The following is a 72,089-nucleotide window of genomic DNA, read 5'->3' as shown; positions in this document are numbered from 1 at the left end:
TTTACTGTGCAGTTGTCTGTGCTATCCCTAACCTGGGAGTTCTTGAAGTTGATACTGGATGCAAGAAATGGGAAAATGCTCCATTTTCCAGAACTAATATCAAAAGTATTAAACTTAATTTCCTTGTTTGTAATAATTTCCTTCCTCTCGTACCATACTGCAATTCAGTTCCTCCGAAGCAGAATATGGGGACCTGTGCATTAAAATGTTAAGCAAACCAGAAACCTTATAGTGATTAGTTTATTAGAAATGGCTGGGAGTGTGTTACTGATCAGTCATTGTATAAGTGGCTTGATTTCTATTTTGTCTTTGGATGCCACCATCGTGCTACATCTCGTATACATAGCCACCCATATCAAAGCTGTATGGCATAAATGTAAATTATATCACACCATGGTGAGTCTTTGGCTGACAACTGACTCTATCAACCACTTTAGTTTTGCTCTTGCATTCTGACATTATCCAGGCCAGCAGACTTTTATATGTGGGGCCTTCATACTAATAACTGTGACGATGTGAGAAGATAATTAATTCATTTATAAGCTTAGCAGTGTTACTACTAAATTTGAAATCTTGACAGCTTAGTGCACAAAATTCTTATTTGCAAACATTAGCTATCACTTCATCAGCTTGGGAATCACAAGTTCATTACCTCCTCAAGGAGATTTTAGGCCTTCTCATTTCTGGGATGCCGTGCTCCGACAAGCTCTTGTGGCAGCTCCAGCGACCCGGGTTCAATTCTGGGTACTGCCTGTGTGGAGATTGCAAGTTCTCCCTGTGTCTGCATGGGTTTCCTCCGGGTGCTACGGTTTCCTCCCACAGCCAAAAGACTTGCTGGTTGATAGGTAAATTGGCCATTATAAATTGCCCCCAGTATAGGGAGGTGGAAGGGGAATATAGGGACAGGTGAGGATGTGGTAGGAATATGGGATTAAGTGTAGGATTAGTATAAATGGGTGGTTAATGGTCGGCACAGACTCAGTGGGCCGAAGGGCCTGTTTCAGTGCTGTATCTCTAAATGAAATCAAAAATCTTAGCAGACAAAGAACAAAATTTACACCAACAGTTGTTAGAGTACTGCATGCAGATTTTGCATTCTGCAAGAGAATGGACTTTAAAACAATATAGTGCAAGCAGCATAAATTCACTAGGGTGATGCTGGAGATGGAAACCATGGATCTGCAAAGACATGTGGGGTACTGCAACAGCTTCCATAGAGCAGAGAATGTTTAATCGATGTCTTTAAAATTAGAAACTGTTTGCTGCAGTGTATCAGTTAAGGCTATTTGGACTTTTTGAAATTAATTCAAAAAAGGTAAATTAGAAGATATATAAAACAGACAAAGATATAGGGCTATGAAGAAGAGAGTGCGGGCAGTGAGGTTAATTCTGAATTGCTCTAACAAAAGCACAGTAAATGGGCAGGATACTTTCTTTGCTGTATCCGTGTGTACTTTAAGTTCTTGACAGTACCTGGCCATCACATCTTATTTATGGAACTTTTGGCATTTATTTAATCAAAGGCACAAACTCCTCACAATAACAATTTATCAGAGAAGCTGACCCTTCCAGTCACTGATTCATTCTACCATAGATTTGTTTTTTGGTTCTCATGTTGAAACTGCCACGTTAATGATTGCCAAACGTTTTTACGAATATAGAAATCAGAAAAGCCACAACTGGGAATCAGGATCTATGCAATTTTAACAAACACATCAATTCATTTATTGCTGTTTTTCCCATTCCCCTTGGTGGCTGAATGGCTTCTGATAGCGTCCCCATAATTTCTTCTGGTTTGTATCATTCTGGGTACTGCCTGTGCGGAGTTTGCAAGTTCTCCCTGTGACCACGTGGGTTTCCGCCGGGTGCTCTGGTTTTCCCACACAGCCAAAGACCTTCAGGTTGATAGGAAAATTGGCCATTGTAAATTGCCCATAGTGAAGGTAGGTGGTCGGGGAAAGGTGTGGATGTGGTAGGGAATATGGAGTTAATTAGGATTCGTATAAATGGGTGGTTGTTGGTCGGCACAGACTCAGTGGGCCAAAGGGCCTGTTTCAGTGCTGCATCTCTAAATAAATAAATACATTGAAATGTATAGACCTTGTCACCTTCTGTTTCAGAACTTCTACCTTCTGTTAACATTTTTGGCGACTCTGCCAAGGCACAATTTATGTTAAATTCCTAGGTTCCATGAGGAATTAAGCACAATAATCTCAAAGGGTTGAAATGAAAAGGGAGGAAGTGATGCTTCAGTTGTACAAACTTTCGTCGGACCCCAAATCGATTGATGTGTTCAGATAATGGCACCAAACCTCAGTAAGTATATATTGTCATTAAATGGGTACAGCACAGATTCTCCAAACATAGATATAGAGTCATAAAAGCATAGAGTCATTTTATCACAGAAGGAGTCCATTAATTCAATCAAGCCTATGCTACTTCTCTGTAGAGAATCCAATCAGTCCCATAACCCCATAACCCATAGCAATGCAAGTTTATTTCCTTCAGGTGCCTATCCAATTTCCTTTTGAAATCATTATTTGCTTCCTGTTGCACCACCCATTTCGGCAGTAAGGTGTGGCTCAGTACACCTCCCAAATCAGTAATAACATTTTCCCAGAATACCATGTCCGAATCCCTCCAATCAACTTTCTGCCACACCACCACAGTCTTGAATCGACTCTTATCAAAGTCACAGACGTCATTGTAAGTCACTGCGACAAGGGTAAACTATCCCTCCTCGTTCTTCTGAGCCTGTATGCAGTTTTCAACACAGTGATCACACCATTCTCCCTGAACACCTTTCCAGTGCCGTCCAGCGAAGTGGGATTGAACTCTCCTGCACCCATTCTTATTTATCTAATGATAACCAGAATATCACTTCCAATGGCTTCCATTCCTGTTCCCGCACCATACATTTGGTGTTCTCCAAAAATCTATCCTTGGTCTCATCTACATGCTGCAGCACGGCGACATCATCTGATAGTGCAGTGTTACATTTCACATGTATGCTGATCACCCAGCTCGACCTCACCACCACCTATTTTGACTCCTCCATTGTTGCTAAATTAGTTGCCTATCTATCTGACATCCAATACTGGACGACCAGGAATTTGTTCCAATGAAACATTGAGAATATTGAACTCATCATCTTAGGTCCCCACTACAAATTCCATTCACTATCTACTGACTCCATCCCTCTCCCGGGCAACTGATGAGACTGAATCAGACTTTTCACAACTTTGTTTACATCTTGACCCCGAGATGAGCTTTGGTAACATATCAATTACATCAGTAAAACTGCCTATTTCTACTTCTTTAATCACCTGACATCGCCTTTCCTCAGGTCATCTGCTGCTGAAACCTTTATTCATGCCTTTGGTACCTCTAGACTTGGGTATTCCAAAGCACTCCTGCCTCACCTCCCACATGCTACCCTTTGTAAACTTGAGGTCCCAAACTCTATTACCCATTTCCTTAATTGCACCGAGTCCCGTTCACCTATCACCTCTGTGCTAACTGGGCAACATTAGCTTCTCGTCAAACCACGCCTGAGGACCCATATTAAAGATAACATACAGACATACGAATTCGGAGTAGAAGTAGGCAATCTGAACCCACCACTTCATAAGATCATGGATGATGTGACTGCCAGCTTAAATGCACTGTCCTGCCAATCCCTGATAACCCTTGACTCCCTTGATAGTCAAGATGTATCTACCTCTGTCTTAATCATATTCAATGACACTGCCTACACTGCTCTATGAGAAGAGAGTTACAAAGCCTCACAAACCTCTGAGATAAAACATTTCTCCTCATCTCCATCTTAAATGGACAACCGTGTTCCTCTTGTTCTAGTCTCTCCCACAAGAGGAAACATACTTTGAGCATCCACCCTCATTCTCGTAACCGCCAATGGATACATGCGCAACATATCCAACTTTTCTTCAGAAGATAACACCCACCCTCACTCCATGTATCAGCCAAGTGAACCTTCTCTGAACTGCGTCTAATGCATTTATATCCTTTCTTAAATAAGGAGACCACAATTTACACAGCACTACAGATATGGTGCCATCAATACCCTTGGAAACTGAAGCAAAACATCCCTACTTTTGCTATTCAATTCCCCTTGCAATAAACGACAACATTCCCTTTGCATTGCTAATCAATTGCTGTATCTGCATACCAACCGTTTGTGATAATTGACAAGAACCAAAAGGATCGAGAAGGATAAACTTTTTATATGAGTTATGATCGAAAGTAGGGTGACTGAAATGCTGATGGAAACAGATTCAGCAATAACTATCATAAGCGAATTGAAACAAAATTTGGGATTATGGAAAGAACAGAGTAGTAGATCCAGTTGGATAGCTCTATCAAGGAGGCATCACAGCCTTCAGATGGTGAATGGCAACCTGCTGGCGCTATGCACCTATAATCCTTAAGCACATTTGGTACTATGTGCAAATTGGTTGCTACGTTTGTCTAAGTTACAACATTGAATACATTTCCAAAGTACGTAATTGGCAGTGAAGTGCAATGAGACATTCTGAGAATATGAAATGTGCGACACAAATGCAAGTCTTATTTCAGTTGTTTGAACCACGTTATGAAGTTTACAAAAGCGATGCAATCTTACCCAATAGTAAGAAAAAGGACCTTCGGGAGCAAGAGAATCATGTATGGAATTCAAGAAGAAGTATGTGTTTTTTGTAAAAAAGGTGGAAAACGCAACTAACCAGTAGAGTGTTGTAGCAGTGGTGATTGCAGCAATTACTCTTATGTGTACAAAGAACCTAATCAAGTCTCTCAGAAATGTTCCAAAGGAGTTCACTTAGAAGGTGAAGTGAAGTAACTTGTATTTATAGAGAAACTTTCATGGCGTCTGAATGGTACCAAAGCACCTCACACCAGTGCTTTGTTTTTTTAAATAAGAATAAGTGTACTCTTGTAATGGAGGTAAATCAATTGCCAAAATATACACTTCAATTCCACATTCACAACAATGGATAAATGACCAGATAATCTGTTTATTATTGCTGCTTGAAAATTAATACTGGCTGAGGTACCTCACCAGGCCTCGTCTTGCAGTTTGATGGGATATTTTACAACACATGAAAGTCCAGACAGGGCCCGGCTTTAATAACTCATCTAAAGGATAGCACCTCTGAAATTACAGAACGCCCTCAGTAATGTCAATTTTGCATAGGCACTTCTGTCTCTTCTGAGATATCAGTGCTGCCAATCTTCCAAGGCTGAAGCAATTTATCCAGCCATGGTATCCGGCCTCTCTAGCTCAGGCCTGTCTGAGCTCATTTACAAAAACAAAATACTGCAGATGCTGGAAACAAATAACAAACATAACAGGCTGGAAAACACTCAAACAGTTAGGCAACGTCTGTGGAGAGAGAAATAGAGTTAATGGTTCAGGACAAAGAACTTTCTGGCGGAGCTGTTACTTTTGGCATCTTATGTGCGTTGCTGCAATTGTCACTAGGGTGGGTTGAGAGAATATTATTGTCCCGTTCTCCCCTGGTTCGAGGCTTGAGCTATTGTGTTCGAGCAGAACAAGATGGAGAGTTAGGTTCGCAAGTCAACTTGGGAGAGTAACACCCGACATTCTGTTCACTCCCAACCTGCTGGCTTTTGCCGATTCTGTGGCTCTATTAGCAATCACTTTTCTGCAGCTCACTCCAGTGAGTTCAGGTCCCATGTGAGGACTATGCATAAAAATAACGATTACCACTCAAGTGCAGTTGCTGCTTTTCGGATTAGAGGCCCTGTCTGCCCCGTCAGATGGACGTGAAAGATCCCGTGATACTCTTTGGCACAATACCAGAGGAGATATCCCTCGTGTCTGCGCCAATATTTACCCTCAATTAACAACACAAAAACACATTATCTGATGTTGGTGGGAACATGCTGTGCACAGATTGACTGCCATTTTTCTGACATTGAAACAATGAGTATGTTTCAAAAATGCACAATTGGCTGTGAAGTGCTACAGGCTGCCCTGTGGTTGTGAATGTCGCTATATAAATAAAAGCCTGTATCTCTTCCTTTCTCTATTTGGACCTTTTTAAGTACAATCATATTTCAAGACTTTGAGTCAAAATAGATAGAACGTAGCTTCTGAAATAAAATAAAATACTGAACACATATTCTGTAATTAGGAGAATTGGAAGATGACAGGACTGTTTACACCTGTGTCTATCTTAATATTAAAGATTACTTTGTTCATAACGTTAGTTAGGGTACAGCTAGCGTGCTGTACTTCGTTTTGTACACTCCATTACAGAAAGACTATCCATGCCAGAGTGAACAGATATCATAGATTCAGCATAATAGTTCTGGATATGTCAGATTAAAGTTGCCCAAGAACCTTTTGGGTGCTAAGATTATTTCCATACGAGATAATCTAATAGAGGTCTTTAACAAGAAAAAGAAACAGTTCACTCTGTTTATGAAGTGTGTTCAGTGGCCAAGGATTTGCAATTTAAAGTTGTCACTGTGAGAATGAGGAGAGGCTTGTTGGAGCATGGGATGCTTTGCCACAGGGAGTGGGATAGGCAGAGACCATTGCATCCTTAAAAGCGAAATTGTATAAACTAATGAAACATGGGTTATTGTAAGAGTCTCTGGCTGTGGGTATAATTCCGAAATGTTTCAACAAAGCCACCATGAGCAGATTGGCCTCCTTCTGTGCTGTGAATTTGTGTGTTTCCAACTCTCGCCAATAATCTGCTCTTGCATCTTATCTGTAATTGCCAAAAGCTTCGTTTACTTGATCAATCAAACTCTTGGCAGAAACAGTTCATCAGATAAGCTGACACTTGCACCCAATCATCCATTACATTATGCATTTTCTTCACAGAAGTTCTCATGTTGTAACTGCTCATTCATGATTGGCCAAGATTTCTAGTAATGCAGTAAACAGAAAAGGCACAAAAAAATCATGAAATTTACTGGTGTAATATTCGAATCAAAATTATTATCGATGTGCATGTGGTTAAACCTGGTGTACGAATGAGCTCCACTAATAACCCCAAATTGATTTTTTTCCCATTTGAAATAAATTGGTAAAAGATCTTTGCATTTTCTACATCAGCTGTAACACTTCTGGTTTTGACTTTTTCAATTATCCATACCTTTTATTCAAGTATTGATTCTTGGGATGTGAGTGAATCAGACAAGGATCAATTCATTGTTAATCTTCGGTGCCTCTGGGACACTAAGAGTCAAAGCTAAAGGGGGCTGTAACACAAATGAAACGAAGTGATGCTTCAGGTTTGGAACGCTGAAGTCGGACCATAGCTGGAGCATTGTATTTAGTTGCAAGCATCTAAATTCCGGAAACCTGCATGTTGGTTTTGAAGGGGGTGCAGCCCAGATTCACCAGAATTACACCAGATTGTAAACGGTTATATTATGACATGTGGCCTAAGCTCTATGCATTTGCTTTAGCGAGTCTTCCATGCTAAATTATCCACGTTAATAGACATCCAAGGCTTCTAGTAAAATGGAAACTAGAAAGGCACAGCAGAAAATTACAAGATATAACAGATGTAATATTGAAATCAAATCGCTTATCGATTTATGTTCAGTTCTTGTTGACGTTTGAATTGCCTTTTCTATTGTCCACATCATACGTTGCCTTTTGCAATATTGAAATAAAGTAACTGAGCTTTTTATAAGTAAATTAACTGTGCCATATGCACCCCTTTTGCAATTATTAAGTCGTTTTATTCAGTTAATGCTTCTTGGGATGTGGGCAGCAGTAGCAGCACACCATTTGTTGCCAATCCCTAGCTGTCCTGAGGGGATTCAACATCAAATATCAAGACGACTCATATAAGAAATGAAGGAAGTGATCCTTCAGTTGCACAACACCTTGGTCAATTGTGATCAATAGATAAACTAAAGTTCAATGGGCTATAAAATAGCTGCCCCTTCACTGTCTCCAATTTTATTTTCCACCTTAAACCAATTTTGTTCTTACGTGTTTATTCCATTTAATTTCTTTGGCTTTTGCTTCTAATAATTTCATGTGTTAAAGACGCTAACTTGTTTACATATATCCTGAGATTACAACTTGCCTGAGATTCGGTTGTCTGGGCTGGGTATATGGGAGGCTTGAATGATGACACGAATAAATAAAATGGTTCACCATGCAGCCCGAGTATCAATAACCCACATTTTTGCAAATAAAGATCATGGGGACTGAATATTTTCTGTGGAATTTGAAATGTTGTACTATGTCAAAAAGGAACTGGAGCAAGTTTTCATTTTAATAATCACTTATGTTTCTCAAATAATGAGGATAACGCTCGCAATCTGTCACTCTAATTGCCTTCCGTATATCACTGTCAGCCACTCTTAGTCTCCACCACTTATTAGCTCACTAGCTTTCTCTAGTTATTTTCTATCTGTCTCTGACATTAACGATAGTTATGTCTCAATTACTTACGCTTCCACTCAGTTCTCTTCTGTCTCTCTTTGTCAGCCTCTTTCTTCCTAGTTCTTTCTGTGCTCCCTCTTTCTGCTACACATTTCTCTGCCCTTCTTCTACTCATCTCCTCCAGACTATTGATGTCTGTTCCCTCCCCCCACCCCCGCCCCCCGCTACCTGTTAGGGAGTGCACTAATTTGCTCATTACGGAGCTACACTTGGTTAAAAGTTGGGTTTTAAAAAAGGCCTGAGAGAGCAGAGCAGATGAAAATAATCACAAAGAGAATTTCAAGTTGTCGGACTCAGACAACTGAATGCATAGCTGACAATGGCAGGGTGATGGGATGATGTGTTGCCGAATGAATTAGTCAAAAGAACAGAGAGAACATAACAATATAAGAAATATGAGCAGGACTACGCCATTTGTCCCTTCGAGACTACTCCACCATTCAGTAAGATCATGGCTAATCTGATTGTGGCCTTAATTCAACTTTCCTGCGTGCCTTCCATATCCCTGACTCACGTGGTGATCAAGAATCTGCCAAACTCAGCCTTGAATATATTCAATGACCCAGCCTTTACTGCTCTCTGGGGAAGAGTTTTTAACAATATATTTATTCGTTCATTGGATGTGGGTGCTGCTGGCTCGGCCAGCATTTATTGTACATCTCCAATTGCCCTTCAGAAGGTGGTGGTGAGCGGCCTTTTTGAAGTGCTGCAGTCCATATGAGGTAGGTACACCCACAGTGCTGTTTGGAAGGGAGTTTCAGGAATTTGACCCTTCAACAGTGGAGAACGGTGTTGCAATATAGTTCCAAGTTAGGATGGTGTGTGCATTGGAGAGGAACTTGCATGTGGTGGTGTTACCATGCATTCGCTGCCCTTGTCCTCCAAGGTGGTAGAGGTCACGCATTTGGAAGGTGAGGTCTAAGGAGCCTTGGTGCATTGCTCCGTGCATCTTGTAGATGGTACACACTGCTGCCAATGTGTATCGGTAGTGGAGAGAGTGAATGTTTGTGGATGGTGTGCCAATCAAACGGGCTACTTTGTCCTGGATGGTGTTGAGCTTCTTGAGTGTTGTTGGAGCTGCGCCCCTCCAGACAAGTGGAGAGTATTCCATCACACTCCTGACTTGTGCCTTGTAGATGGTGAATAGACTTTGAGGAGTTAGGAAGTGAGTTACTCGACACAGGATACCTAGCCTCTGATCTTATCTTGTAGCCATGGTATTTATATGGCTACTCCAGTTCAGCTTTTGGTCAAGAGCCACCCGCAGGTTGTTTATAATGGGGAATTCAGCGATCGTAATGCTATTGAATGGGGAGATGGTTAGATTCTCTCTTGTTGCACATGGTCATTGCCTGTGGCATGAATGTTACTTGCCACTTATCAGCCCAAGCCTGGATATTGTCCAGGTCTTCTGCATTTCTACACGGGCTGCTTCAGTACCTGAGGAGTCACAAATGGTGCTGAACATTGTGCAATCTTCAGTGAACATTGCCACTTCCAGCTGTATGATTAAAGGAAGGTCATTGATGAAACAGCTGAAGATGGATGGGCCTAGGTCACTACCCTGAGGAACTCCTGCAGTAATGCCCTGGAGCTGAGATGATTGACCTTCAACAACCACAATCAACTACCTTTGCACTAGGTACAACTCCGACCAGTGGAGAGTTTCCCCCTAATTCCCATTGACTCCACATTTGCTGGGTTCTTTGATACCAAACTCGGTCAAATGCTGCCTTGATGTCAAAAGCAGCCACTCTCACCTCACCGCACCTCTTGAATTGAGCACTTTTGCCCATGTTTGAACCAAGGCTGTAATGATTTCAGAAGATGAGTGGTCCTGACAGAACCCAACTGAACGTCACTGTGCAGGTTATTGCTAAGTAAGTGACGCTTGATAGCAGTGGAAATGACACCTTCCATCATGATGATCGAGCGCAGATTGATGGGGCAGTAATTGGCTTAATTGGACTTGTCCTACCTTCTGTGTACAGGACACACCTGGGCAATTTTCCACCTTGCCGGGTTGATGCCAGTGTTGTCGCTGGACTGGAACAGCTTGGATTGAGGTGTGGCTAGTTCTGGAGTACAGGTCTTCAGTACTATTGGCAGAATGTTGTCAGGGTACATAGCCTTTGCAGTATCCAGTGCCTTCAGTCTTTTCCTGATATTATCAGGAGTGAATTGAATTCTGAACAGTAACGACCACCGACAGAAGAAATTCCCCCTCATCTCCGTCTTAAATTGGAGAGCATTATTTTGAAACTGTGCCCCCTATTTCTAGATTCCACCACCAGAGGAAACATCCTAGAATGATAGAACCATAGAAACGTTATGGCACAGAAAGAGCCCATTCAGCCCATTGTGCCTGCAAAACTAGCCACCCAATCTAATCCCACTGTCCAGCACCTGGTCTGTTGCCTTGCAGGTTACAACACTTTAGGTGCAGGTCCAGGTTCCTTTTAAGTGAGTTGAGGGTTTCTAGTTGCAGCAGTGGAGTGGCAGTGAATTCCAGACACCTACCATCCTCTGGGTGAAAAAGTGTTACCTCATGTTCCCTCTAATACTACTACCAGTCGCCTTAAATCTCTGCCCCTTTGTAATTGGCCTCTCCGCTAGGGGAAGCAGTTCCTTCCAGACTAGTCAATCTCGGCCCTCATAATTTTTTACATCACAATTAAGTCAGCCCTAGCCTATACAATCTTTCTTCACAGCAGCATTTTTCAAGCCCTGGCAACATTCTTAGAGAAATCCTCTGTACTGTCTCCAAAGCAATTATGTCCTTCCTGTAATGTGGAGACCAGAACTGAATGCAATACTCTAACTGTGGCCTAACCAGCAGTTTACACAATTCCGGCAATGCATCCCTGCTTTTGTACTCTGCATCTCGGCCAATAAAGGAAAACATTCTATATGCCTTCATCACCACTTTATCTACCTGTCCTGTCACCATCAGGGATCTGTGCACATGCATTCCAAGGCCTCTTATTTCCTCTACACCTCTCAATATCCCCCTGTTTATTGTGTATTTCCTTGCTTTTTGTGGCCTCCCTTAATGCATTACATCACAATTCTCTCGCTTGAATTCCATTTGCCACTTTTTGGCCCACTCAACCAAACATTGATATTATTCTGGAGTCCATACCTATCCTCTTCACTATCAACTACAAAGTTAATTTTTGTGTCATCTGCAAATTTCCCAATCGTGCCTCGCATATTTAGGCACAAATCATTAACATATAGCGCAAACAACAAGGGACCCAACACTGAGCCCTGTGGAGCACCACAGGAAACCGCATTTAATTTGCCAAAACATCCTTTGACCATTCCACTTTGTTTCCTGTCACTGAGCCAATTTGGGATCCAATTCACCACATTCCCCTGTATCAGGTGGGTGTTTACTTTTCTGACCAGTCTGCCAAGTAGGGCCTTGTCAAATGTCTTAATGAAATCCATGTAGGCAACTACCCTCATTCAGTCTCCTTGTTACCTCCTCAAAAAATGTAATTAAGTTTGTAAGACACGAATTTCCCTTAACAAATCCATACTAACTATTCATGATTAATCAGTGCCTTTCTAAGTGACAGTTTATCTTATTTATCAGAATTGATTCTAATACTTTTCCCACCACTGAGGTTAAATGGACCGGCCTATAATTATTTGGTCCATCTCTCACCCCCTTTTTAAACAATGGTACAATTTTCGCAGTCTTCCAATGACACGGGATCTCCATTGTAACTAGTGAAGGTTTGAAGATGATCCTCCGAGCATCCACTATTTCCTCTCTGGACTCGTTCAACAGCCTGAGGTAGAATCCACCCAGCCCTGGTGATTTATCCACTTTCAAGGATGTCAGACCCACTGGTACTTTTTCTCTCATTAGGCATATCGTATCCAATATTTCACACCCCTCCTCTTTATCTACAAAACCTGCATCATACCTATCCTTTGTCAAGAATGATAAAAAGTAATCATTAAGAACCATACCTATATCTTCTGCATCCTCTCAGCATCTCCCTCCAATAAGACCACCTCTCATTCTTCCAAATGCCGATGAGCATCAGCTCAAATTGCTGAACCTTTCCTCATAGGACAACTCCTTCAGCCCGAGATCGGCCTAGAGAAAACTTTCTGAACTGCTTCCAACGCAAGTATATCCCTCCTTAAGTAAGGAGACCAAACTGTGCACAGTGCTGGAGGTGCCGTCTCACCAATGCCCTGCACAGTGCAGCAAGACTTCTTCACATCAGCATCCATGCAATAAGTGTCAACATTCTGTTTGCATTCTTAATTACTTGTTGTATCTGCAAGCTAACTTTCTGCAATTCAATCAGTGTCATATGGAGCAAAGGAAGACCAGGAAAGTCAGATGGTCCATCCACAGTTTTTATTGCGACTGAGGTGTAGGATGGGTTGGGAACTACATTTGATCCCAGAACTCCCGATTAAAGGATGAGTAGCCGGGAATCCTGGTCCTAATCACCGTAAAGTGGCTCCTTCTGGGAGAAACATAGAAAATAGGAGCAGGAGTATGCTATTCGGCCCTTCGAACCTGCTCCACCGTCCATTATGATCATGGCTGCTCATTCAACTCAGTAACCTGTTCCTGCTTTCTCCCCATATCCTTTGATCCCTTTCACCCCAAGAGCTATATCTAACTCCTTCTTGAAAACATACAATGTTTTGGCCGCAACTGCTTTCTGTGGTAGCGAATTCCAAGGCTCGCCACTCTCTGGGTGAAATAATTTCTCCTCATCTCAGTCCTGAAAGGTTTACCCCATATCCTTCGACCATGACTCCTGTTAGCTGGAATGAATCTAGAAGAATCACTCGACACTCAGGTCTGCTCCAATGTCAAACAGTTTATTTAGTTACGCCAGTGGGGAGCAGGTCACTGGGCTATTCCGATGCCTCTCCACTGAACAAAGGAAAATCATCCATACTTATACATTTTCAAACAGTTACTCAGCCCATCCCGGCCGGACATGGTCCAATCACAACGATTATCGATTACAGACATTGATTATTAGAGCCAATAGAAGCGGTTACCGGCCCATACACAGATAGGGGATTACTCATGATGTTATCTTCACCTCGTTAAAATTGTTAGCACCTTTGACAGCGTCTGCTTTTTCATTTTAATTAGCCTTTTGTTTGAGTTACTAGGCATAAAGGGGCTGCATGACCGGCCCATACGCAGATAGGGGACTACTCATGATGTTTTCCATACCCCCTCATCTTCACCTCGTTACGATTGTTAGCACCTTTGTCAGCGTCTGCTTTTCATTTTAATTAGCCTTTTGTTTGATATTGGATTACTCAGCTCCTGTGGAATGTGGTCAAGTTAACTGAGCCCCATGGTGTTTTGCAACCTCCTCACTGTTCACTAATATTATATGTTACTGGTTACTCAAATAATATTTAAACATTATGATATTTATGGCAGGTGCCTCTGCGCTTGGGAATATCCTACAACAACCCCCCTTTCGGTAGGAGACTAACCCTAGTCTTCCCAACCAACACTATTTTTTTTAACCCTTTAAACTCGCCCGGTATTCTCTGCCTCGGACGTGCTGGCCAGTCACGTGATTTCAGGAATTCCGGTCGTACTATAAAACAGTAATGTGATCCAAATGACTTATTCCCCTGGATAGACAAATTGTCTGTCTTGCTTTTGCTCTGGTATTCACCCTTCTTCGCTGCCCATATCGGCAGGCCAGTCTGTGCCATGTCATGGCCAGTATCAACTGTAATCCGACTAGCACATGAGAAACTATCCGAATCCAGGGGTGGATATTCACATTCATCCCCCAATCCCAAATCTTCTCCTACCAACTCCGTTCCTGCAATTCTGTGCCCGTATCTTTCTCTAGCTTTTTGATTTTTGTCTGCAGTTGGTGGTAGACTTTTATGGATTGGCCCACCCTGAGTTTTAATTCCCTTAGTACTTCGGCCAGGTGTGGGATAGGGAATGGTTCTGGTTCCTTGTAATCCTGTAGGTGGTCATAGAGATGATCAGTGACGTTAATGATCTTGGTACCTCTACGCCGAACCTGGATAATTTGGGCTTTCCCTATAGTGACTGTTCATAAGGGTGTAAAGCAAAAATTAGAAAATGGGATAGGGCATTGTAGATTATTTAGTGGTAGGAACTTTCTGTGGTAGAAACGCAGTATTTCCCTTTACCTCCGTAGCCTGTTCTTACAAAATGCTTTGGGGCAGGTATGATCTCTACAACACAACCGTCGGTTCGATTGAACCCACATTCATCCAGTTCTCCCTGTCCCACTGGGTGAGGACATACTGTAAGTCCCCCCTTTGCTTGCATCCCATGAGGGCGGTTTCATATAGTGTATTGTTTCTGAGTATGGCAGAGGTTTCAGTTAAATAGTAGCAGAGGGAGGTATTACCCCGTACGACCCCAATATTTTCCTACTGGTAATGGGGACTTGGCCCTGAGTCCCGACAGTGACTACTGGGATCAACAGGACTATTGCCACTCCTGTAGCTTTGCCCATTTCACAATCTGGGATCACTGGGTATACTCTGGTGAGTCCTTTTGTCGTGCAATTGTCCATTGTCCCTTTTCTCTCGGATAGCCGAGACAGATGTGTGCTGTCTATCCAATCGGGCACCTCCCTCCTTTTTATCTGATCGAGATTGTGCCGTGTCTGTCCCACCATCCACAAGCCATAAGCGTGACCGAGTTGCCCCTGCCTTAGCTTTGCGGCATCTTCCCGTTCTCTATCTATGAGGTGGTTGATGGTTCTGGCACGTGCCTCTAATATCATAATTCCATCTAATTGTATCTCCGTGCCCTCTTCTCCCAGATTGGTCTGGTCCTCCTGATTTTTCTCTGCTCTCTTTAAGAGTCCCTTCATTACTCCTTTAAGGTGTTCCATCTTTTCATTCAGACCTTGTATATCTAATGAGTTTACTATGGAGGCACCGGTATTGAATCCAGTAGCAATGTCATTAACTATCCCCCTCTTTGTTCTATAAAGCTGATCCTGGCCTCTAAATCTAGTGGCACCCATGGCATCGGCAGCCTGCTGCATTACAATCTTACTTCATACATTATACATATTTCTTGCCTGTTCTGTACAATATCCTGGCATTTGCATCCCTGAGATATTGACCAGGACAGGCACAATCTCATGTTTAACATTATCATACAACGCTTCCACTGGGCTCCATGTACCCACACACATCCATGTTCCTTTCAACTTTCCTTATCATCTGTTGCCCAATGGGAGGGGTACAAACAATTCCAAATACACAGCTCTCAGTTACCCTTTCCCCTTTCTGTCTGGTCACGCAGTTAGCATGGTCATCTGTGGAACACCGTACACATACTGCATCTTTGCCCGGATTCACCGTAAGCCACGCAGTCAAGTAGGTTTACTCGCCATTATACGCTTCCCATCCAACATGTTGTGCAATGCCCCATAGTTCATATCGTCCATATTAATACTCCTTTCATTAATCCGTTGTGCATCCATTACCGGGTCTTTGTTCTTCCTCTCTGGATATTAGCATCAGGCCCCCAGCCACTGCAGTCCGGTTCTTTCCCATTCGCCACTAGTGGTTATATCTGTAATTTAAACACACTGGTCACCAGGTGTTAGTAATTGTCCATGTTGTGAGTATCCCCCCATGAGGGATACATGTCTACCTTGTGGGACCGAACATGTCCTGGGCAATCCAGGAGTTAATTTATATTCTTATCATCTCTACTCTTTCGAAATTATCTATACGGTCCCATCACGCTCGGGCTTCGTTCCCCACAATCCTTGCCCAGTTAGTAGCCCATCTAATAATAATCCAAATGCCTCTCAACACTACCATTATTCCCAGCCCCCCGAGTAGTCCATTCTCAAGTGTATTCTTCCATTCCCGGTATCTCTTTGCGTACCAGGTGGTGTTTATTTCGGAGTCTATCATTTGCTGTTGTCTTTATATACCTTCAGTTGGGACCAATGTTTCCATCTGCCCTTCCCTTTACCATTACTTTGTCTCCCACAACAGGCACCTTTGTCTGTTTCTCTATCATGTTTCTATAGAACCTCCTGCCTCACCTTGTGCAGTTGTCTGCACAATTCCTTCAAAAATCTTTTAAGCCTTTCGCTTGCAGATCCTATTTTCTCACGACCTGCTATGACATCCCCTGGCAACCTCATATCCCTTCCTGTCATTATTAAGGTGTTTAATTTATCCTGATTATTATAAAGTCATTTTCTCTATGTGAGTTGTCTCACTGCACTGGCTGCATTAAACATTTCATGCCATGCTGTTGCTCAAGTCAGTAAACATGTTTGAGACCCGTTCGTCAGGTGATCTTATCAAAAGATCAAAAATGGCCAGACTTTCAAATGTAGCTCTCCTAAAAACTCATATCTCCAAGAGAAAACTCACAGTTGCCAGTCTTATCTACACTTTCCTGGATTTCTCTGTAAAATTCTAGACTTCTTGGAAATTTCACACGATATTATTTTAGCTGTTTGAATTCTAATTTCACCATTTGTTTAAACCCAGAATTCCTTTATTAGCTCTTGCATCAGCCAGATCAAATTGCCAATTCCTATTAATTATAATTCTCTTTCATTTTGAGCCCTGGAGAAACTTTACAATCAATATTCATAATTCCTTAAAAAAGAAATCAAACATTGCCATTTGATTCCAGGCTTTACTAGATATTGTTTTGTTTTTTTTTAACCTTAGATGACATTTTAATTCCTCAAATAACTTGCCAAATTAAACTGAATTTTCGACATCTCAGATTATTCCAAATTCAAATAACAGTAAATTTCCATTTGAATGCTTTAAATAACCACTCATATCAATTTAATTTTGTTTATCGGTTCCAATTTCTTATGCCCAGACTTGGTGATATTGCATTTTTTTTTAGTAAACGCAGAAGTGCTTGCAACTATTTCTCCTTCTCAAGCACTTTGTCTCATTGATGAAGATAGTTGCAGCAAGGTTAATTTCTTGCTTGTCTCCAAATGGGCGGAACAAAGCATTCTCTGCTGCGTCGCTTTACGTAACCCTTTTTTTTAATGGAAAAGAACTAAACTCTATTTTAAATGTTTTTTGGTATCCTTAGGTTTTTCAAAAAACAAAATCTTTAGTAACATTATCAACTTCAAAGGAAACCATATCCATCAGGAAAGACAGCATTTTAGATTAAATTCCAATTGTTTCCAAACTTTTAGCATCTGTTGTAAGAGATTTCTAATCCAAGGATTTTTTTTATAACAATGATTCCAAATTCCAATTCACTGCAATAAATATTTAAAAATCAAAACTGCCGATGTTATATGAGTGAGTCCAATGTCCGGAACTTAAGAATCCCCCAAAACTCGACATGCTAAACTTGAAAGTTCATTGTGGTTGCAGATGACATTTCCAGTTTTCTTTTCAACTAAACAGGTCAATTAACCTTAACAGTATTAATTTAATTCAGACTTATTAACTTATAATACTTATTAACTACAAACAGAACAGAATAGCCCGTGCTTTTTATTTTAAAAATAGGTAAGTTATGTCATTTTTTTTTGTTCTTCAGGCGCCTTTTCAAATGACTGTAATAAAACCAAAATCTAAAGAAAAAGTTATTTAACATTCTTACAACAAAAGACTTAACCCCAGCTCCATACACAAAATTTAATATTTCCCATTATCTCCTTTGCTTATCCTTCTCTCCCTTAAAACCAATATCCAATTCCTGACATTTGCTACATTAAACAGTCAGTAAAACATGTCTTTAATTTAAACTCCAAAAAACTAGAACAGATTTTAAACTGGAACTCCAATTATAGCAGGAGTTGTAAACTTCAAATTGGATTTCTGCCAAACATCTTCAGACCTTCAAGGCTGAAGCTTATCTCTTAGAAAATTGTTCATTGTCTTTTCACAGTTGCAAAACCAACTTTTAAAATAATAAAATTTTAACTTCAAATATAATTCAAGTTTATATCCCATTCCTGGGTGCACCATCTTAAATCGAAATGAACACTCTCAACAATCACTTTTCACACTCATTCAATTCCAAACAACTTAATAGACTCATGCTTTCAACATGAAAGCCAGACAACAGAGTTAACGGCTGTCAGTTCTACAGAACACAAGGTCCACAGAACGTAACCTGCACATCCCAGACATTCAATTCATTTGTAGAAGCTTCCAACATTCTCACAGTCGAATCAAAGGCAGTAACTTGTTTTTACTCTAAAACATAGTCTTTTATGTCGCTCTGCCATAAACAAAGTGAATGCTTTTCTTCTTTTTGTCACCACTACCTTTGTTGTGCGGCAGGGTCGTGGGGATTCCAAATAGATTTAATCATCTTATCGATGAACTTTTTATGTTTCTCTGCCAGGTGGCAGGTAAGGGACCCCTCTGGTCCCCGCTCGAGCTTTATCTTTTCACTGGCCAGGCTTGGGTAGGATTACCTGAGGTGTGACTACCACCCCATAACTCCTCTCACCTCGTTACAATTGCTTGCATCTTTGTCAGCGTCTGTTTTTAGTTTTAATTAGCCTTTTGTTTGAGTAACTAGGCATAAAGGGGCAGCATGATGCTTTAGTTTTGGTGGCAGCAGCTTTGACAGTAGCGGAGGTGCGGAGCGAACTTGCAGCTGAGAGGTCAATTTCAGTGTAAGTTAAAAGTTAATTCCCTTTTGTTTTCGGAGGACCAGGGGACTGCTGCTTAAGTAAAAGCTATATCTTTGGGTGGTTTAAAATCACTTTCTTTTAGTTTTGGTGGCAGCAGCTTTGACAGTAGCGGAGGTGCGGAGCGAACTTGCAGCTGAGAGGTCAATTTCAGTGTAAGTTAAACATTAATTCCCTTTTGTTTTCGGAGGACCAGGGGACTGCTGGGTAAGTAAAAACTATATATTTGGGTGGTTTAAAATCACTTTCTTTTAGTTTTGGTGGCAGCAGCTTTGACAGTAGTGGAGGTGCGGAGCGAACTTGCAGCTGAGAGGTCAATTTCAGTGTAAGTTAAAAGTTAATTCCATTTTGTTTTCGGAGGACCAGGGCACAGCTGGGTAAGTAAAAACTATGTATTTGGGTGGTGGCTGTACCCGAGAGACTACACATGCAGTGTCTCGGGGACAGCCAACACCCACATGTATTGTCTCCCACCCACCCTCCTCCTCGAACCAAAAAAAAAGGACTCTGGTGTGTTGATAAGGTAAGCTTTTTATTTAAAAAGTTCTGTCCGTTGGATTGCTAACCTGACAAGTTTTGACTATTTTTTTGGTTTTTCAGTAGATTTGTTGGGAATTTAGAATAGTGGGAATGGAGGTTAAGGCAGTTGTATGTTCCTCCTGCAGAATGTGGGAGGGAAGGGTCGCCAAGAGTGTCCCTGCTGACTGCATCTGCCGTAAGTGCAACCAACTCCAGCTCCTCGAGAACTGCGTTACGGAACTGGAGCTGGAGATGGATGAGCTTCGGAACATTCGGGAGGTGGAGGGGTTATTGAGAGGAGTTATGGGGAGGTAGTCACACCTCAGGTAAAAGAAGTAGGTAGATGGGTTACCGTCAGGGGAAGGAGAGGGAACCAGCAGGCAGTGCAGGGATCCCCTGTGGCCGTTTCCCTCAACAACAGGTATAAAGTTTTGGATACTGTTGCGGGGGATGACTTACCAGGGGTAAGCAATGAGGTACAGGTATCTGGCACAGAGTCTGTCCCTGTTGCTCAGAAGGGAAGGGGGAAGAGGAGCAGAACATTAGTCATTGGGGACTCCATAGTTAGGGGAACAGATAGGAGGTTCTGTGGGAATGAGAGAGACTCACGGTTGGTGTGTTGCCTCCCAGGTGCCAGGGTTCATGATGTCTCGGATAGTGTTTTTGGGATCCTTAAGGGGGAGGGGGAGCAGCCCCAAGTCGTGGTCCACATAGGCACCAACAACATAGGAAGGAAGAGAGATGGGTATTTAAGACAGAAATTCAGGGAGCTAGGGTGGAAGCTTAGAGCGAGAACAAACAGAGTTGTTATCTCTGGGTTGTTGCCCGTGCCACGTGATAGCGAAGCGAGGAATAGGGAGAGAGAGAGGAGCTGAACACGTGGCTGCAGGGATGGTGTCGGAGGGAGGATTTTGGTTTCCTGGATAATTGGGGCTCTTTCTGGGGTAGGTGGGACCTCTACAAACAGGATGTTCTTCATCTGAACCAGAGGGGTACCAATATCCTGGGGGGGAGATTTGCTAGTGCTCTTCGGGGGGGTTTAACCTAATTCAGCAGGGCAATGGGAACCTAAATTGTAGTTCCAGTGTACAGGATGTTGAGATTATTGAGGTCAGGGATAAGGTTACAAGGACGCAAGAGGGCACTGGCAAGCAAGAACTTGGTTTAAAGTTTGTCTACTTCAACGCCAGGAGCATCCAGAATAAGGTGGGTGAGCTTGCAGCATGGGTTGGTACCTGGGATCTCGATGTAGTGGCCATTTCGGAGACATGGGTATAGCAGGGGCAGGAATGGCTGTTGCAGGTTCCGGGATTTAGATGTTTCAGGAAGAACAGAGATGGTGGTAAAAGGGGGGGGGGGGGTGGGGGGTGGTATGTGGCATTGTTAATCAAGGAGAGTATTACAGCGACAGAAAGGACGTTTGAGGACTCGTCCACTGATGTAGCATGGGCCGAGGTTGGAAACAGGAGAGGAGAGGTCACCCTGTTGGGTGTCTTCTATAGACCTCCGAATAGTTCCAGAGATGCAGAGGAAAGGATAGCGAAGATGATTCTCGACAGGGGCGAGAGTAACAGGGTAGTTGTTATGGGGGACTTTAACTTTCCAAATATTGACTGGAAATACTATAGTTCGAGTACTTTAGATGGGTCCGTTTTTGTCCAGTGTGTGCAGGAGGGTTTTCTGACACAGTATGTAGACAGGCCAACCAGGGGCGCTGCCACATTGGATTTGGTACTGGGAAATGAACCCGGCCAGGTGTTAGATTTAGATGTAGGTGAGCACTTTGGTGATAGTGATCACAATTCGGTTAGGTTTACCTTAGCGATGGGCAGGGACAGGTATATACCGCAGGGCAAGAATTATAGCTGGGGAAAGGAAATTATGATGCGATTAGGCAAGATTAATGATGCGTAGGATGGGGAAGGAAACTGTAGGGGATGGGAACAATCGAAATGTGGAGTTTATTCAAGGAGCAGCTACTGCGTGTCCTTGATAAGTAAATACCTGTCAGGCAGGGAGGAAGTTGTCGAGCGAGGGAGCCGTGGTTTACTAAAGAAGTTGAAGTGCTTGTCAAGAGGAAGAAGAAGGCTTCTGTTAGGATGAGACGTGAAGGCTCAGTTAGGGCGACTGAGAGTTACAAGCTAGCCAGGAAGGATCTAAAGGGAGATCTAAGAAGAGCAAGGAGAGGACACGAAAAGTCATTGGCGGATAGGATCAGGGAAAAACCTAAGGCTTTCTATAGGTATATCAGGAATAAAAGAATGACTAGAGTTAGATTAGGGCCAATCAAGGGTAGTAGTGGGAAGTTGTGTGTGGAATCAGAGGAGATAGGGGAAGCGTTAAATGAATATTTTTCGTCAGTATTTACAGTAGAGAAAGAAAATGTTGTCGAGGAGAATACTGAGATTCAGACTACTAGGCTAGATGGGATTGAGTTTCACAAGGAGGAGGTGTTATCAATTTTGGAAAGTGTGAAAATAGATAAGTCCCCTGGGCCAGATGGGATTTATCCTAGGATTCTCTGGGAAGCTAGGGAGGAGATTGCAGAGCCTTTGTCCTTGATCTTTATGTCATCTTTGTCGACAGGAATAGTGCTGGAAGACTGGAGGATAGCAAATGTTGTCCCCTTGTTCAAGAAGGGTTGTCGAGACAGCCCTGGTAATTATAGACCTGTGAGCCTTACTTCGGTTGTGGGTAAAATGTTGGAAAAGGTTATAAGAGACAGGATTTATAATCATCTTGAAAAGAATAAGTTCATTAGAGATAGTCAGCACGGTTTTGTGAAGGGTAGGTCGTGCCTCACAAACCTTATTGAGTTTTTCGAGAAGTTGACCAAACAGGTGGATGAGGGTAAAGCAGTGGATGTGGTGTATATGGATTTCAGTAAGGCGTTTGATAAGGTTCCCCACGGTAGGGTATTGCAGAAAATACGGAAGTATGGGGTTGAAGGTGATTTAGAGCTTTGGATCAGAAATTGGCTCGCTGAAAGAAGACAGAGGGTGGTGGTTCATGGCAAATGTTCATCCTGGAGTTTAGTTACTAGTGGTGTACCGCAAGGATCTGTTTTGGGGCCACTGCTGTTTGTCATTTTTATAAATGACCGAGAAGAGGGTGTAGAAGGGTGGGTTAGTAAATTTGCGGATGACACGAAGGTCGGTGGAGTTGTGGATAGTGCCAAAGGATGTTGTCGGGTACAGAGGGACATAGATAGGCTGCAGAGCTGGGCTGAGAGATGGCAAATGGAGTTTAATGCGGAAAAGTGTGAGGTGATTCACTTTGGAAGGAGTAACAGGAATGCAGAGTACTGGGCTAATGGGAAGATTCTTGGTAGTGTAGATGAACAGAGAGATCTTGGTGTCCAGGTGCATAAATCCCTGAAGGTTGCTACCCAGGTTAATAGGGCTGTTAAGAAGGCATATGGTGTGTTAGCTTTTATTAGTAGGGGGATCGAGTTTCGGAGCCACGAGGTCATGCTACAGCTGTACAAAACTCTGGTGAGACTGCACCTGGAGTATTGCGTGTAGTTCTGGTCACCGCATTATAGGAAGGATGTGGAAGCTTTGGAAAGGGTGCAGAGGAGATTTACTAGGATGTTGCCTGGTATGGAGGGAAGGTCTTCCGCGGAAAGTCTGAGGGACTTGAGGTTGTTTTCGTTGGAGAGAAGGAGGAGGAGAGGTGAATTAATAGAGACATATAAGGTAATCAGTGGGTTAGATAGGGTGGATAGTGAGAGTCTTTTTCCTCGGATGGTGATGGCAAACACGAGGGGACATAGCTTTAAGTTGAGGGGTGATAGATATAGGACAGATGTCAGAGGTAGTTTCTTTACTCAGAGAGTAGTAGGGGCGTGGAACGCCCTGCCTGCAACAGTAGTAGTCTCGCCAACTTTAAGGGCATTTAAGTGGTCATTGGATAGACATATGGATGAAAATGGAATAGTGTAGGTCAGATGGTTTCACAGGTCGGCGGTCATCGAGGGACGAAGGGCCTGTACTGCACTGTCGTGTTCTAATTCTAATTCTAATGAGCGGCCCATACACAGATAGGGGATTACTCATGATGTTTTCCATTCCCCCTTGCCTTCACCTCGTTACAATTGTTAGCACCTTTGTCAGCGTCTGCTTTTAATTTTAATTAGCCTTTTGTTTGATATTGGATTACTCAGCTCCTGTGGAACGTGGTCAAGTTAACTGAGCCCCATGGTATTTTGCAACCTCCTCACTGTTCACTAATATTATATGTTACTGGTTACTCAAATAATATTTAAACATTATGATATTTACTGCAGTTGCCTCTGCGCTTGGGAATACCCTACAACAACCCCTGTTCTGGATTTCCCCACCATCGGGAGCATCTACCCTGTCAAGTTCTGTTTGAATTTTATAGCTGTCTAAGAGATTCCCCCCTCACACTTCTGAACTCCAGTGAATATCATCCTAACCGACTCAATCTCCTCTCATACGTCAGTCCCGTTTTTCCAAGAATCAGTATGGTAAACTTTCGCTGCACTCCCTCTATAGCAAGAACATCTTTCCTCAGATAAGGAGGTCCGTGAGTGAATTCCAATTCGTGGTGGCTGAATGTTCTGGCAATCATTATTGAGCCTCTTACATCAGGATAAGGGATATGTAGGCTGCACGGTCAGTGCACCAACAACACCCAAGTCGAGGATAATAAAAAAGGAAATAATAGAAACATTTCCATCGATCCATAATTTGAATGAGATATGGTAGTGTACTACTTGTGCTATCAGAAGAGACCTTGAAATGGTGAGATAGAATCCCACCAGCACATGCAACTGAGTTCGATAATTTCGGCAATTTGAGAGCTAGCGCCAGGAACGTCACTATAGAAACTGCCAGATTGTGGCAGGAACCCAAGTAGCTTACTAATGTCCTTCGGGTCAAGAAACCTTTTAAGCCTATCTGTTCAGAGCCAAAGCAACATGAATTTTCACCTTACCTCGTTGAATCTTAAAGCCACTAATGTGTTTGAAAGTTGGAAGGGAACCTCAAATTGAAACCCAGTCCCAACCTTCATAGGGTGAAAAGGGATGGACCTTAAATTCAGTCGTTGACCACATCCCAAGAAAACAAAACCAACTCTTTCACACAAACGATCAGTTGATGACAGTTTCTTTGGGGTGTTCTTGAATCATTCTTACATAAGGGGCCTATACTCCTGCTTTTCAGATAGGAATTTCGAAACGATAAATGGCCAAAATGTTTTAGTTCAGCTTCTACAATTCAGATATTGGAATGAATTTTTGTCTATTAGTCTACAACAGGCCCAGTCATCTGGCGTTCATTTGCCCAGTGGTGGAATGCTTTGGGAAGCACAGTCCAAAGTTCTTCATTCCTGCCAATAATGAAATACATCCCCGATTCCAGGTGTGCCAGGTCACACTGGGCATTCTCATAATGCCACGTTGCTGCATATACCTTGACAAACAAGGACGATATACAGGAGCTGAATGAACGCCATCATTGCTATCTGGGAGATTATCAGAGATTAGTATGTTCTGTTCCCTTGTTCTGTTACTCTTGAATGACCTAATAAGGCACAAGACTATTTGATGGCTTAGGGAATGAGTAGACACTTCAACTTGTGATGTGGATACTGGACGTGGGAAAGTAAACATGGAAAATATTTTCTGTGGCGTTGGACATGCAATTAATCATACCTGCTTGGTAGTACACAACTTGAGTATGGCTGAAAAAGGGACATGTTGCCGAAGCTTTTCATCTTGTGCTCATCAGGACAGACACAAGAATGCCAAATTTCAAAGGGAACAAAAATTGATACTGCAAGAGACAAATGGTACTGATTGGTTGGCAAGTCAACTCTGATTGGAGAATGCATCATTGTCCCCCACGCTTTTGTTCATTAAAAATAGATGCAAAACCTGTTATTTACCTATTTCCCACAGAGGACAGATAGCTGCGTATGAATGCGTGTCGCTTCTAGCAAGCATACGTAAGCCACATTGTGAGCTTAACTGATGAGTTTAAGCTGGTTATTAAATTGGAAAATACTGCCCCTGTTGCGACTGCATTTTAGCAGCATGATACTGCTGGTTTCAGTTGTTGCTCAAATGTGTGAAATAACATAACCTTTAAAGATCGCTGCACATGCACCCCCAGGTCCCTCTGTTCCTGCACACTCTTTAGAACTGTGCCATTAAGTACGTATTGCTTCTCCCCATTCCTTCTGCCAAAATGCAGCATCTCACATTTGTCAGTATTAAATTCCATCTACCACTTCTCTGCCCATTCTGCTAGCCAAACTATGTTCTGTTGCAGGTGGTTCATATCATCATCACTGTTTGCCACACGTCCAAGTTTAGTGTCATTGGCAAATTTAAAGTTTCTCCTTCGTATTCCAAGATCAAAGTTATTTATATATATATATATAAATCAGTTTTCGTATCATCATCCAGTCAGAAAAGCAGCCATTTCCTTCGAATTTGTAGTATACTGGGCACTTTTCATGTCCATAAGTGGCGGCCTTATTCCCATTTGTGAGTATGCATGAAATACAGCGAGAAATGATCTGGTGGGGCTAGCCATTGCTATAGCCACACGGGTGGTATGTTTCACTAACAGCATGCTGCTGTCAAGCCAAAAAGACGTTCCACCTACCACACAATTGATAAATGCAAATATGAATTTCAGTGCTGGTGTGATGCCAGGTACATGGACCGGACATCCCAAACAACTGGTGGATTGAATCAAACTGCACGTCCCTTCAGCTATTTGCAATAAGCAGATTACTGCCCGTCCTCAACCAGATTATACTTGCAAAACCCATAACATAGTATCTGACATTGGATGAGATCCCTGATTGGACAGCACTTGAGGAACAATCCCCAGATTGCTTCAAATGACACTAACAACCAATTTTGGATCATCAGTCGGGTTCACAATGTACTTTTGTACTTGCAGAATTTACATATATTCATTCTCAGGGATTGGTCCTCTGCAGGCGAAAGGAACGTGGCAAGGCTTTGCACCCTTTTTAAATTAACAAAAGCGTGGGGGACAGTAGTTCTATGGTCAACTTGCCAACCAATTAGCACCTCTTTTCGCATACAGTGTAAATTGTTGCGCCTATGAACTTTGTCATTCTTGCATTAGTCTCGAGGAGTGCAAGATGAAAGGCTTCAGCTGCCATGTTGCTTTTCAGCAATACAATTGGTAGTAAAACATTATAAAATCGGAGGAAAATGTGCCCAAGATTATTGAAATTATGTATAGAGAGGGGAAAGCATCGATCTTGATGCATTCTGGGATAACATCTGCACATCATCGTCCTCCATTTCCCCTTGCTTCAAAAAGACTCTCAACCTCCTGCGAGAGGGAGAAAAAAGAAGTAAAACATCTTATTCAAATTTAGGAAACCATTTTGCAAAACACTCCACAGGAAAATAGCTTTGAACTGTTATCTGCTTTGGGCCATGTACATCCTATACTCAGTCATGCTGGACACTGGAGGGCGATTGTTCAACTGCTTTTTTAAGAGTGATCTGTACTGTGTATAGAAGCCTCGCTCTTCCTCTGGGATCATAAGCTATGAAATGTGCCTTCCAACATTCCTTCAATCACATTCCTGAAAGCCTTTTTATCTTTGCTGTCCAGTATGCCTGTGAGCCATGAAAGAGTTCGGGGTGCAAACGAACATTTTCAGGGCTTGATGCCTGTGCAAACTGTTACTGAGCATCGATTGCATAAAAAGGATGTGACCTTATATTTCGACCTTCACAACCTCAAGATGTGCAAGATTTTCCACAGATAATGAGGTACATTTTGAAATGTTGTACTGCTGTAATTTAGGGAAATGAAGCAGATAATTTTACCACAGCAAGAACTCACAAACAGTTATGTGGCAATAGCCCGATTTTAAATTAATCTACCAAGAGGGAATGGGGCCGTTTGGGGTGTCGGATTGCCGTTTTACATGAGGTTTCAGTTTAATTTCCCTTTAACTCAGTTGAACGATGATCGGACGAGTTGTCCAACTGGTGAGAGATCTGCACCTCCAGATAAAAGTGCAGGAAGTGAAGAAGAGATTTTGCACCAATCATTTGACCACAAAACTCTTCATGAAAGTTCACAGATAAATGTACAGTGTATCGGAGTGAGCCTTAGAATCAAAACCAAATTTGAGAGGTACGTGATCAGCAGTCAGGACAGAGCAGAACCGTTCTCTTCCAAACACTAAAGCAATAAACAAGGGGTGATTTCCCACTGCAGTTCACGGGTGTCAATGCCACTAGTTGATGCGAAGGGAGCAGATATCCGCAGCCGGGTTCGTTCTGCTGCTGAGGCTTGTATTACGGAAAGAGGAACAGGGGTAAGCTTTTGAGCAACTTGACCCTGTTCTGCCAGTCATTTACTTCATGGTTGGTCTACATCTTAACTCCATTTACCCCCCTTTCTCCTAATACCTTGATAACGTCAGAGAAGAGATGATTGGTAGAGGCATTAAAAAAACATGATGGTCCAGACAGAATAGATAGAGGTCAACAGTTTCAATTGGTATAAGGGGCGAAGACAAGCGTACACTAATGTAAAGAGATTGGTAAAATAAATAAAGGCAACCTTTCCTCATAGCTAATGCCCTCCAGACCAGGCAACATCCTGGTAAACCTCCTCTGTACCCTCTCCAAAGCTTCCACGTCCTTCTGGTAGTGTGGCGACCAGAATTGCAAGCAATATTCTAAGTGTGGCCTAACTAAGGTTCTGTACAGCTGCAACATGACTTGCAAATGTTTATACTCTATGCCCCGACCGATGAAGGCAAGCATGCCGCATGCCTTCTTGACTACCTTATCCACCTGCGTTGCCACTTTCAGTGACCTATGGACCTGTACACCCAGATCTCTCTGCCTGTCAATACTCCTAAGGGTTCTGCCATTTACTGTATACCTCCCACCTGCATTATACCTTCCAAAATGCATTACCTCACATTTGTCCGGATTAAACTCCATCTGCCATTTCTCCGCCCAAGACTCCAAACGATCTGTATCCTGCAGTATCCTATGACAATCCTCAGCATTATCCACAACTCCATCAACCTTTGTGTCATCCGCAAACTTACTAATCAGAGCAGCTACATTTTCCTCCAAATCATTTATATATACTACAAACAGCAAAGGTCCCAGCACTGATCCCTGCGGAACACCACTAGTCACATCTCTCCATTCAGTAAAGCACCCTTCCACTGCTACCCTCCGTCTTCTATGACCGAGCCAGTTCTGTATCCATCTTGCCAGCTCACCTCTGATCCCATGTGACTTCTCCTTTTGTACCAGTCTGCCATGCGGGACCTTGTCAAAGGCTTTACTAAAGTCCATATAGATAACATCCACTGCCCTTCTTTCATCAATCATCTTCGTCACTTCCTCAAAAAACTCAATCAAATTAGTAAGACACGACCTTCCCTTCACAAAACCATGCTGACTTTAGATATAACCTCTGGGACAGAAATCCAAAAAGGGTATAAATACGGTGGCAAGTGTCTGACATTTGCAGCAGAGTCAATTTTCCTAACTTAAGTCTTCCTACTGGTAAACAGAAAATGTTGCGGATGACACAAACTTAAAAATATTGTGAATGGTAAGACGAATAGTGCCTAACTTCAACAGGCCCTATACAGGTTTGTGTAATGGGCAAACAAGTGGCAGATGAAACTTAATACCGAGAAGAGTGAAGTGACGCATTTCACTCGAAAGAATGTGGAGAGAAAATGTGAAAAGCCTCCTTCTGTGCAGTCACCATTCTTTGTTTCTATGAAAAGTGGTTCATTCACGATTGTATGCCGGGAAAGCAGCCTGACCATGCAGAGGCAAGTGGAGGTAGAGACAAACTCAATTGAATTAATATTCCTAGAGCGGTTCGAGCCAGTAACATGGCAGCCTTGCTTATACAGAAGAGATCAGTATAGCGATCAGTATTGAGAACATTTTTTTTTTAATTCATTCATGGGATTTGGCTTCTTTGGCTAGGCTAACATTTTTGTCAAATCCTAATTGCCCTTGAGAAGGTGGTGGTCAGCTGCCTTCTTGAACCGCGGCAGTCCATGTGGGGTAAGTACACCAACAGTGCTGTTAGGAAAGGAGTTCCACGATTTTGGCCCAGTGACTGTGAAGGAATGGTGATATAGTTCCAAGCCTGGATCGTGTGTGACTTTGAGGGGAACTTGCAGCTGTTGGAATTCCCATGTATCTGCTGCCCTTGTCCTTCTAGTTGGTAGAGGTTGCGGGTTTGGAAGGCGCTGTCGAAGAAGCCTTGGTAAGTCGGTCCAGTGCATCTTATAGATGATACACACTGCTGCCACTGTGCGTTGGCAGTGGAGGGAATATATATTTGTGCATGTGTTCCAATCAAGCTGGCTGCTTTGTCCTGGATGATGTTGAGCGTCTTGAGTGTTGTTGGAGCTGCACCCATCAAGACAAGTGGAGACTATTCCATCACAGTCCTGACTTCTGCCTTGCACATATTGGAAAAGTTTGGGTCGCCAGGAGGTGAGCTACTCGTCACAGGATTCCTAGCTCCTGATCAGCTCTTGTACCCACAATATTTGTATGGCTACTCCAGTTCAGTTTCTGGTTAATGGCAACACCAGGGGTGTTGATAATCGGGATTTAGCGATGGAAATGCCATTTATTATGAAGTGGCGGTGGCTGGATTCTCTCTTGTTGCAGATAGTCATTGCCTGGCAATTGTGTGACATGAATGCCACTTTATACTTATCATGCCAAACCTGAATGTCCTCCAGGTCTTGCTGCACTTGGATTCAAGCTGCTTCAGTATCTGAGGAGTCACGAATGATGCTGAACATTATGCAATCGTCAGAAAATATTCCCACTTCTGATCTTTTGATTAAATTTGACTGAATTTCCTGGCTGCAGGAGAAGAGTTTCTTAGCCATGTACATTTTGTGATGATAACGGTACTTCAGAAGTGTCATCCTCGTGCACAATGCTCACATACAGCAAAGGTAACAGTCTATCAAGCTGTTCATTATCTTTTCTGATAAAATGTGATTCGGATAATACTGGCATTGTTTGCTATTTCTCTTTTGAGCTATGTGAGGTACAGAGATAGCCGTTTCATCAGAACAAAAGCACGAGCCTTGGAATGGCTGCAACAATTTGTATTTCTTCAATTACTGCAACTAATATGCAAGTTCAAAGCAACTAATTTCCCCCCAGGAGGCTTTCATCAGGTATAAATGTGCCAAGCATTGAATGTAGTGCAGAGTTTTATTAGGAAATGCATGGTACTCCAACAGGTCTGGTATTTGCCCTTTACTATCAAATTATTGCAGCTATCGGTGTTCCAGATAAAATATTGAATTAGTTAGTTGTTAGTTCTGGAAATCGTTCTTTAAGTGCACCACTGCTCCTGTTTTCCAATATCATTGTTTTCTTTTAATTGTTTAATTTCTCGCCTTTAATATTATATGTTTCTCTTCTTAGAGCTATGAATTACTCTGTTTCATGACAGTTCTCCTTTTTAACTGAATGTTTTATCCAATTTAATGAAATTATTTACTCAATTAACAGTTTAATTCTCTCCTTTAACTGGACACTGTATTTCCTCTCAGTGTAATTTCTCCTTTTACGGTGTCATTTCATCCTTTATTGTAACATTTCTGCTCTTTACCAATATATCTCCCGTTTAAGTGTGCTATTTCATACTTTTAATCTCTCACATGTATATTTTGGCGTCACTGCCTGTTGTTTTAATGGCGCTGTTACTGTTGGTGTACGATCACCAGCAATAATAATAGAAAACGATGCATGTTTATCATCTTTAACAGAGTAGCACAAGTGAATTATCGTTAAAATTTGACTTATGACCACATACGGAGATAAGTGACAAAAAGCTTGGTTTTAAGGAGTGTCTTAAAGGATGAAAAAGAGGTGGAGAGGTGTGATAGGAACAGAGGTACAGCCATAGTAGGCCATTCTGCCCTTCGAGCCTGCTCCACCATTCAATACGATCATGGCTGATTATCCACTTCAATTACTTTTTCCCACACTATCCCAATATCACTTTATGTCATTGGTTATTTAGAAATCTGTCAATCTCTGCTTTAAACATACTCAATGCTGAGCTTCCACAGCCCTCTCTGGTACTGCATTCCAAAGATTCACAGCCCTTTAAGTAAAGAAATTTCTCCTCATCTCTGTCCTAAGTGGCTTCCTGTTATTTTGAAATTCTGTTCCCTGATTCTCGAAGTTTCAGAGCTTCCAGACGTTAAGACTGCGTCAGCTAATATCAAGGTAGCCAATGGTGAAGGGAAGAAAATGGAGATGTGCAGGAGCACATAACTGGTGGAATGCAAGTCTCTCAGAGTGTTGTAGTAATGAACGAGTTTGAAAACATGGAGGCGGGGTGGGGTGCTGGGGTGGAAATAGGGAAGACTATTCTAAAAATGAGAGATTGCCGTATTGGGCACCATGGAGGTCTGCAGGCGCATGAATAATGAATAATAGAGTCTTGGCGGGAGTTACTGTAGGGGCAGAAAACTTTGGATGAGATAAGGTAATGGTGGGAGGCGGGGGGAGGGGCGATGCAAAGAGACAGGCCGGACAGGAAATCTTTGCAATTGTCGAGCTTAGTAATACCACAAGAATTTATTAGGGCTTCAGCACCTGTTGAGTTTAGGCAGGGGCAAGCACAGGAGACACGATAGAGGTGGAATTAGGCATTCTTGGGGGTGTGGAGTGGATTGGTTCAGAATTTCAGCTCAGAGTCAAATAGGAAACCAAGATTTGCAACAATTTGTTTCAGCTTCAGACAGTAACCTACAGCGTGGGTTGGATTTACATCTGGGAAAGTTTCTGACGGGGGTGGTGAACAATGGTTTTAATTTTCCCGTTGTTGAATTGTTGCGCCGAGGTACAAGTAGCTCTATTATGTTATTGGCACGGTTACTTCCGGTGAATTATCACACTGTTATCATTGTACATATGTGGAACCTATGTCACATTGACACTGCGAATGTGGTTGAATTATCACACTGTTATGGCAGTGTAGATGTCGGTCCATTGTGTTGTGGACACTATTGCTGTAGGTGAATTATCAAATGGTTATCACATTGTGCATGTCGCTATACACTGATAAAGCAACTTCAGTGTGGAAGGTAGCATTTCGTTATATAAGACTGTATATTCTATCCCTACTGTTTTATTGAGTAGCTTTATGATGTTATTATGAGATATACATGAAAGCTATTGTATTGTCGTTTGTACTCGGACTGGTGCTGGGAGTCGGTTTAAGGGTGTTGGCATCCCAGGTTTATCATGGCCATTCTTTCACAGTAAGGGCATTTCCAGTGTAATGTTTAATTACACCAGATGATACAGTGGTGCCTGTATTGATGAGTAAGAAGCGGAATCTGATGAAAATACTCGCCTCCAATCATAGTATTCTACAGCACCAAAGCAAGATGCAATCAGTTTGCGAGTTATTGTTGATTATTAGAATACATGAAAGCAAATATACGTGATATTATCAAGATTTGTCAATAATCTAAGCAAGTACTGATAGAACTATAAAATACCGAAGCTATTGGTTGAATTTAATCACTGGATGTATTTGTTATTGACTTGATTTATTGAATGATTTATTTTCATGCCATCCTTATGATTGCGATTTACATCACGATCTGATATCATAACCGTTTTCTTCATTGATAATATTCAGTGCTTAAATATTTCCACCTGAATGTAATGGCTGACTCGATTGACGGGGCATTATGAAGCAGTTACTTGTTCGCAAAATATACACCAGTTGCCAAAATACTTCACAGGCCATTTTATTAATGAGTTTGCATTTTCCTGTAACTCACACAGTCTCTGGGGTTCTGCCTTCAGTCTCGAAACCCATTCATAGGTTCAGCCTGTCCTTTTTTGCCACATTAGCTGTTAACGATGGTTCGACAGTGCATACTGCTGAGACAAATGTTCATTCGGGTCCTTCAACTTGGGAATATCCAGGACTGCTCTCGTCTCTCATCCTTTCTCCACATTGAACGTGGCTGTATAACTGGTGGCAATCTCATATCTGTGTTGCAAATCTGTAAATTCAACATGCACGTGACTATAAACTCAATACGTTATTATGTCAGTGAAATGTAGTACTGAGGGAGCGCTGCATTTATAGGAAGATCCTTTCTCCAACTGAGATGACATCATCTGTCAGACCCAATAGATCACTGGGATATTGAAATTCCAGGTGAATATTAGCTGAACGGCTTGGCGTTATCTCCAAGTCCTGGCCAAAATTCCCAAGGAAAATTCAGAAAGCAATAATCGTCCGTTCACCCCAACATTTTGTGATCATTCGTCCAACTGGCTGATGACAGTGTATTATTTGACAATCAGTTAGCAGATGAAAGTGACTGGGTCATAATCGGTTTTAAATGGTAGTCCTTTCTCTTTACCGATTGTTTGCTGTTATACTGTCGGTTGCTTTAGCTCCTAAATATCTCTTATTCTCTTAAATATCTCCTGTAATGCATTTATTTTCATGTTACATAATCTGCACATTTATTATTAACTACTTTGTTCTCTCTTTAAGATCAGTTCATTTTCTTCACTAATTGACATTCTCACGTTGTTCTCATTATGTTTCATTATATTATTTTACAGTTCGATGTCCTTGCTCTTTCACATTTTTAATATGGGTGGCTATTTCTAGTGGAGGAAACGTTGCTCCGAGGGGAAGGTTTGTTTTTATCTCAGGATAACATGGCAGATCTGTAAATTTCATACAAAATCCTGTCAAATGAAAGATTTGGCTAGGAGGAATCGGATCAATAATGTTTCTGTTCTATCTCTCTCTGTATCGTTGTTTTGCAAGCACGCAGGCAATGTCTCTCCCTTTCTATATTACAGCTAACTTGGCAGTGCTTGTGATTTTTACTCGAAAAAGATGTGGTCTCTCCAGACATATCACTTACTACTTCGTGTCCATGACAATGACGGATCTCCTGGTCATTATCACTGCTGTAATATTAAACAGGATTGCTGGTATTTATTTCCCATCCAGCTTCATGTCCATCACCACGGTCTGCAGTCTCAGTTTTGTGTTAATGGCTGGAAGCAGAGACTCATCTGTGTGGGCAACCATCGTCTTCGCCATTGATTGATTTGTAGCCATTTGTTGCCATAAGCTGAAAACAAAATATTGCACTGAGAAAACAGCGGCTCTGGTTATAGCAGTAATTTGTGGCGTGAGTTGTTCAAAAGTACATTTTTGTACTTTATATGTGAACCTTTGTACATGATTAATAATACACAGTGGTTCTGCAACGTTAAGCCAATATTTTATACCTCAACTGCCTGGGCTGCATTTGACTGGATTTGCCACTTTCGAACCCCTTGTCTTCCATGAATTATGATTTTACTGCTCAATGCTCTGACCGGCAGACACATTTTAGTGGCCTTTAGAACCCGCAGGAAACTCCAGGTCCACAGCAACTTTGAGAATCAGAGTGACCCAGAGATGAAGAATCAGAGAAAATCCATTATTTTGCTCTTCTGTATCTCAAGCAGTTTTATCCTGTTATGGTTGTTGTTTCTTTTAACATTCCACTTTGTCCGAATTGTGAACGTTAGTTATTTCTCAGGTTCCAATTTCAATGAATCAAATGTTAATCTGGAGGAAAGCGGAAACATGCTTCAAATATTGAGTTCCTATATAAACCTGTATATTTATGCAGGGACCCAGGGCAAATTCAGAGGTGAGTTAAGGAGTGCGGTGAAATATCCACTGACTCTAACTGCTAAGTTATTAAATTAATGAAAATAATGAAATAATTCACCGTGAATTGAAACATATATTTCATCCTGTGGTCCTATAGTTCACGACAAACACAGCCTGCCCTCTTAGATAAACAGTCATTCTTTGAGATCCCTGTTGCACTCTGTGGTACGGTAACAGACCAGGTGAGATCACCTGACTCAGCAGACGTGGAGGATTGCACCTGAAGACTTGTAACTTGACGTGGAGGATAGCACCTGGAGACTTGTAACTCTGTGTCGGGATCATTACAAAATGGGGTCAGATCAGCTAACTATCTGAGGTCAGATCAGATTACTGACATATCAAAGGTAGAGATGCATCTTGGCCTCACCCTGCACTCTTTGTTTAGTACCACAGCAAAGCAGATTAGCCAACACAACAGAAAGCCTGTGATGTAATATGTGCCTTTCCTGTCATGTGGAACTCCCAGTACCACATTAGTTGAGAAGTGAAAAATCACCACAAACCGAAGATGGAACAAGTAAGCCCGCTGTGCATGCAATGGGGCTCAGTACCACTTGTGGTGAGATCAGCTAATTAAGCCATGCACTGGAGCAGAAGTTTGGTACTTCCTGCTCTGTGTGGGACCGAGCACTACAATACAATGCATATGATCCTTACTGTTCTGAATGGTGTTCAGCACCACATTGGATGAGAGCAGAAATCTCAGTACAGATAAGAACTAAGGCTCTGCCTTTTCTGCTGTCTATGTAGCCCAGTGTCCAACTGGCTGCGTTGAGATGACTGAGAACAAGGCAGGAATTCCGGGTTCGATTCCGGGTACTACCTGTGTGGAGTTTGCAAGTTCTCCCTGTGTCTGCGTGGGTTTTCTCCGGGTGCTCCGGTTTCCTCCCACAAGCCAAAAGACTTGCAGGTTGATAGGTAAATTGGCCATTATAAATTGTCACTAGTATAGGTAGGTGGTAGGGAAATATAGGGACAGGTGGGGATGTTTGGTAGGAATATGGGATTAGTGTAGGATTAGTATAAATGGGTGGTTGATGTTCGGCACAGACTCGGTGGGCCGAAGGGCCTGTTTCAGTGCTGTATCTCTAATCATAATCATAATCATAATCATAATCGAATGCTTCTATGGGCTGAATATCACAATAGGTGACATCAGCTAATTCCACACAGGCCGAGATTGGAATTTAGGCTTTTCCTGTACTGTGTTACGCTGAAAAGCACACCGAAAGATATTGATTAACACTTGTTGGAACAACAGTCCTTCCTGCTGGCGTGAATACCTAGTGAGATCAGCTATTTGAGCCCAGACAGCGAATGGAGGCTGGCCTCTCCTGCTGTACCCTAGGCGCAGTACCACATGGGTTGAAGAAAACTAACATTCCACTGGCTAGGAATGGAACGTTGGTTCATTGAATTCTGTGCGGCTCAGCATCACATATGTAGACACCTACGAATTAGGAGCATAGGTAGGACACTCGGTCCCTCGGCCCCATTCAAAACGATCATGACTGATCTGATTGTAACCTTAACTCTGCATGCCTGCCTACCCCAATAACATTTCAGCCCAATGCTTATTAAGATTCTACCTACCACTGCCTTAAAATATTCAAAGATTCTGCTTCTATTACTTCTTGAGGTAAAGAATTCCGAAGACTCACGACCCTCAGTAAGAAAAAAATATCCTCATCTCTATCTTAACTTGGCGACCACTTAATTTTAAATAGTGCCGCCTAGTTATAGATGCTCCCAGAAGAGGAAACATCCTTTCAACATTCACCCTGTCAAGACCCCTGTAGATATTATATGTTTGAATCGAGTTGCCTCTTGCTCTTCTAAACTCCAGCGGATACAAGCCTAGCCTGTCCAAACTTGTCTCATAAGAAAAGCCTCCCATTCCAGGTATTCAATCTATTAAACCTTCTCTGAATTGCTTTGAACACACTTACATCCTTCCTTAAATAAGGACAACAATACTCGGCACAGTTCTCCAGATGTGGACTCACCAAAGTCTTGTATAACTGCAGCGTAACTTCCCTACTTTTATATTCAATTCCCTTGCAAGAAACAATACAATTCCATGAGATGTCCTAATTATATGCTGACTTACATACAAACCTTTTGCAATTTATGTACAGGGACACCCAGATTCCCCTGCATCTCAAAGCTCTGTAATCTCTCAACTGGTTGTTTTTGTTGGAGAGAAGGAGGAGGAGAGGTGACTTAATAGAGACATACAAGATAATCAGAGGGTTAGATAGGGTGGATAGTGAGAGTCTTTTTCCTCGGATGGTGATGGCAAACACGAGGGGACATTGCTTTAAGTTGAGGGGTGATAGATATAGGACAGATGTCAGAGGTAGTTTCTTTACTCAGAGAGTAGCAGAGGCGTGGAACGCCCTGCCTGCAACAGTAGTAGACTCGCCAACTTTAAGGGCATTTAATGGTCATTGGATAGACATATGGACCAACTGTGCAACAGCCCCAACAAACAAATTTCTCTGCAGCACCTGTGGAAGAGCCTGTCACTCCAGAATTGGCCTTTATAGCCACTCCAGGCGCTGCTTCACAAACCACTGACCACCTCCAGGCGCGTATCCATTGTCTCTCGAGATAAGGAGGCCCAAAAGAAAGAATGGATGAAAATGGAATAGTGTAGGTCAGATGGTTTCACAGGTCGGCGCAAAATCGAGGGCCGAAGGGCCTGTACTGCGCTGTAATGTTCTAATTCTAATTCTAATTCTAATTCTAATTCTAACTTTTGATAATATGCTTCTTTTTTGCTCTTCCTGTCAAAATGGACAATGTGACATTTTCCCAAATTATAACGTTACACCAGCCAACTTTTGCACCAGCAAGAGAATATATCTCAAGGCTTTCTTGCGATGGGCGGGGCCAAGTAACACAGTGCAGTGAATCAGAGCAAATGCAGAACAACGTGTCTGATGGCAACTGCATTAAAGGGCGGTAAGCAGATTTGATTGCAGCGTGTTATTTATAAAACCCAAATTAAGGGTTAGATTACCTGATGGGTCAGGGAGAAAAAGTTGGTATTACCCCTGTCACTAATAATTTGAGTTATATGTACAGTGAAAAATCCTTATGCAATAAAAATAGAAATAAATACTGAACTATATATATGTAGTTGTTTCTGAGGTAAACTCGAGTAGAATTGAGGGGAACTGTTCCATAGTTTAATGCATTTGTCCTGAATGTATGCCCTTTGTAGAAGTCTGGGAGGTTGGACAGATGGTCGCTGTCCATCTGTTACTGCCTGTAAGCATTCAAGGGGGTTAAACATTTCTCAACAACTGACAGAGAGATACGAAGCTGGGATAAAAACTTATTGCATCATACTGAGAGACATGGATTGCAATAGCTGGAAAAAAGTAGGAAAAACAGAGAAACAGTAAACAAAAGAAAATAAGCAGATGGAGACACAGATATTTGATCAAGAAAGAGGCAAATTAACGGAATCCTCTCCAATTCTTCATTGCTGACTGTGAGCTGCCAGTGCGGGCCTGATGTGTCTGAGTCACGTGCCAGTCTCAGTTTCCTGAACAATGCATATGCTTATGCATATGCTTATGCATAGGCTCAGAATCCCGCAACTGGAAGAAGGCACAGAGGTTCAAGGAGATTGTATAGGGATGAATTATCTGGCAATAATAAAAGCGAAAACAAAATATTTTATAAATATATAAATAGAAGAACGGCAGTAACAAGGGGGATGCTGTCAGAGGTCATGGCTGGGGTACTAAATAAGCATTTTGCTTCACTAAAGAAGAGGATCCAGACAACGTCACGGTAAAGGATGTAAAACGAGAACGTTCGGATAGGATAAAATAGATAAAGAAGGGGTAATTGAAAATTTGGCAGAGATGAACGTAGAAAAGCCATCTGGACCATTGAGATACATGCCAGTCTGCGGAGGGAAGGAAGTGTAGTATTGTAGTGTTTTGAAATAGCATTGTACGTTTTCTTGAAATGAGGCCACTGTAGAAAACTCATGTGCCAGCAAAGGGAAAGTGAAAAGTAAAACAGAAAAAAGAGGAATCCACTCTGTTCAACAGCTTACTGCTTCTGTTACAGTCTTTGCCTCATATCCTATCGTAAACTCGGCTAAACGTCACTCGAGTCCTGAGACTAGCACAGGAAGTATGGAAATAGTGTAGGATCCTGGCACAATATTCCAATTCTATCTGCCTGTACGGGTGGTGCCAGAGGAATTGATAATTTCAACTGTTCCAACACTGTTCAATAGGGGGCGCTGGAAAATCCTGGCAAATACAGGTCAGTGTTGGCGTGTGGATTTCTAACTCTAGAGTTTAGTCGGCATTGGCAGGGAGTGCTGGATTCTAAGTTGGTGGGTGGAGAGTTTAACTGGTGTACAGAGAATGTGTTGAATTGTAGATTGCTTTGTGGTGTGTGTATCCTGGGAGAAGAAGGAGAGCTGGAATGTAATTTGTTGCTGGAGAGGATAGCCAGCGTCGTCGTGGTGCCGAGGGAATAGTGTGTTGTCGATTGGAGTGTGGAGATTTTATCTGCATTGGGGAGTAAGTGCTCGATTATAGGTTGGTGACTAAAGAGTTCAGCTGTCATGGGTGCTGTATTGTTGTTTGATACGTGGAAATTTTGGGTGGTTTCCGGAGGGAAATTTGTATGATAGGCCGTTATGTTAATTGTTCAGATAGTCTTGGCAGCAAGTTGTGGATTGCAGGTTGGTGGGTAGAGAATTATTCGGGTTGGTGAGGGGTGCTAGATTATAGGCCGTTGTTTGAAGAGTATAGCGGGGTTTCCAGCTCTATTGTAGGTTGGTGTAGAAAGATTAGCCTGAGTGAGGTAGGAGAGCTCTGCTGCACAGCAGGGGAGTATAAAGGTTTGGACGAGCTATAGTGATAAGGGATTCTATCGTAAGGGGTGCAGATAGTGGTTTCTGTGGCCACAAACGAGACTCCAGGATGTTATGTTGGCTCCCTGGTGCGAGGGTCAATGATGTCTCGGAGCGGCTTCAGGACATTCTGAAAGGGGTGGGTGAGCAACCAGAGGTCGTGGTCCATATTGGTACTAACTACATAGGCAGGAAGAGAGATGAGGTCCTGCAAAGTGAATATAGGTAGTTAGGCAGAATGTTAGAAAGCAGGACCTCGAGGGTTGTAATCTCAGGATTACTTTCTTTGCCACGTGCTATTGAGGGTAGGAATAGGAAGATTAGGCAAATGAATGCGTGGCTGAAGAGCTGGTGCAGGCGGGAGGGCTTCAGCTGTTTGGATCATTGGGATCTCCTCTGGTGCAGAGGTGACCTGTACAAGAAGGATGGGTTACATCTAAACTGGAGGGCGACCAAATTCCTTGTGTGAAGGTTTGCTAGTACTATTTGGGAGCGTTCAAACTAGTATTGCAGGGGAGCCAGACCCAACGTAGTAGTCTCTCCGAAGAGATATTTGAGGCAAATGTAGAGGTTATAGCAAGCAAGTCCAGTAGGCAGGCTGGGCAGGGCCAGGACCGGGAGTGTGGAAGGTCTGGTAGGCTAAACTGCACTTACTTAAATGCAAGAAGCCTTACAGGTAAGGCAGATGAACTCAGAGCATGGATTGGTTCATGGGATTGTGATATTATAGCTATTATGGAAACGTGGTTGAGGGATGGGCAGGACTGGCAGCTCAATGTTCCGGGATACCAATCCTTCCAGCGTGACAGAGGTGGAGGTAAGAGAGGAGGGAGCAATGCACTATTGATTAGGGAGGACGTCACGGCAGAACTTAGGGAGGATATCCAGGGGGGATGTCCAGTGAGGCCATATGGGTAGAACCTGGAAATAAGAAAGGGGTATAAAAGCAAAATACTGCGGATGCTGGTCAGTGACCCTTAACGTTAACTCTGCTTCTCTTTCCACAGATGCTGCCAGAACTGCTGAGTGGTTCCAGAATTTCTTGTTTTTTCATAAGAAAGGGATGATCCCTTTGATGGGATTATACTATAGGCCCCCAAATAGTCAGAGGGAAGCGGAGGAGCATATATGTAGGGTATTCTCAGATAGGAATTATAGGGTTGTAATAGTAGGTGATTTTAACATCCCTACTATTGACTGGGACTGCCTTGGTGCTAAGGGATCAGATGGGGAAGAATTTGTTAAGTGTGTCCAGGACCGTTTTCTGAAGCAGGATGTGGATTGCCCTGCTAGAGAAGGGTCTACACTCGACCTCCTCTTAGGAAATGAGGCTCGGCAGGTCTTTGATGTGTCAGTGGGGGAGTACTTTGGGACCAGTAACCATAACTCCATTAGATTCAAGATAGTTATGGAAAAGGATAGGACTGGTCCTCAGGTTGAAGTCCTAAATTGGGGGAAGGCTAATTTCGATGGCATCAGACAGGAACTCTCTAACGTTGAATGGGTGAGTCTGTTTACAGTTAAAGGGACGTCTGGCAATTGGGAGGCTTTTAAAAGTGAGATAGGGAGAGTTCAGGGCCGGAAAGTTCCTGTTAGATGGAAGGGCAAGGCTGGCAAGATTAGGGAACCTTGTGAGGGATATTGAGGGACTGGTCAGGACAAAGAAGGAGGCATATGTCAGGAATAGGTAGCTAGGATCGAATGGGTCCCTCGAGGAGTATAGGGGATGTAGGACTAGACTTAAGAAGGAAATTTGGAGGGCGAAAAGGGGCCATGAAATTTCCCTGGCAGATAAGATAAAGGGGAATCCTAAAAGACTCTATAAGTATAGTTAGAGTAAAAGGGTAGCTAGGGAGAGAGTAGGTCCCCTTAAGGATCAGTGTGGCAATCTATGTGTGCAGCTACGGGAAATGGGCGAGGTCTTAAATGAACATTTCTCGTCCATATTTACAGTAGAAAAGGTCATGGAAGCTAGTGAGTTCAAGGGAGGGAACACCGATATCCTGGAGCATACCAACATTACAAAGGAGGAGGTGTTGGAGGTCCTGAAGCGCATTAAGGTAGATAAGTCCCCAGGGCCTGAGCAGGTGTATCCTAAGATGCTATGGGAAGCAAGGGATGAGATTTCTGGGGCCTTGGCAGAGATTTTTGCATCATTGTTAGCCATGGGTGAGGTGCTGGAAGACTGGAGGATGGCTAATGTTGTTCCTTTATTAAATAAGGGCAGCAGGGTAAGCCAGGGAACTTCAGACCGGTGAGGCTTTCATCAGTGGTGGGAAAGTTATTGGAAGGAATTCTGAGAGAAAGTATTTATATGCATCTGGAAAGGCATGGTCTGATTAGGGATAGTCAGCATGGCATTGTGCGTGGGAAATCATGTCTCACGAATTTGATTGAGTTTTTCGAGGAGTTAACCAAGAGGTTTTCTGAGGTCAGGGCGATGTATATTGTCTACATGGACTTTAGCAAAGCCTTTGGCAAGGTCCCGCATAGTAGGCTGGTCCAAAAGGTTTAAACACATGGGATCCAGGGTGAGCTAGCAAATTGGATACAAAATTTGCTTTGTGATAGGAGGCAGAGGGTGATAGTGGAGGGTTGTTTCTCAGATTGGATGCCGGTGACCAGTAGTGTGCCGCAGGGATTGGTGCTGGGTCCTCTGTTGTTTTTCATATATGTTAATGACTTGGATGTGAATGTAAGGGGCATGCTTAGTAATTTTGCCGATGACACAAACATTGGTGGTATAGTGGACAATGAAGAAGGTTGCCTCAGGTTACAACGTGACATAGATCAACAGGAAAAGTGGGCAAGGGAGTGGCAAATTGAATTTAACGCAGGCAAGTGTGAAGTGATGCATTTTGGGAAGTTAAACCAGGGCAGGACATATCCAGTGAATGGCAGGGCCGTGGGGAGTGTTGCTGAGCAGAGAGACATTGGGGTGCAAGTACATAGTTCCCTGAAAGTAGCAACACATGTTGACACGTTGGTGAAGAAGGCGTATTGCATGCTTGCCTTCATCGGCCGAGGCATTGTGGACAAGAGCTGGGACTTCATGTTACAGTTGAACATTGCGTTGCTTAGGCCGCATTTGCAGTACTGTGTGCAGTACTGGTAGCCACACTACAGGAACGTTGTGACTAAGCTAGAGAGGGTACCGAAAAGATTCACAAGGATATTGCCTGGTTTGAAGGGCCTGAGTTATAAAGTGAGATTGGATCAGCTGGGTCGGTTTTCCCTGGAGTGAAGGAGGCTGAGAGGGGACATTTTAGAGGTGTCTACAATTATGAGAGGCATAGATAGGGTAGATAGCCAAGGTCTGTTTCCCATGGTAGGGGTGACTAAAACCAGAGGGCACAGATTTAAGGTGAGAGGGAGGAGGTTTAAAGGGGATCAAAGGGGTAAATTTTTCACACAAATAATAGTGGGTATCTGGAATGAGCTGCCTGAGGAGGTGGTGGAGGCAGGAGCAGTAGCGACATTTAAGAGGCATCTGGACAGGTACTTGAATGAGCAAGGCATAGAGGGATATGTAATTAATGCAGGCAGGTGGGATTAGTATAGGTAGGCATTTGGTCGGCATGGACGTGGTGGGCCAAAGGGCCTATTTCTATGCTGTACGACTCTATGACTGCATGACTCAAGATGCTTTTCAGGTTTGTGTATGGAGAGTTTAGATGAACTGGGGTAGGTGTGCTGGAATATAGGTTTGTTGGTGGAGAATTAGGTTGCGGGCGAGAGGTAGTTGCATGAAGAGATTTTCTGGAGTGCAGTGCGGAACGTATGTCGGTGGGTTGCTGCAGAGTTCAGCCAGAGTGGGGTGGGAGCACTGGACTGAACGTTAGTGGCTGGGGAGCTCAGCATGGCTGAGAAGGGAGGGCTCGATTGTAGGTGGGGCTGGATGGAGAGTTTAGCTCGTGTTGGGACAGAGTGCTGAAATGTGGATTGGTGGATGGGTATATCAGCAGTGGTGAAGATTGGATTTTGGTCTGCTGGTTGGTGCCGGGGTAGGCAGAGATGACTGGATAGAAGATGGTGTGGTGAAGCTTTTAACTGTGTTTTGGTGAGGGAGCTGGGTTGTCAGTTGGCTGGTGAGAGTTTTTCCGGAACAGGAAGGGAGTGTTGTCTTGCAATTGGGTGTGGGGTTTAGCCAGGGTGCAGTGGAAGTGCTTGTTTGCATGTGGCTGGTCTGCCAGCTGAAAGGGGCAGGGAGAGAGGGTTGGATAACAGGCCGGTGGGTGGAAATTATAGACCATGTGAGGAGGGAGTGCTAGATTGTAGATTGGTGGGTGCAAAGATTAGCAGGGAGGGGAAGGAGAGCTTGATTTTAGGTTCATGGGTGGAAAGTATAGACCGTGTGGATGGGGAGAGCTGGTTTTTAGTTTGATGGGCAGGGAGTTTAGCCGGGGAGGAGATGGAATTCTGAATAACATGTTGGCAGGTGGACAGTTTGGTTCAAGTGGTGTGGGGGTGTTGCAGGGTATTTTGACGGGTGGAGAGTTGAGCCAGTGGAGGGATGGAGTGCTGAATTGACGATTGGTGGTTGTATATATTAGCCAGGTTCGGAACTGGATTGTAGGTTTCTGGATGGAGATATGAGCTAGTATGGGGTGAGATGGCTGAATTGCAGGTTAATGGGTGGAAAGCTTAGGCAAAATAAGGAAGGAGTCTTGGATTTTCGTTTAGTGGGCATTGACCTCAACTGCAGAGGCAATGTAGTGCTTGAGTCTATGTTGGTGGGTGCAGAGTTTAGCCAGCTGGTGTTGAGTGCTGGATTACTTAATGGTGGGTGGTAGGGTTAATCGGGATAGGAAGGGAATGCTGGATTGTTCGTTGTTAGAGCGATAATTTAGTCGTGGCGGGTGCTGAATTGAAAGCTGATGGATGGAGTCATAAGCTGCAGTGTGGAGGAAGTGGAGGAGCAGTTGGTAGAGATTTCTTGTCACTGTGGGGAACGCGAGCAGAATTGCCAGGCGGTGGGTGGAGAGCTGGGCAAGAGTGGGTTATGGATGTAGGATGGAGGATGGAGAGTTTATTTGTGGTGGGGAGGGTGTGCTGCATTTTTGGATGATGGCTGGAGGACTTAGCTTTTGTGAAGAGTGTTTGCTAGATTGTGGTTTGGTGTTTATAGTGATGAGTTAAATTGTGGAGTGTGTGTTCCATCGTAGATTGGTGTGTGGAGAGTTTAAGTGGGGATTCGGTAGGCGTGCTGGATTGCAGGTTTGTGGGTGGAGAATTTAGCAAGGATGTGGAAGGGGTGTTGGATTGTAGGTTACTTGGTGGAGAGTGTAGCTTGGGTTGCGTGTTCGTGCCAGATTGTGGCCTGGTGTGAGGAGAGTTTAGTCGGGTTGGGGAAGTAGTGTAGGATTGTGCAGTTAATGGGTGCAGATATAAGAGGGTGGAGAGGGAGTTCTGGAATGGTTGTTTGTGGGTTGAGAAGTTAGCCAGTGTGGGCAGAGATTGCTGGATTGTATGTTGCTTGGCTTGAGGCTCAATTACAGGTCGATGGTTGGAGATTTTAGTTGGGATGGGGCAGGCGGGTGGATTGTACGTTGGTATTAGGAGAATTTAGTCACTGTGCAAAGGGAGTGCTTGATTCTAGGTTGGTGGGTGGATAGCTTAGCTGGCGTCCGGGCTGGTTTTTATATTGTTGGCTGGATCATTGATCTGGTCTAGCTGGATTGTTGGTCGGCAGGTGGAGCGTTAAAATGCAGCATGGAGGTTCGGATGGATTGTTGGCTGATGGATGGAGGTTTTAGCTGTTGGGCAGAGGGACAGCTAAATGCTGGATGTCGGCCAGAGATTTTTGGCAATGTGGGAGCTTCTGCTGGATCTTAGCGTGGGTGGATGGAGATGTTAGCCCATGTGGGGTGCAGTACCGGATTGTAGACCAAGCGTGGAGAGTTTAACTGGTAGGGAGAGAGAACTGGATTGTAATGTTGATGGGTGGAGTTTTGAGCCGGGGTGGGAGGGTTTCCTGGATGGTAGGTTGGTGGGAGGATAGTTTAGCCATAATGGGGAGGGCGTGCTCTATTCCGGTTTGGTGGGTGGAGAGTTTATCTGAAATGGAATGGGGGTGTTCGATAATATTTTGGTAGGTAGGGAGGTTATCAGGTGTGTGGAAGGACTGCTTCATCGTAAATTGGTGGGTCTTGATATTAGCTGGGGTGGGAACTGCATTGTATGTTTATGTGTAGAGAGATTAGCCAGGGTGGGGAGAGATGGCCAGAGAGTAGGCTGTGTCGTGGAGCGTTTAGCAGGGTGGGGAGGGAGAGCTTGATTACAGGTTGGTGGGTGGAAAACCAAGCAAGAATCCAGAGGGAGTGCTGCATTATAGGTTGGTGCTGTAGATTTTATCCGTATTGGGGAGAGAGTGCTGGATTGCAGGTTTGTGTGTGGAGAATATAACTCGGCTGTAGTTGGAGTGCTGGATTGTTTGATGGTGGGTGAGAAGTTTATTCGGCGTGAAGATGGAGGGATGGCTTATTGGTTGTTGGGTATACAGCTTGCCACTGTGGGGAGGGCGCGCTGAAATGGTGGGTGTTTCAATACCTGTAAGACATAGAATTGAATTCGACACCCCGTTTTTCGAGCAGCCTAAAATGCAAATAATTTATCATCTTACAGCGGGTCTGCTGCTGTATACATGTAAAGTTCTTTGGATATTTCTCGATACTTTGGTTTTTCTATTCCTGTGCTAAATTTGCTGTTTACCTGCTGAAGAGAATTATTATCGATTATATAGTGCCATATAGTCATTATGTCACAGACAGAGGCCATTAGGCCCATGCCTCCTCTCTGTACAGAAATTCGATCAATCCCATTTCCCAGCTCTGTCCCTTCGCCCTGCAACTCTATTTCCCTCAAGTGCCCATCCGATTTCCTTTAGAAATCATTTATCATCAGCATTTCCACCATCCTAGTAATTGCTGCTTAAAAATGTTATCCTCACATAGCCTCTGCATCTGTTGCACAGACCTTCAATCTGTGTCCCCTAATTCTGACATGATCATCAAATAGAAAGAGCTTTTCTCTGTCTACCTTACCTAAACGTGTCAAAACTATCAAATCTCGGCTCAATCTCAATGCGCCAAGGAAATCAGCCCCAGCTTCTCCAACATAATGTTGCAGGTAAAATCCTTTATCCTTGGAACCATTCCAGTAAATCCCCTCTACACCCTCAGCAATGCCTTATTATCTTTTATAAACGCTCTGTCCCTTCCTGACATGCTCTGCTTGATTTTACCAACATAGCTTCATTGTTCCCCGCCTTGAGCTTTCTCTTTACACTTATAGATCTGCACTTGCCTAAGTAATTCTGACCTATTGTCGTGTTATGTCACTATCTATGCCAAAGTCATTTGAATGACCGGAAATGAGTGACAGTTGGGTAGGACTTGAAGCTGGATTGAATAAATACAACAGAGCTAAGCTAAATTTGGGGGAAGCAGTTGCGTTGTTGACCGGTAGAGAACACAGTAACACACGAACACAAGAAATAAGAGCAGAAGTAGGCCATATGGCCCATCGAGCCTACACCACCATTCAATACGATTATAGGTGATCTTGGGCTTCAATTCCACTTTCCTGCCAGTTCCCCATATCCTGAAAAATCAAAAATCTATAACCATCGCAGCCTAATAAGTATTCAATGATGGAGCATCTACAATATTCTGATGTAGACATTTCCAAAGATTCACAACCCTTTGAGTGTAGTAAATTCTCCTCCTCTCAGTTCTGAATGGTTGACCCCTTATCCTGACACTATGTCCTCGAGTTTTAGATTCCCAGACCAGTGGGAACAATCTCAGCTTCTAGTTTATCAAGCCCCTTCAAAATCCTGAATGTCTCAATTAAATTGTCTCTCATTCTGCTAAACTCTAGAGAATATACGCTCAATTTACTCAAAGGACAGCCCCCTCATCCCAGGGACCAATTTAGTAAATCTTCGCTGCACTGACGCCAGTGCAAGTATATCCTTTCTTAAAAATGGAGACCAAAGCTGCACGCAGTATTCCAGGAGCGGTCTCACCAAAGCCCTGTACAATTTTATTAAGCCCTCATTATTCCTGTACTCCAATCCCTTGCAATAAAGGCCAAAATGACATTTGCCTTCCTAATAGGAATTGTGGGTTAAGTAGGATGCCAGGCTTGGTTCATAGGATCTATTTGAATACCATTGAACTACTCGATGTTGCTATCACATCCAGCCAAATAATGAAACTGTACCTCAAATCTACCTTAACACCATATCCCTTGATGCCCTCACTTATTAAAGTCTGTCCACCTCAGCCATGGAAGCTCAAACATCCCCAGCAGCCATGAGTTTTTGGCGAGCAGATTTCAGATTCCTGCGATAATAAAAGCAAAATACTGCAGATGCTGAAAAGTTGAAATAAAAACAAAAAAAGTGCTGGAAATACTCAAAAGGTTTGGCATCCTCTGTGGAGAGAGAAGTAAAGTAAACGTTTTGGGTCAGTGACCAGTTCTGATGAACTCTGATTTTTAGATGTGTCCCCTTGCTCTTGATTCATACCTCTGAGGAAATAGGCTCTCTCTACATGCCTTATCAATTCATTTTAACTCCTCATTTAGAACACACGTCAATGTCCTATGCACAGGGAATGCATGCTAGGTGTATGCAACCTGACTATACAATGTAACCATCAATGCTACGATATCTTCTGGTATATCTGCTGTGCCCACTCTTCAATGACAATATAGCCTTCCTGAGATGTGCTGTCTAAAGCTATATCCATTGCACCAGATGAAGTCTGACCCAAGCTTTAGATGTAACCTCTGAGACATAAGCCCGAAAATGGTATAAAGATGGTGGTAAGCACCCGAAATTTGCAGCAGGGACAATTATTATAACTTCAATTTTCCTAACGTTAACTGAAGAAAATTGCAGGTGAGATACAAATAGAACTAAAATCAAAAAGTGCTGGAAATATTCAGCAGGTCTGCAGGTTGTGTGGGGAGAGAAAGAGATTTAACGTTTCAGGTTTGTGAATTTTCGTCAGAAACTCTGTTCCTCTCTCCACAGATGCTGCCAGACCTACTGAATATTTCCAGCATTTGTTGTTCTTATTTAAAATTTCCAGCCTCTGTAGTGTTTTGCTTTTAACTCTGGAAGAATTGGTGAATGGTGAGAAGGATTGTGTAGAATTTCAACAGGACCTATACCGGCTTATGTAATGGGCAGACAAGTGGCAGATGAAATGTAGTACTGAAAAGTGTGAAGTGATTCATTTTGGCAGAAAGAATGCGGAGTGAAAATGTGAAATAAAGGGTACAAATCGAAAGGGGATGCAGTACTAGTGTGACCTAGGTGTTTACATGCATAAATCATTTAAGGTGGCAGGACAAGTTGTGAGAGCAGTTAATAAAGCATTGAACATGCTCGGCGGTATCAACAGGGACATTGAGTACAAACGCAAACAAGTTATGTTAAAATTGAGGTTCGCCCTCAACCTATGAAGACGTTAGAGAGGGTGCAGAAAAGATTCACCAGAATTGTTCAAGGGTTGAGATAGCTTGGGGCTGTTGTTTGGAGAAGAGAAGGTTGGGACGAAATTGAATGGAGGTATTCAAAATCTTGAGGGGTCTTGACAAAGTAGATATGGAGAAACTGCTCCCATTGGTGGAAGCATCGGAAACCAGAGGGCCCAAATTTAAGTTAATTGGCAAAAGAAGCAATGCTTTTTTTCACGCAATGAATGATTAAGATCTGGCATGTGCTGCCTCAGAATGTGGTGGGGACAGGTTCAATCAAAGCATTCAAAAGGGAATTGGACTATTATCTGAAAAAAGAAGAAGAATGTGCAGGGCTATGGGGAGAAGGCAGGAGAGTGGTACTGGTGAACTGCTCCTTCAGAGAGCCAGCACAACCACGACGGACCGAATAACCTCCTCTGAGCTGTAAGCATTCTTTGATGCTGTGAAATGCGGCTCATTCATGATTGGATGACGGGAAAACAGCCTGACCAGATAGAGCAAAGTCGAGGTTGAGAAAAGCACAATTTAATGGATTCCCAGAGAGATTTTGAGCCAGTTGCATGGCGGCTCTGCTTATGCAGGGAAACCTGTATTGTGACCAGGACAGAGAATATGGCTTTTTACAATTCGTACATGTGATTAAGCTGGCCAGGCCAGATTTATTGTCAATTCCGAATTGCCCTTGAGAAGGTGGGGGTCAGCTGCCTTCTTAAACTACTGGAGTCCATGCGGGGTGGGTACACTCACAGTGCTGTAATGAAGGGAGTTCCAGGATTTGGACTTACCGGCAGTGGTGGAACGGCGGTATAGTTCCTAGCTGGGATCGTGTGTTGCTTGGAGGGGAACTTGCAGGTGTTGGCATTCCCATTTATTTGCTGCCTTGTCCTTCTAGGTGGTAGAGGTTGTGGCTTTAGAAGGTGCTGTCGAAGGAGCCTTGAAGAGGTGCTCCAGTGCATCTTGTAGATGGTATACACTACTGCCACTGTGCGTCGGTGGTGGGGGGACTGAATGTTTGTGGATGTGCGCCAATCAAGTAGGCTGCTGTGTCTTGGGTGATGTCAAGTTTCTTCAGTGCTGTTGGAGCTGCACCGATCCAAGCAAGTGGAGTGTATTCCATCACACTCCTAACTTGTGCCATGTAGATGGTGGACAGGATTGGGGAGTCAGGAGGTTAGCTACTCGCCACAGGATTCCTAGCTCCTGATCTGCTTTTGTAGCCACGTTATATATACTGCTACTCCAATTCAGTTTCTGGTCAATAGTAACCCCTAGGATGTTGATAGTGGGGGTTCAGCGATGGTAATACCACTTAATTTCAAGGGGCGATGGTTCGATTCTCTCGTGTTGACGTGGAAGATCAGCCATGTTCGTATTGAATGGCGGGGTAGGCTCAATGGGCTGAATGCCCTACTCCTGTTCCTATATTTCTAAATAATCATTGCCTGGCACTTGTGTGACAGACACCACAAGCCTAAATGTTGTCCAGGTGTTGCTGCATATGGGCTCGATTACTTCAGTATCTGAGGAATCATGAATGGTGCTGAAAATCGTACAATCATCAGCGAAGATCCAGACCTCTGACCTTATGATTGAGTATGACTGTACTTCCTGGCTACAGGACCAGACTTTCTTAGGCAGTTATATGCTGTGATGATACCTATTAATTCAGCATTAAAGGGGCCCATATGCATTCTCGTCCTCGTGCACAGGGCTCACATACAATAATGATAACTTCCTATCAAGCATTTCATTATCTTTTCTGAGGAAATGTTACTCAGATCACGCAGGTATCATTTTGTATTTGTCCCTTGAGCTGTGTGAGGTACAGTCATAGCCAATTCATCAAAACAAAAGCACAAACCTTGGAACGACTGCACTAATTTGTATTTCTTCAATTATTGCAATTGGTATGCAAGTTCAAAACACCTAATTGCGCCCCCCCCCCCAAGGAGGCTGACATCAAATATAAATGTGACAAGCATTGAATGTCGTGCATAACCTAATTTGGAAATGCATGGCACACCAACAGGGCTTGTGTTCGCCCTTTACTATCCCATTCTTGCAGCTATTGGTGTTCCAGGTAATGTACTGGAGTTACTTCTGCGTTCTGGAAATCGTTCTTTAACTGCACCACTGGTCTTGTTTCCCAAAATCATTTTGTTTTCTTTTCATTGTGTAATTTCTCACCTTTAGCATTAGATTTTTATTCTTTTCATCACTATGAATTATTCTGTTTAACGGAAATTCTCCTTTTTAACTGAATGTTTTATCCAAATTAATGATATTACTTTCCCAATTAATAGTATAATTCTTTCTGTTAACTGTATAATTTATTTCCTCTCACAGTATAATTTCTCATTTTAAGGTGTCATTTCATCCTTTATTATTCCATTTTTATTCTTTAACGATACATCAGCCATTTAAGTGTGTAACGCCTTACTTTAAATCTATCACTTTTCTTTAAATGTATTTTTTTTGGCGTCACTGCCTGTTGTGTTCATGGCGCTGTTCCTGTGGGTGAATGATCCCCAGCAATAATAACAGAAAATCTTGTACAACTTATCACTTTTAACAGAATAACACTGGCGAGTTATCAATTAAAATTTGACTCCTGACCACATAAGGAGACAGGTGATCAAAAGATTGGTTTTAAAGATTGTCTTAAAGGATGAGAGAGAGGTGGAGAGGCGGTGACAGGAACATAGGAGCAGAGATAGGCCATTTAGCCTATTGAGGCTGCTTCGCCATTCAATAGATCATGGCTGATCATCCACATCAATGCCTTTTTCACGCAAGATCCCAATACCACTTTATGTCATTGGTTATTCAGAAATCTATTAAGCTCTGCTTTAAACCATACTCAATGACTGAGCTTCTGCAGCCCTCTGGGGTACAGAATTCCAAAGATTTACAACGCTGTGAGAAAAGAAATATCTCCTCATCTCTGTCCTAAGTGGCTTCCCCCTTATTTTGAAATTGCGTTCCCTGGTTCTAGACGTTTCAGAGGCTAAGGCAGAAACAGCTGTTATCAAGGTGGCCAATGGTGGAGGCGAAAAATTGAAATCTGCAACAGTTCAGAACTTGTGGAATGCAGGTCTAGCAGAAGGTTGGAGGGCTGAATGAGTTTCAAAACAATCAGAGAGGTGAAGCAACGGACAGATTTGGAAACAAGGATGAATATTCTAAAATTGAGATATTGCCAAATCGGTGGCCATGGACGTCTGCAGGCACACGGATGATGAGTAATCGACTTTTGGTGGGAGTAAGTGTTAGGGGCAGCAAACTATTGGATGGAATAAGTTCATGGGGTGCAACGTGAGAGGCTCGACAGGAAATCTTTGCAATAATCCACTTTAACAATACTAAAAGAATTCCTGAGGGCTTCAGTATCTGGTGAGTTGAGCTAGGGGCAGACACAGGACACATGATAAATGGAATTCGTCGGTTTTGGCAGTGGGAAGTAGGTTGGTTTAGAATTCATGTCAGAGTCAAATAGGAAGCAAAGGTTGGCAACAGTTTGTTTAACCTCAGACAGTACCAAGCGTGTGGGTCGGATTTGTCATGTGGGAAATAGAGTTTGTGACAGGGGTTGTGAGCAGTGGTTTAGGTTTTCCCGATATTGAATTGTTGACCAGAGCTATATGTAGCTCTATTGTGATATTGGAACTGTTGCTGCCGGTAAATTATCACACTGTTATCATTGTGTACATGTAGAACGTTTGCTGCATGGACACCGTGAACGTGGGTGAATTAATACACTGTTATACCCTTGTAGATGTAGGTGCATTGTGTTGAGGACACTGTTGCGGTGGGTAAATTATCACACGGTTATGATACTGTGCATGCAGCTATACTCTGATAAAGTTACTTCAGTGTGGAAGGTGGCGTTTTGTTATATTAGACTATATATTCTATTAATACTATTGCATTGAGCGGCATTATTATGTTATTATAACATATACATGAAAGCTATTTTATAGCTGCTTGCTCTCTGATTGGTGGTGGAAGTTTAAGGATGTTGACAGCCCAGTTTTAGCGTGGCCATTCTATCACACTAAGGGAATTTCCACTGCAATTTTGAATTCACCCAGATGATACAGTGGTACTTGTATAGATGTTTAAGAAGTGGAATCTGTTTAACAACAGCTTTATGATAAAAATACTTTCATCTGATCACAGCATTCTACAGCACAACTGCAAGATGCAATCACATTGCAAGTTATGGTTGAATTATTAGAACAAATTACATCAAATATTTTTGATAGCAACTAGGTTTATAAATAATTCAAGAAATTACCAATAGAATTGCATAATAGTGAAGCTACTGATGAATTTAATCACTGGATATATTCAGCATTGACTTACTTTATTGAATAATTAATTTTCATAATGTCGTTATGAGTGTTATTTGCAGCTTGACCTAATATTGGAAGCGTTTTCTTGATTGATAATGTTCAGTGCTTAATTATTCCCGACTGAATGTAATGGTGGTCTCAATTGAAGGGACATTATTAGGCAAGAAATTGTTAACAGAAATATACACAGGCTGCCAAAGCATTACACTGGCCGTTTTATTACTGAGTTTGCATTTTCCCACAACACAGCCGCTGGATTTCTGCTCTCAGTCTGGCAACCCATTTACAGCTTCCCATGGTTCTTCCACATTAGCTGCTAATAATTATTTGTTCTCCTGCTTCGGCCAATGCTCGTTCAGTTTCTTGCACCTGATAATATCCTGGACTGTGCTTGTCTCTAATCTTTTCTCCACATTGAGTGTGGCTGTGTAACTGGTGGCAATCTCATATCTGTGTTACAACGCTGTAAGATCAACATGCACGATATTAAGAAGTCAATACCTTATCCCGATAGTGCAATGCAACACTGAGGGAGCGCTGCATTGTCAGAAGGTCCTTTCTCTGAATGAGGTCTCATCATCTGTCTGCCGCACTAGATCATTGGGTCATTGAAGCTGCCAGGTGACAATCCACCTGATAGCTTGAAGTTATCTCTGAGTCCTCGCCAAAATTCTCAAGGAAAATTCAGAAAGCAATAATCGTTGGTTCACAGCAACTCTGTTTGAGAATCTTTGGTACAACTGACTGATGACAGTGTATCATTTGGCAGTTATTTAGGAGATGAAAGCGTTTGGCTCATAATTTATTTTAAATGGTAATATTTGCTCTTTACCCCTTGTTCCAGTTTTATTGTCAATTGTTTTATTATTTATTCTCTTAAATGTCTCCTTTAGTAAGTTTATTTTCCCGTGATATAATCATTGCATTTATTATTAACTATTTTGCTCGCTTCTTAAGATCAGCTCCTTTTCTTCACTAATAGACATGCTCACGTTGATTTCATTGCATTTCTTGTTGTCATTATGTTTCATTATATTACTTTACAGTTCGATGTCTTTGCTTTCACATTTTTCATGCGGATGGCTATTTTTATTGGAGGAAAAGTTGGGTTTTTTTCATCTCAGGATCACTTGCTAAATCTGTACATTTCTTACAGAATCCTGTCAAATACACAATTTTGCTGGGAGTCGTGTCAGTAATGTTTCTCTTCTCGCTCTCTGTCTCTTTCTTTCATGCACACACACATACACACTATCTCTTTCTTTCTCTATTACAGCAAACTTGGCAGTGATTGTGATTTTGTCTCGAGGAAGATGCGGTCTCTCCAGATGTATCACTTGCTACCTCATGTCCATGGCAGTGACGGATCTCCTGGTCATTATCACTGCTGTAATATTAAACCGGATCATTGGCATTTATTTCCCATCCAGCTTCCTGTCCATCACACCGGTCTGTAGTCTCAGTTTTGTATTAATGGCTGGAAGCAGAGACTCTTCTGTCTGGGTAACCGTAGTCTTCACCATTGATCGATTTGTAGCCATTTGTTGCCATAAGCTGAAAACAAAATATTGCACTGAGAAAACAGCGGCTGTGGTTATTGGAACAGTTTGTGGCGTGAGTTGTTTCAAAAATGCATTCTGGTACTTTATCTATGAACCTTTGTACACGATTAATAATACACCATGGTTCTGCAAAATTAAGCCAATATTTTATACCTCACCTGCCTGGGCTGCATTTGACTGGATTCATCGAATTTCAACCCCTTGTCTTCCATTTATTATGATTTTACTGCTCAATGCTCTGACCGTCAGACACATTTTAGCGGCCATTAGAACCCGAAGGAGACTTCAGGTCCGCAGCAACGTTGAAAATCAGAGTGACCCAGAGATGAAGAATCGGAAAAAATCCATCGTTTTGCTCTTCTGTATCTCAGGCAGTTTCATCCTGTTATGGTTGCTGTTTCTTTTAACATTCCTCTATGTCCGAATTGCAAACGTTACTTATTTCTCAGGTTCCAATTTCAATGAATCAAATTTTAATCTGGAGGAAAGCGGATATATGCTTCAGATATTGAGTTCCTGTGTAAATCCGTTTATTTATGCAGGGACACAGGGTAAATTCAGAGATGAGTTAAGGAATGGGGTGAAATATCCACTAGCTCTAATTGCTAAGTTATTAAATTAATTAAAATAGTATAATCCACCATGCATTAAAACTTATATTCATCCTGTGATCTTCTAGTTCACAACAAACAGGCTGCCCTCTTAAATACACAGTCAGTCACTCTGAGATACATGTTGCACTCTGTGGTACAGTAACAGGCCACATGCGATGATCTGACTTAGCAGAGGTGGAGGATAGAACCTGGAGACGTCCTACTCTGTGTAGAGATCACTAAAATAGCGAGTCAGATCAGCTAACGCAGCACAATGCAGATACAGAAATCATTCATTTACTGCCGTGTGTCAGACTCAGTGCCATGGCAAGTGAGATTAACCAACATAGCTTAAAGTGGGGATGCATCATCGCCTCACCCTATACTCTGCGTCTTAGTATGACAGCAAATCAGATTAGCCAACTCAGCAGTAGCCTGAGATGTAACATGAGGCTTCCCTCTACTGTGCGACACCCAGTAACACATTGGCTGAGATGAGAAAATACACCACAAGCCGAAGATGTAGCAATGCCGTTTTGCATGCAATGGGTTTGAGTACCACTCATAGTGAGATCAGCAAACTAAGCCATGCCCAGGAGTAGTAATTTTGCTCTTCCTGTTCTGTGTTCGGCCAAGTACTACTCAGCAATGCACTTGATCCTTCCTGCTCTTAATGACGTTCAGCACCACGTTGGATGACGGCAGCAAAATCAGTACAGTTAAGAATTAAGCTGGCGCCCTTTTAGATTAGATTAGAGATACAGCACTGAAACAGGCCCTTCGGCCCACCGAGTCTGTGCCGACCATCAACCACCCATTTATACTAATCCTACACTAATCCCATATTTCTACCAAACCTTTCTGTTGACTAAGTAGCCCAGTGCCAAACCAGCTGCATTGAGATAACTGAGCACAAAGCAGGGATGGAACCAGGCTCTTTCCTGTTCTTTGGTGGGCTCAGTAACACAACGTGAGATCAGTTAATTCCACACAATCCAAGGATGGAACTTGGGCACTTCCTGTACTGTATTGCACTGAAAAACACAGCGAATGCGTTTAAAAACATGCAGGAGGCCTTATTACAGCAAAGGTGCTTCCTGCTCGGATCAATACCAAGTGAGATCAGTTAATTGAGCCCAGACATGGAGTGGAGCTGGCTTCCCCTGCTGTATGATGTTGAAGTTAACTAACAATCCACTGACTGGGAATGGAACTTTGGTTCATCGTATCCATGAGGCTCTGTGTCGCACTCCATACGAACATATGAATATAGGGTTAGGCCACTCGATCCATTCCCCTATTCCATCATTCAACAAGATCATGGCAGATCTGATTGTAACCTCAACTCTACTTTCCCACCTTCTCCGAGAACCTTTCACCCCCTTGCTTATCAAGAATCTATTGACCTCTGCCTTAAAAATATTCAGGAACTCTGCATCCAACGCCTTTTGTGGAAGTGTGTTCCAAAGAGGCATGACGCTCTAAGGGAGAAAAAAATGCTCCTGATCTCTGTCTTAAATGGGTAACCCCTTGTTTTTAAACAGTGACCTCCAGGTCTAGATTCTCCAAGAAGAAGAAACATTCTTTCCACATACAACCGGTCAAGACCCCTCAGGACCTTATATGCTTCAATTAAGTCACCACTACTCTTCTAAACCCCAGCGGATACAAGCCCAGCGAGTCAAACTTTTCCTCATAAGTGAACCCGCCGATTTCATGTCTAGTAAACCTTCTCTGAACTGCTTCCAATGCATTTACATCCTTTCTGAAATAAGGAGGCGACCCTACACAATACTTCATATACAGTCTCAACAATACCCTGCATAACCTCTGTATTTTTCTATTCAATTCTCTGTGCAATAAATAATAGCATTGTATTATCTTTCCTAATTACTTGATGAACCTGAATACCAACCTTTTGGAATTCTTGCACAAGGCAACTCAGATCCCTCTGCATCTCAGAGCTCTGCTCTGCGGCACAGTGGCGCAGTGGTTAGCACTGCAGCCTCACAGCTCCAGGGACCCGGGTTCGATTCCGGGTACTGCCTGTGTGGAGTTTGCAAGTTCTCCCTGTGTCTGCGTGGGTTTTCTCCGGGTGCTCCGGTTTCCTCCCACAAGCCAAAAGACTTGCAGGTTGGTAGGTAAATTGGCCATTATAAATTGTCATTAGTATAGATAGGTGGTAGGGAAATATAGGGACAGGTGGGGATGTTTGGTAGGAATATGGAATTAGTGTAGGATTAGTATAATTGGGTGGTTGATGGTCGGCACAGACTCGGTGGGCCGAAGGGCCTGTTTCAGTGCTGTATCTCTAATCTAATCTAATCTCTCACAATTTAGCGAATATACTTCTTTCTTTATTTTCTTCCTGTCAAAATGGATAATTTAACATTGTCCCACAAAATGGTGGGTGAGTCAAGCAAACTTTTGCTCCAGCCAGGGAACGTGTCCCAATGCTTTCCTGCTGTGAGTGCGGCCCTGTAACATAGAGCTGTAAATCAGAGCAAATGCAGAACGTGTCTGAAGGCAACTGCATTTTAGGACGGTTAGTAGAATTGATTGCAGCATGTTATTTAAAAAAATCCAAATCAATGGTTAGATTACCTCGTGGGTCAGGGAAAAAATTGTATTACCCCTGTCACCAATAATTTGAATTATATGTATACTGAAATATCCTTATGCAATAAAAATAGAAATAAATGCTAAACTATGTATGTGACTGTTTTGAAGGTACCTATATCAGTATTGAGGGGCACCGTTCCATAATTTAATGCATTTGTCCTCAATTCATGCCCTTTGCAGAAGTCTGGGAGGTTGGACACGCTCTCTCTGTCTGTCTAGCACTGCCTGTGACCATTCAAGGGTTTAAACGTTTGTTTAACTGACAGAGAGATAAGAAACTGGGATAAAAACTCATTGCATCATACTGAGAGACACGGATTAAAATATGTCAGGAAACGTAGCTGGAGAAAAGTAGGAATAACAGAGTTAGAGGAAAAAAAGGGAAAAAAAAAGAAAATAGGCAGATGGAGACACAAAACTTTGATCAAGAAAGAATAAAAGAAAGAACAAGACAAATTAATAGAATCCTCCCCAACTCGTCATTGCCAACTGTGAGCTGCCGGTCCAGGTCTGATGTGTCTGAGTCACATTCCGGTCTCACTTTATTGAACAGCAACGGCTTACACATAGACTCGGGATCCCATGACTGGAAGAAGGCACAGAGGTTCAAAGAGAGTATATGGGGATGAATTAGCCAGCAATAATAAAAGGGAAAACAACATATTTTACAATTATGTAAATAGAAGAAGGGAAGTAAAACGTAGGGTGGGTCGAAAAGAGACCAAACGCAGATCTTCCTGCTGAGGCAGAGGTTATGTCTTTGGTGCTAAATAAGCATTTCCTGTGTCTTCCCGAAAGGAGAGAATGCAATGTCAAGGTAAAGGTTGCAATAGGAGAGAAATTGGATAAGATAAAACAGATAAAGAAGTCGTCATTAAATGTTTGGCAGAGCTGAAAGCAGAAAAGTCATCTGGATAACTGGGATACATCCCAGTCTGCTGAGGGAAGGAATTGTAATATTGTAGTGTGTTGAAATTGTGTTGAACGTTTTGTTTAATTGAGGTCACTGTAGACAATGCATGAGCCAGCAAATCGAAAGTGTAAGTTAAACAGAAAAAGAAGAGTGCACTATGTTCGACAGCTTTCTGCTTCTGTCTCAGTCTTTGCCTCATATCCTACGTGAAACTCGGCTAAACCTCACTCCAGTCCTCAGAACATCACAAGGAGCATGGAAATAGCGTAGGATCCTGCGACAATATTCCAATTGTTACGGCTGAGGTCGAAGGAGTGCACTGTTTATTCTAGTTCCACTTCTCCACAGGTCATAACATATATTTAATTATTTTCCCACTTACCTAGGCGGCCAATCATAGAAACTATTTCTATCCAAGAATCAAAGACACAACCAGGTTTCTTTAATAAAAAAGCACAATTATCAGTTTATTATAAAACAAGCCTTAATCAATAATGACATAAGGCATAAACACACAAATTGAAATATTTAAGTTCCTTTTTTCTTACCTTAGCCCCTCACACTGACATACAAACATACACCAGTGAACTAGAAAAATAAAGGTATTTTGTTTTGTTTGTTTTTGGACCTCTATGACAGAGAAAAAATAAATTGGGCTGCATATTTGCTCATTCTTGGAAATCCAACAGGTGAGATATATTGTGTTCCAAAACTGACACAGACTCTGGCCTCAGAATAGAATCACTGAATCATAGACAGTTTAACCCACAGAAAAAGGTCACTTAGTCCATCGTGTCTGTGCCAGACTAAAAACGATCCATCTATTCTAATACCACCTGCCAGCATTTGGTCGGTTGCCCTGCAGATTGCAGCACTTGAGGTGCATATCCAGACTCTTTTCAAATGAGTTGAGGGTTTCGCCTTTTCAAGTAGTGAGTTGCAGACCCCCACCATCCTCTGGGTGAGAAAGCTTTCCTCATCTCCCCTCTAATTTTTCTACCAATCACTTTAAATGTATGACCCCTCCTCACTGAACTCTTCTCTATGGTGAATAGACCCTTCATCTCCACTCCACACAGGTCCCTCAAAATTTTCCATATGCCAATCAGATCTGCCCTCAGCTTTCTCTCTTCCAAGGAGAACAACCTCAGTCAAGCCAATGTTTACTCACAGCTGCATTTTTCAATCCTGGCAACATCCTCGCAAATCTCCTCAGAATCCTATCTAGTGCAATTAACATCCTTTCTGTAATGAGGTGACCAGAACCTCACACACTACTCAAGTTGTGTTCCAATCAATGAGTTATACGGCTCCAGCATAAACTCCCTGCTCTTATTATTCTATACCTCAGCTAATAAAGGTAAGGATTCCATATGCCTTCTTAACCACCTTCCCGACCTGTCCTGCTACCTTCAGGGGTCTGTGGACATTCACTCCAAGGTCCCTCACTTCCTCTACACTTCTCAGTATCTTCCCATTAATCGTGTATTCCGTTGTCTTATTTGACCTACCCAATGCATCACCTCACACTTCTCCAGGTTGATTCCATTTGACACTTTTCTGCCCATCCGGCCAGATCATCAATATCTTCCTGCAGCCTTCAGCTATCCCCCTCGCTATCTACTGCACAGTCAATTTTTGTGTCATCTGCAAACTTCATGATCATACCCTATACATTTACTTTCAAATCGTTAACATATAGCAAAAAGAGCAGGGGTCCCAGTACTGAGCCCTGCAGAACGCCAATGGAAACAGCCCTCCAATCATTAAACCACCCATCAACAATTACTCTTTTTTTCCTGCCACTGAATCCTGCTTGCTGCATACCCCTGACCCCATTCGATTTTATTTTTTTAACCAGTCTGTCATGTGGGACATTGTCAAAAGCCTTGTTAAAATCCATGTAGACCACATCAACTGAACTACCCTCATATATCTTCCTTGTTACATCTTCAAAAATTCGATCAAGTTGGTCAAACCAGATCTTCTCTTAACAAATCCATGCTCGCTATCCTTGATTAACCTGTGCCTTTCTAAGTGACAGTTTATCCTGTCTCTCGGAATAGATTCCAATAATTTGCCCATTGCTGAGGTAAGATTGACTGGCCATTAATTATTCGGTCTATACTTCGCTCCGTTTTTAAACAGAGGTACAATGCTAGCTGTTCTCCAATCCTCGGGCACCACACCTGTATGCAGTGAGGACTGGGAAATGATGGCAATACTTCTGTTATTACCTCTCTTGCTTCTTTTAACAGCCGAGGGTACATTTCATCTGGCCTTGGTGAGTTATCAGCTTTCAAGGATGCTAATCCCTTTAATACGTCCTCTGTCCATCTGTCTATCTCATCCAATACTTAACACACCTCCTCCTTCACGACAATATCTGCATAGTACCCCTCTTTTGTGAAGACAGACAAAGTATTCATTAAGAACCATACCAACATTTTCTGCCCCTACACCTAGGTTACTTTTTGGGGTATTTTTGGGCCCTACTGTCTCTTTAGTGATCCTCTTACACTTTATGTATTGATAAAACATCTTTGGGTTCACCTTGACTTTGCCTACCAATATTCTTTCATCCCCTCTTAAATGGGTCACTGGGATCTTTCAGCACAGTTCTATTCAGGCAGTGTTGATAATTAAGTCAGTAGACTTATCTTCAAAGACAGGAGAGAAGATGATGAATTGACACAGTGGACTTTTCAGTGTCATTTAGAGAAGTGCTGGAAATCTCAGCTGGGTTGTGTTCTTCTCCTCTTTCCTTGGGAATTCTCTTCTTTCCTTTCTGATTGTCTCCCTTTTTATGTAGTTATACAGGTCAGAGGGGAGGAACCTGCGGCAAGTAACTCACATCATGACTCCCCAAATCGTGTCCAGCATCTGCAAGGCACAAGTCAGTTGTGTGATGGAATACTCTCCATTTTCCTGGATGGATGCCGCTCCAACAACACTCAAGAAGCTCAACACCATCCAGAACAAAGCAGCCCAATTGATTATCACCCCCATCCACTGCCTTCAGCAATCACTTCCTCCACCACCAGCGCAGGATCAGCAGTGGGTACCATCAATAAGATGCACTGCAGCAACGCACCAAGGCTCCTTAGATAGCACCTTCCAAACACACTTACCTCTACCACCTAGAGGTACGGAGGGAGTGTTGCACTGTAGGTTGGTGGGTGGAGACGTTAGCCGTGTTGGGGAGGAAGTGCTGGATACTATATTGGTAGTTGAAGCTTTTAGTCTCGGTGGGGAGGGAGAGCTGAATGGTAGGTTTGTGTGCGGAGAGTTTAGAAGGGCTGGGGTGGGAGTGCAAGATTGACTAATTGTGGTTGAAAAGTTTATTTGGCGTGAGGATGGAGGGCTGGATTATGGGTTGTTGTTTGGAGTGTTTTGCTAGGGTGGGGAGGAAGTACTGAATTGTTTGGTATTGGATGGAAAGCTTGAAAAGGGTCGGTCTGGATTTTGGGATGGTAGATGGAAGCTTGATCTGCGCTGGTGAGGGAGAACTTAGCTGTTGCTGAGTGTGCGCTAGAATGCAGACTGGTGTGTGTAAAGTTTAGTCGGGATTGGGAGAGATTGCTAGATTGTAGATTTGTGGGTAGAGAGTTTGGCCGCTATATGGAAGGGGTGTTGAATTATACAATGGTGGGTGGAGAACTTATCTTGGGTTGAATGGGAGCACTGAATTGTAGATTTGTACAGGGAACGATTAATCGGATTGGAAGATGGTACTTGTGGCTATAGACTTTAGCCAGGATGGTTGCTAGACTGCAGTTAGGTGGGTGTGGGTTTGTAATGGGTTGGGGGCTGGATTGTCGGTTGGTGAGTGGAGAGTGGAGATGTGATGGAATGGGAGTACTGGAATATACTACTGGACAGCAGTGGAGAATGAATCATTGAATATATTCAAGGCAGACTTAGACAGATTTTTGGTCTGCAAGGGAAGCTGGAGTTATTGGGGGCCAGCAGGAGAGTGAAGTTGAAGTCGCATTCAGTTCAGCCATGATCTTATTGAGTGACAGAGCAGGTTTGAGGGGACAAATAGCTTACTCCTGTTCCTATTTCTTATGTTCTTATGTTCCTACTAAACCTATTCCGAGTTCCAGGCTGTGGGCTCAGATGGCTCGATGCTTTTTTTTTGTTTATTCGTTTATGACTATGTGGCATAACTGGCCAGGCCATTATTTATTGCCTATCCCGAATTGCCCGTGAACTGCCTTCTTGAATCGCTGCAGTCCATGTGGGGTAGGTATACCCACAGTGCTGTTAGGAAGTGAGTTCCAGGATTTTGACTCAGTGACAGTGAAGAAATGGTATGGCTGCGGTGGGGATATGGGACGATTGTTGGGCTCATATACGGGTGCATGCATAGATAGCCTGCAAATTCGCCTTGCAGTGAATCACTGCGCTGTATCATTGTGTAACACTGGTGGATGATATTGTCCGGAATGCTCAGTAGAATATGGCCTATCGACATCAGCATGGACACAACATTATCAGTGAGGGTTTTATTTTGGGATGTTGGAAGATCAGCAGCATGAAACGTTAACTCTGCTTCTTTCTCCACAAATACTACTCTACCCAGTGAGTATTTCCAGCATTTTCTCTCTTTTTTTAAATTTTAGACTTCTGGCAACCTCAGTATTTTGTTTCCTTTGCAGGGCTCCACAGAACCGAGTCTAGCAACAAAGATTGACCAATTAAGACAAAAGCAACGTTAATGTTTCAGGTCAGTGAACATTCATCAGAACTGGAAAATGTTAGAAATGTTACAGGTTTTGAGCAAGTAAAAGGAATGGGGGGGGGCATGGTGCCAGAAGTGGGAGGGGAAGAACAAAAGGGATGGTCTTTGATAGGCTGGAGGGCAGGAGAGATTAAATGACGAAATGTTTCATGGTACAAGGCCAAGGGGAGTGGTAATGGGTCAAGTAAAGAAACAAAAGAGGAGGTGTCACTGGCAGGATTCTGAAGGGCTAACATTAAAAGTGGAAAAAAAATCATAGAGAAACAAGGCAGAAAAAACAAACAAACCAGCAAAGAAAACCGAAAAATGAGGGCAGATGGTATGATCTAAAATTGTTGAACGCAATGTTGAGTACAAAAGGCTGTAAAGTGCCCAGTCGAAAGATGAGGTGCTGTTCCTCACGCTTGCACCGGGCTTCATTGAACCACTGTAGGAGGCTGAAGACAGAAAGCTCAGATTTGGAACAAGGTGGAATAATAAAATGACAGGCGACTGTAAACTGAGGCTCACTCTTGCAGATTGAACGTAGATGTTCCACAAAGCGATTACCCAGTTGGTGTTTGCTCTTTGAAATGTGGAGAAGACCACCTTGTTAGCAGTAAAGACCATTTACCAAATAATATTTGGGGACTTGGATGGTGAGAAGGAAGTGTGCCATGGGAAGGGGAAGGAGTGTTGGTGGTGATTGAGGAGTCGACCATAGTATCATAGAGTGAATGATCCCTGTAGAATGCTGCAAGGGAAGGGAATACGAGATGTCACGTCACACTGGAGGTGGAAAAATTAGCGGAGGATGATTTGATGAATATGGAGGTTGATGGGCTGGAAGGTAAGGGCAAGGTAAATCGTATTGGGTGAGAGTAGAAGGGGTAAGAGCAGAAGTGCATGAATTAGAACGCACATGGTCGTGGGCCCTATGAACCATGATGGGGGAATCCTTGGTTGAGGAAACATGGAGAGACGTCAGGAGCGCTAGTATGAAAGGTTGCATCATCCCAACAGGTGCAACAGAGACATGGTGTGAAGAAGTGTCGTCAAGTTAGCTCTGGGATTCTGTGGACTTATACTGAATATTGGTTGATAGCCTATCCCAGAAGTGCAAACAGAGAAGTCGAGGACGAGAAGGGAAGAGTCAGAGAGAGACTGTGTGAACACAAGTGTAGGGTCCAAATTGAAAACGAAGTCAATGACTTTTACAAGTTCAGGGTTAGAGCTAGAAACGGCACCAACACAGTCATCAATGTACCAAAGAAACAGGTGACGGAGAGTGCCTGAGTAGGACTGGAACACAAAAAGGCTGGCATAGCTAGGAATTATGCGACTACCCACAGCAACACATTTTATTTGGAGAAAGTGTGTGGAGTTAAAAGAGAAGTTGTTCAATGTGCGAACAAGTTCAGTCAGGCGACCGAGGGTGGTGGTGGATGGGGATTGATTGAGCCTCCATTCAAAGAAGAATCAGAGAACCTTCCGGTCATCCTGGTGGAGGCAGTGGAGAGAGATTGGACGTCCGTGGTCAAAAGGAAACAGTTAGGGCCAGGAAATTGGAAACTGGTAAAGTGATGGATGGATTGGAAGAGTCAAAGAAATAGCTGGGAAGAGACTGGACAACTGGAGCAAAAACAGAGATGAGATAGACAGAAATAGGTTCAGAGATGCATAACATGTTCAAACAATGGGTCTACCAGGGCAGTCCCGCTTGTGAATTTTGGGAAAGAGGTAGAAGCGGGCTGCTCAGGGCTTCGGGGACTATGAGGTTGGAGGCTATGGAAGCAAAATCTACAGAGGAGATGAGTTCAGTGAAAGTCCGAGAACAATGGCTTGATCTCTGTGGTGGCATCCGAGACCAGAGGGAGGCCAGAGTATTTAGTGACACAGTTGGAAAGACTGTAGTGGTGCAGCGGATTTGGGGGTTCATGCAGATAGATATTTCAGGTGACAAGACATATTGAAAAGTAATTAGCAAAGCATATGTGATTGTGGCTTCGTGAATAGAGGTACTGAGTAGAAGAGCAGGGAGGTTACGTTAAACCTTCATAAAACTCTGGTTAGGCCACAGTGGAGTATTGCACAGGTACATAAGTACATAGGAACAGAAGTAGGCCATTCAAAGAAGAAAGAACAAAGAAAAGTACAGCTCAGGAACAGGCCATTCGGCCCTCTAAGCCTGCGCCAATCATGATGCCTGTCTAAACAAAACCTTCTGCACTTCCGGGGTCTGTATCCCTCTATTTCCATCCTATTCATGTATTTGTCAAGATGTCTCTTAAGCGTCGCTATCGTACCTCCTTCAACCACCTCCCCCGGCAGCAGGTTCCAGACACTCATCACCCTCTGTGTAAAAACCTTGCCTCGCACATCCCCTCTAAACTTTGCCCCTCGCACCTTAAACCTATGTTCCCTAGTAACTGACTCGTCCACCCTGGGAAAAAGCTTCTGACTATCCACTCTTTCCATGCCACTCATAACTTTGTCAACCTCCATCATGTCGCCCCTCCACCTCTGTCGTTCCAGTGAAAACAACCTGAGTTCATCCAACCTCTCCTCATAGCTAATACCCTCCAGGCCAGAGAACAACCTGGCAAACCTCTTCTGTACCCTCTCCAAAGCCTCCACATCCCTCTGGTAGGGTGGCGACCAGAATTGCAGGTTGGTAGGTAAATTGGCCATTATAAATTGTCACTAGTATAGGTAGGTGGTAGGGAAATATAGGGACAGGTGGGGATGTTTGGTAGGAATATGGGATTAGTGTAGGATTAGTATAAATGGGTGGCTGATGGTCGGCACAGACTCGGTGGGCCGAAGGGCCTGTTTCAGTGCTGTATCTCTAATCTAATCTAATCTAATCTAATCTAATATTCCAAGTCTGGCCTAACTAAGGTTCGATACAGCTGCAGCATGACTTGCCATTTTTTTATACTCAATACCCCGACCGATGAAGGCAAGCATGCCGTATGCCTTCTTAACTACCTTATCCACATGCTTTGCCACTTTCAGCGATCTGTGGACCTGTGCGCCCAGATCTCTCTGCCTGTGAATAGTCCTAAGGGTTCTGCCATTTACTGTATACTTCCCAACTGTATTACACCTTCCAAAATGCATTACCTCACATTTGTCCGGATTAAACTCCATCTGCCATTTCTCCACCCAAGTCTCCAGCCAATCTATATCCTGCTGTATCCTCTGACAATCCTCATCATTATCTGCAACTCCACCAACCTTTGTGTCGTCCTCAAACTTACGAATCAGACCAGCTACATTTTCCTCCAAATCATTTATATACACTACAAACAGCAAAGATCCCAACACTGATCGCTGCAGGATACCGCTCGTCACAGTCCTCCATTCAGAAAAGCGCACTTCCACTGCAACCCTCTGTCTTCTATGACCGAGCCAGTTCTGTATCCATCTTGCCACCTCAACTCTGATCCCGTGTGACTTCACCTTTTGTATCAGTCTGCCATAAGGGATCTTGTCAAAGGCTTTACTGCAGTCCATGTAGACAACATCCATTGCCCTTCCTTCATCAAGCATCGTCGTCATTTCCTCAAAAAACTCGATCAAGTTAGTGAGACACGACCTCCCCTTCACAACGCCATGTTGTCTCTCGCTAATAAGTTCATTTGTTTCCAAATGGGAGTAAATTCTCTCCGGAAGAATCCTCTCCAATAAGTTCCCTACCACTGACGTAAGGCTCACCGGCCTATAAATTCCTGGATTATCCTTACTATCCTTCTTAAACAAAGAAACAAAATTGGCTATTCTCCAGCCCTCAGGGACCTCACCTGTAGCCAATGAGGATACAAAGATTTCTGTCAAGGTCACAGTAATTTCCTCCCTTGCCTCCCTCAGTATTCTGGGTCGATCCCATCAGGCCTTGGGGACTTATCTACCTTAACGTTTTTCAAGACTCCCAACACCTCCTGCTATTTGATAACGACATGTCCCAGACTATTTACAATCCCTTCCCTAGACCCATAATCCACCAAGTCGTTCTCTTTGGTGAATACTGATGCAAAGTACTCATTCAGGGCATCAAGCTCTCTCCGCCATGTAATACGATCATGGATGATTATCCAATTCATTGCCTTTTCCCCCAATATGTCAATATCCCTTTATTTAATAGGTATTTAGAAATAGGTCAATCTCGGACCAGTTCTGGGCAATAAACATTTGTAACGATGTGAGGATCCTTGAGAGGGTGCAGAGGGGATTTGCCAGAATAGTTCCAGGTATGAGGGCTTTTAACACAGGTTTTGGGTGGAGAGGCTAATATTGTTCTCTTGGAGTAAAGGTGTTTGGGGGGAGAGTTGATAGAGGTATGCAATATTCTGACAGGTTTAGATGAGGTGAAATGGTGGAGCAACCATGAGGGGGCATATGGTCTACTCCTATCTCCTATGTTGTTAGAACTGCACTCTCAAAATTCAAATTTTCTTTGGCCCTCAGTTCACCACAGCATTTCTGCAGCCATCAATCTGATCAACCACACCTTTACCTCCACTTTTGACACCCATTCCTCGTTCAAATCATTCATTTCTATCACCATGTTCATACCCCTGTTACAGCCTTCAACTCTGCTCCCTTAACTCCAAGGGATAGACTTTAAAGGATATAACAAACAATAAAACAATGTATGGTTTAGCCATTCATCTATTTCCTAAAATATTCCATCATTACCACTCCTTCTCAGAAATACCACTTTGTCCTTGCAAGCTATCATCGGATCTCCAACCTCTCATTCTTCTCCAAAGTCCTTTAACGTTTTGTCTCCTGCCAAACCTCCCCATATTTCTGGAACTTCATGTTTGGATCCCTCCAAACTGATTTCAGACCTGCCACAGTAATGAAATATATTTTTAAAAAAATCAAACTCACGAATGACATCCTATGTGACTGTGACAAAGGCAAACTGTCCCTTCTCATTGTGGAAGAAGTTTTGCTGTGCTTGATAATTATTGCTTAACTTTGTAGAAATAGAAAAACAGGACGCAGCTTGTAGCTAAACTAACCAACGGTCATGAAATATAGACAGAGCAACTGACCACAATCAACTGTCCGAGGAAGAGACAGAGCTCATGATGGATTTTGGGGAAGTGAACGCAGACTGTTCTTTGCTGACTCTTCTGCTTTTATCATGTTTGTGCAACCTAGCCAGAAGCAACGGCCAGATATAGTATCTGGAGTGTGTACGTTGACTAGGGAACAATAGCTTGTTATGCTCGAACAATGCTTTACTGACCTCGGACTTTGCAAAGGGCACAGAGCTGTAGGCTGTCTTGTGGTTGTCCTGTGGTTTATACTTAATTGTGAAACTATTAGCTCTGCCTCTTCTATACTGTATAAGTCCACGGCGATCTGTAGCTCTTTGAAGTAACACTGGACCGCCTTTAGTCAAGGTGTTCGCCCCATGATATCATGCAATAAAGTGTTTGATTCTCAACGTCTGAGTCCGGAGAATTTGTTCAACAATTGAGCATAATATGGATTTTCTCCAACACTCATCCTTCTCAACCTGTCTGCAGACTTTGACGGTTTATCACACCATCCTCCTCCAATGTCTCTCCACCATCATCCCGCAGGTTAGGACTGCACTCGCCCGGTTCTATTCTTAGCTATCTAAACCGAGCCAGAGAATTGACATCACAGGCTTTCCTTACCATTTCCACACAGTTTTCTTTGGTATCCCCCAAGTATCTATCCGTGGTCCCCTCTTATTTCTCATCTGCGTGGTTCCCCTCAGCAACATCATCGAAAATCAAGTCAGTTTCCATGGGTACGCTGACGACACCGGGCCTGCCTCACAACCTTCTCTCTCGATTCTTCCTCTGCCTCTAAAATTTCAGACTGCTTATTTGCCATCCAGTATTGGATGAGCAGAAATTTCCTGCAGTTGCATTTTGGGAAGACTGAAGTCATTGTCTTCAGTCCCTGCCACAAACCCCACTCGCCTGCCACCAATTCCATTCATCTCCCTGTCTGAGGTTCACAACTTCGGAGTCATATTTTACCCAGAGATCAGCTTTCACATGCATATCCAGGCCATCGCTAATAGCAAGTATTTCATGCTCCATTACATTACCCAGCTTTTCCCCTGTCTTAGCTCATCCATGTCTTTGTTACCAGCAGACTTGAATAGTCTCATACACTCCCGGTTGTCCTCCCACATACTAACTCACAGCAGATCCCATTCACCCATCACCCCTGAGTTCGATGACCTACACCGGCTCTCTGCTAAACAACATCTTGAATTTGAAATTCTCTTCCCTGTTGTCAAATCCATCCATGGCCTGGCCTCTTTATATCTCTGTAATATCTAAAACCCTGTAATGTCCCGAGGTCTCCTCTAAATCCTGCCCCTTGAGCCTCTCTGATTTTATTTGCTCCATAATTGGTGACCATGCCTTCAGCTGCCAAGGCCCTGAGCTCTTAAATCTCTCAGCATCTGTATCCTCATTCAAGAGGACAAACTTTGCTTAAAACCCATCTCTTTATCCAAGCTTTTGGTGAACAGCACTAATATTTCCTTGAGTGATTAGATGTTAAATTGCAATTGATAATACTCCTGCGAAGAGCCATGGGATGTTTTATTACATTAAAGTAACTAAATAAACGCAATTTGTAGTTGTTCTTATTATTATGAGAACTAATGGTTAAGGAGTATCAGAATCATAGACCGGGATTTTATTCTGGTGACAGGGGTATCGATACCTGGAAAAAGCGACATTGTGATACCTGCATTGCCTCTTCTCTGGAAGGCTCACCGAATCTAGTGCCAATCTGGCATTTAAATGGACAGCGACGGGCTTTCCACGGAAGGAAGGACCCTGTCGTTGGACGTGCCACCCTTGAGGAGCTGCTGGCCTTTGTCACAGTGCCACCACAGAGGTCATGGCTGCTCTGGCGGAGCACCTAACCAAGGCCGAGGAGCGTTGCTGGACCCAGGCCACAGGAAGGTTATTACGGGAGGGGTCTTGCAGGTTTGGGATTGCGGGGTTGCTGGGGTGTTGTATTGCGGTTCAGTAGCAAGCATAGGGGTTGGCTCTCATCTGCATCCTCCGCTTCCCGATTCAGGGTTCCTTGTTTAGGCACTGTGGCTTTTAACAAGGGACGCCCCACACAATTCCCTCGCCCACCAATACCCAGATCTGGGAAGCAGCCAGCACAGTTTTTCGAGCCGCTTCCTGTGCAGTGGCAGGCTTGCACGCTGCATGGCTAATTGCGTCTGTGGTTGGAAAGGCCCTTTGTTAGGTTTAAGGGCCCAGTTAAGGGCATCAGTTGTAGGCGAGGCAGGAAGGCTGTTCAAAGGCCTTTCCGCCCTGAACCAAATTTTGACAGAGGCAGAATGATATCGGATCACCTCCCATCACCTTCCCACCCGATGTTATGCTTTCCCTGCCTCCAAACCTGCTGCAGGTTTGCGCATAAAATATCCCCCATAGAATCATTGCAGCACAGAAGGAGGCCATTCAGCCT

General features: G+C 43.0%; 1 protein-coding gene across 1 annotated transcript; it reads left to right on the top strand.

Annotated features, from left to right (window-relative positions):
* The first annotated feature begins 51,831 nt into the window (after positions 1–51,831).
* On the top strand, positions 51,832–56,360 carry LOC137357485 (probable G-protein coupled receptor 139). The gene is made up of 2 exons (XM_068023833.1): positions 51,832–51,901; positions 55,453–56,360. Exons 1-2 carry the CDS (start codon positions 51,832–51,834, stop codon positions 56,358–56,360), a joined length of 978 nt encoding a protein of 325 aa, XP_067879934.1.
* The last annotated feature ends 15,729 nt before the right edge of the window (positions 56,361–72,089 follow it).

The sequence above is a fragment of the Heterodontus francisci genome, chromosome 48, assembly GCF_036365525.1.
Source record: "Heterodontus francisci isolate sHetFra1 chromosome 48, sHetFra1.hap1, whole genome shotgun sequence".
Classification (NCBI taxonomy): domain Eukaryota; kingdom Metazoa; phylum Chordata; class Chondrichthyes; order Heterodontiformes; family Heterodontidae; genus Heterodontus; species Heterodontus francisci.
This window is presented reverse-complemented; position numbering and strand designations above follow the sequence as displayed.

Excerpts from the sequence above, each read along its gene's own strand:
- LOC137357485 (XM_068023833.1), top strand. The coding sequence starts at position 51,832 with ATGCATGGCACACCAACAGGGCTTGTGTTCGCCCTTTACTATCCCATT. Across the intron at positions 51,902-55,452 it reads TGCAGCTATTGGTGTTCCAG|CAAACTTGGCAGTGATTGTG; the intron begins GTAATGTACTGG and ends TCTCTATTACAG.